Source organism: Neolamprologus brichardi, chromosome 5 (genome assembly GCF_056152115.1).
Source record: "Neolamprologus brichardi isolate AB-2024 chromosome 5, ASM5615211v1, whole genome shotgun sequence".
Taxonomy (NCBI): domain Eukaryota; kingdom Metazoa; phylum Chordata; class Actinopteri; order Cichliformes; family Cichlidae; genus Neolamprologus; species Neolamprologus brichardi.
This window is the reverse complement of record NC_142108.1, coordinates 11,021,702-11,075,597: the sequence shown is the minus strand read 5'-3', so window position 1 is coordinate 11,075,597 and position 53,896 is coordinate 11,021,702. Positions and strand designations below refer to the sequence as shown.

At 41.5% G+C, this 53,896-nt stretch overlaps 2 protein-coding genes across 3 annotated transcripts; one reads left to right on the top strand and one right to left on the bottom strand.

Annotated features, from left to right (window-relative positions):
• The first annotated feature begins 2,781 nt into the window (after positions 1-2,781).
• On the top strand, positions 2,782-9,289 carry LOC102787128 (twist-related protein 2-like). Its single transcript, XM_006784475.3, has 2 exons — positions 2,782-3,898; positions 8,249-9,289. The coding sequence occupies exon 1, from the start codon at positions 3,018-3,020 to the stop codon at positions 3,588-3,590; it is 573 nt and encodes a 190-aa protein (XP_006784538.1). The 5' UTR covers positions 2,782-3,017; the 3' UTR covers positions 3,591-3,898; positions 8,249-9,289.
• A 156-nt stretch (positions 9,290-9,445) lies between these two features.
• Positions 9,446-49,983, bottom strand: LOC102787422 (histone deacetylase 7-like). Of its 2 annotated transcripts, none has more exons than XM_006784476.3 (25): positions 49,633-49,983; positions 30,712-30,896; positions 30,038-30,125; positions 29,475-29,589; positions 29,276-29,346; positions 28,297-28,410; positions 27,989-28,086; positions 27,441-27,539; positions 26,830-26,983; positions 25,308-25,534; positions 24,888-25,094; positions 24,174-24,372; positions 23,893-24,026; positions 23,682-23,802; positions 23,533-23,582; positions 22,536-22,643; positions 22,274-22,329; positions 21,007-21,094; positions 20,029-20,148; positions 17,521-17,618; positions 14,495-14,613; positions 13,392-13,525; positions 13,214-13,298; positions 11,636-11,783; positions 9,446-11,538 (listed from the first exon to the last, which is right to left on the bottom strand). In XM_006784476.3, the coding sequence occupies exons 1-25, from the start codon at positions 49,649-49,651 to the stop codon at positions 11,520-11,522; spliced, it is 2,856 nt and encodes a 951-aa protein (XP_006784539.2). In that variant the 5' UTR covers positions 49,652-49,983; the 3' UTR covers positions 9,446-11,519. The 2 variants fall into 2 exon arrangements, with proteins under 2 accessions (XP_006784539.2, XP_006784540.2); XM_006784477.3 differs by lacking the exon at positions 49,633-49,983 and adding an exon at positions 39,893-40,092.
• Positions 49,984-53,896: the final 3,913 nt, after the last annotated feature.

Below are 53,896 nucleotides of genomic sequence, written 5' to 3'. Positions count from 1 at the left end.
CCACCACCGCCACCACCATCCCCCACCTACCATGCACCTTCACCCCACCGCACACCCCCCAGCCTACTCCTCCCGAACCCCTCTAAGTGGATACCCCACAGGAAGGGCTTCTCCACGGAGGGGAAATGGGTCCCAGATGTCTGCCTTTGTGTCACTATAAGCTCCTGGGGAGGGATGGAGCTCTTGAAGGATGGGTATGGTTGTAGTGTGCTGTGTGCAAACTTCAGTAACTGCGGGCAGGAGGGTGAGGAAATTCTCAGGGGTGAAGGTGAGGAGGAATTCAATGATTGGTTCCTTTTGTTAGGCCAGTATGGATTTCCAAACACATCACTTACGATCGGTCACGCCACTGCGCTCCTACCAGCTGAGTTTGTCACCGCGGAGTCACATGATGGTAATTGAATTGACTGCATTACGGACATAAAGATATTTCCCCCTGAACTTCAAAGTGTAAGCGTGGCTACTCTTCAGTGCAGTATTTCAGTCAGGCTAAAACCATATGGTGGAGAGACAGAAACAGACAACATACTGGCTTTTTGGATATCCAAACCCCCCTGTGTGTGTGCGTGTGTCTGTGTATGTAAGCCTATATAGTGTATGTTGATATATTGATATGTGTATGATCTATTTTCAGCTCTAAAAAAAGCTTAATTATGACCCCTGTGGAAACAGAACAAAGATGAGAGCAGGTCTGAGTGTTTAGTGAAACATTATGTCAGGACTTTGACAAGGAAATGAAATGTGCAACATCAATCAGCCTATGAGGATCGAGATCAAACGAGCCTCCACACTCCTGCATCTGGTTCTGTTTGGACAGCCTCACTTTTTTCCCCCCTTGTCCCTCTCCTTTCTTCTCCTTTTTCTTTTCCCCCCTTTTCTCATTCTTCTCCCATTCTCTCCTTCTTTTTTCCGCCTCTTCTATGCGCCACGACATTCTTGTAGGCCTACCCGCTTATGTTTGCTCATTTTTTCCATGATGGTGGCACAGAGCCACGGCTTCGCTAAAGGTAAGCAGCGGCTTCTGAGATTAGCCTGAGCAACGATGACTTTCCTGTCCTTCCTTTGGCTCCACCAGAGGTCCCAGCAGGCCTCAGTTTTAATACCAGTTAATCCTTAAGTTGACTCTGCCGCTTATGTAAATGTAACCTCATATAATTCCCCGTTTCTGTCCACAGCCTTTTGCTTTGATGACCAGATGAGGGTTTTTTTTTGTTTTTCTCTCTGTTTCTCTCTCTCTCTTCCAAGTTGATTGAACCCAACTGGGATTGAGCTACTTTCCGCTCTCTGTGAATGAAATGTAAACCAGTGCAATCATGGGGCTCATCAAAAATCTTCTGAACCACTCTCTTCGCATTCGATCCTTCAAATACCGCGCCAATCACATCCAAATTGTTGGCTTGAGGCTGTCGGGCAGCATATAGAAACTGATACGAGGTTTTAGTTACGATCCATAAAACCAGTGTTTGTAAATAATACCAGTTTCTGAGTGTCTCTACGCAAAGTTTCTGAAGCTTCAGAAACATCAAAGATGTAACCAGCTTTATGGAGATGGAGGTGTTGAAATGTAAAGGCTGTCGCTGAGCATGCTGTCATCAAAAAGTACAACATTTCTACAGCTCAGAGCGGCAGAAAACTCCCCGCAAGACTTCTCAGCAGTGATCCACAGATGAGTCACTCCAGTCATGACGCATGAAGGTATAAATGGTTTTGGCTGTTGTTGGGAAACTGACAGAGATTCAGAGGTAGACTTGCGCAAGATTTAGTGATGTGTCCAAAATGTAGGTTGCACACAGTTTACAACCTGTTGTCATTTTCTCACGCGGGGCCTACCTGCTGTGTCACGACTGCCAACGTGTGGAAAATGCATTTTAAGTGGCTGCAGACCCAGATGGGTTCCTCTTGTGGAGGAACATGTGTCGATCCCTGCCCCGAAGCCATGGATGGCACAATTAGGTGCTCCCTCACCTCTGCAGACTGAGGTCGCTGGGCCACTCAGGTCAGGGGGTTATTTAGGGTCCTGGCAGTCCTCCCTTCCCAACCTGACAACTGATGTCGGCAGCGATATTAATAAGCTGCGCTTATTTGTTTAGAACTTTTCCATCGATGTGTCACATTTGGAGAGAAAAGGAAGTTTGCAGAGGCTGGTATGCAGATTTTAACTCGCTGGCTGAACATCTTTCTGAAAAATACCACTGTACCTTTTGGCCTGTCATGGCAATGGGCGTGATTTATAAACATAAATTCCACGTCATAAAGTACATTATTAAACCGATAAATTCTCTGCAGTTCTCTAATCCATTAGTTTTTTTAGCGAGCGTCTCATTGTCAGGATAATAAAGAACATGACCGACACATGCTTAGGTGAACTCTCTCACGTTTGAGTTTTAAAGGGAAAAAAAGAGTTAAGCTTAAAGCGCCACTATCATCATAAAAGTATTAAAACGTTAAAGCTTACACGTGGTGACTGTCAGAGATGCAAGGTTTGTGTAGACACGAGGATGCAGGCGCTCTAACGGTCCAGCCCAAATCTGGAACCCATAAAGCCTCAGACATCTCTGCAACATTAGACACAGCACTTCTTATTGGCTAAGCGAACCACTTACCCCCTTTTCTCTATCACCCGCCCAGCTAATGCACACTTCCTGCTTTCCTGCCTGTTTCATACCCGGCCACACCCTCTGGAAAACATTTGAGCCAATAAGAGCTGCCCGCAGGCTCCGGGTTGGCGTTTGGGTATAAAAGAGGCGGAGGTGGACCTGCCTGTCAGATGGTTTGTTGTTGTTCTGTCTGGCAGGTTGAGAGGGGAATGTGAAAGTGAGAATTTTAACAAGGTAACCAGGAAACAGGACGACAAGGCGTCCAATCCGATGGAGCTTCAGCAGTCGTGACTTACACAAGCTTGTCAAGCTGAGGGTTTTTCTTGTTTTCTTTTTTGAAGCTGTAAGCTCAAGCGATAAAGAACCGCACGAAATCCAGTTTTTGTGTTGGTGGTTGGAAGGTTATTAGTGGACAGGAGAATGAGAGAAGAGGTGTCCTGCACCAACTCCCCTGAAGGAGGACTGGGGGCCAGCGAGGAAGAGCTGGAGAGAGGATCAAAAAAGACCCTTCAACCAGGAAATCGAAAACGCTCCCCTTATCCCAAAAAGGACAGCCTCAGTCAGGCAGAGGAGAGCAGCACAGGCAGCTCCAGCAGCCTGCTACCGTCGGGGCCAAAGAGGATGAAGAAAAGCCCCTCAGCGGTCGTGTCATTGGCCCCGACGACTTTGGGCCCCAGGCCCGAGGCGCCCTTCGAGGAGCTCCACTCTCAGCGCGTCATCGCCAACGTGCGGGAGCGTCAGCGCACTCAATCCCTGAACGACGCTTTTGCCTCTCTGCGCAAGATCATTCCCACGCTACCTTCGGACAAGCTGAGCAAGATCCAGATCCTGAAGCTGGCCTCACGCTACATCGACTTCCTCTACCAGGTGCTGCAGAGCGATGAGATGGACGCCAAGCTGGCCAGCTGCAACTACCTGGCCCATGAAAGACTCAGCTACGCCTTCTCCGTCTGGAGGATGGAGGGGGCCTGGGCCATGTCTACCAGCCACTAGGACCCCACTGAACTTCTCTTGTACACCCTCTCGTGTCCACATCTTCCCTCCCTCCCCAGCTCTGTCCGTGTCTGCACTCATTTCCTGACCTTTAAGCCTCCTTCTCCCCTCATGGTCTGATCTTAACCTTCTCATAAACCTCTGCAGTCCTTTCTTGTCTCACTCCACCTCCATAGTTGAACACGCTTTAAGTTACTGAAATCTCCAAAACCTAACCCCGTTCCCCTCCACTCTTTCCACCTCTTTTTCCCTTATCTGTCCCACAGTTTTTTCCCAGGGCTATGATTCGCTCCACTGCAGCCCTTCAGGTATGGATGAAATATGCACACACACACACACACACACACACACACACACACACACACACACACGAACATATCGAACATATATGTATACACACACATGTGTACAGGCAGTTTGGGGCTCAGCATTTAGACTTCAGTGTAAGTGTGCTTTCTTCAATCGAAAAACACAAACTCAATGAAAACAAAATGAATAAAAATGGTTTGTTAATTTGATCAAAGAAGGAATAAACGATGTGGACAATTTTGAGAATGCGATGCACGCCATACAAAGGTGACAAAAACTCTTCTTTTGGAGTTTTATTATTGGATAATTTAACACTTTTGCTTCATATAGTAAATGCAATCAGGAAGACAGGAATTGAATAAACGGCTTTTAATATGTGAATCAAAATGTTACACTGCAAATGTGAAGAGCTAAAATGTGTGTATGTCAAAACACGACAGAAAACTTATTTTCCTTCATGTGAAAAAATACAGTAGGACCAAAAGCAAAGAAAACTTTGCTTTACTTGTTTTAAATCGTAATGCTTTAAAAATGTCTGACAAAATAAACTGCAGTATTATTTTTCATGTAACTGTGATATCAGTCTTTGATTTCAGTGTGCATGTGTTTTCTTTAAACCTCAAATCTTAACTTAATTTTTATTAGCTAATCATCAAAACAACTTACCAGCTAGTATTTTTTCTTTGTTTGTTTCATTTTTAATTCATAGTTTAAAAAGAGTAATACACTGTTAGTTATGATCTGTTTTTTTGTGTATAAATATTTGTCACACACACAAGAAATTCAAATACAACTCAATCCCACGTTGGTTTTGTGTAAATGGATCAGAAACTTACATTAATTTAATAATAGACAAAATGTAAATTTAAAATTATGTAAAGTACAAATGTATGTAAAGGTAAAATGATACAAAAAGGAAAAACAAAATTCTAAATTTAAAAATAGTTTAATTGGTTAAAAATGTATTTTCTATTTTCTTCTTCTAACACATTCAGTCACAAACAAAAATGTCTGCCCACCTCTTTATAATTTTTTTTCTCTTTTCAGTGTAGTTGTCATTAACCACCCTCCATGCATTTTCAAAATTACCATTAAAACACTTTCCAGCAGATAAGGTGAGGACGATTAGTGCACAGACTTAAATAAAACACAATCAGGGGTAGAACGTTAATTTCAAAGAAAGAGGTCCTTTGAGCATCCTGGTTGCTTCGCTTTATAAACCAAAAATCAGCTAAAAGCACATTATCATCATCATCAACACTCCAGTGTTTGACATTCCTCTGATGAATGTAAGACAAATGTTTTCCTCTGCAGTCTCCAGGGCTTTTTTTAAAAAAAGACAACCCCCCCCAAAAAACATTTTAAACAGACACCAGATTCCTGCACAGGTACAGCAAGGGGGTGGGGGAGAAAGGGAGAGTGAGGGGGGGGGGGGGGGGGGGAGTGGAGGCACATCACTCTCTCTCTCTTTCTCTCTCTCTCTCTCCCTTGCAGCCTTGCCCTCTCTCCTCAGGATCTTATATCGTGCAATCAGGCCTCGCTGGGGCCCAGACAAGCAGGAACCTTTAGATTGGAAACAGTTGTGAGGTATTAGGAAGGTGTGTCTACCGGGGTTAGGGTCAGCCGCACGGGGCTGTGTATGTCAGCACATGTTTGTGTGTGCTTGCTGTGTCTGTGTGGTTGTAGTGAGCTTTAATTAGCTGTGCAGCAGTGTGTGTGTGTGTGTGTGTGTGTGTGTGTGTGTGCAAACATGTGCATATAAGTAAACAGGAATACATTTGCAGATGTTGTTTCAGTGATTTTTATCTCTCCCATCTTCTGGTTTCAGTTTGGTCAGACTTAGTTATATTTCTTCAAAAAAAAAAAAAAAGGCCATGAAGGTCTTTGACAACATCAAAGGATTTATTTTAAAAAAAGATAGGTGGGTGTAGACATTGTGAGGAGCAAAGGCCGAGCAGAGATTAATCTGGGTTTCAGTGCAACATGCTTTTCTAACAGCTAGATCGCAGGTCAAGGTGAACACACGCACTGCAAACAGGCACAGACACAGTTCTCTGATCAGACCTTTAAATGATTACAAACATATGCAGCATTCATCCCCAATCACAAATGATACTACAGGTACTGCTGCACATGGGCTTCATACAACCCGTGCTTATATATGTATATATTACACTGTCCAGACACACACATGCAGCTGCTGCTATGTGCACACCGCAGGTGTTCCACTCTGAGCTAACTCACCAGACATCGTGGAGTGGAGCGGGGGGTTGGGGAGGGCTCCAATCAGCGGAAAGCCAAGGCCCCTGCTCGTGGACACGACTGTCCTTGAACGCATCGTTGTAGTTATTACCTACCACTTTGACTGCTCTGCCTGTTATCATCAGCTCTGCAGGGGCCGCCACAGAAAGTGCTGCAAACTCAAGGCCTGCGCCTGCACGACCAAAACATGCAATTTTAGGAAAGAGCTGAGGTTAGAAAGGGTCAGGACACTTCAAAGGTGGAGTGTGCGCGGATGCGTGCACGGGTCTTAAAACAGTCTGTGTGTGTGTGTTGATGAGGCCATGTGTACTTGTTTTACTTGGTGTTGGACAAAATAACCCAAACAACTGACATCACATGACGTGCTTGTAATGTTCCCGTTTTAAGGCTGTTTATGGTGTGGTATCAGATATCAGTGAATAATTGTTACATCCTTTATTTAAAGATGTTGAACAACATCAGTGCCTCTTCTTTAAGAATGACCAGTGTACAAAAATGGTTTATAGAGTTGGAGAGTAGACGGACAGTCAATACATAAACAGATAGTACATATGTAATTTATACATTATTCAGAAATTCAAAATTCCATACACGTACATTTAAGGCTTTAAAATATTCAGGACTGCATAGTGTTCCTGCTTTTTTTCCTACCTCAGATTTTTTTCAAAGAAATCACATAGTTGTTTATTTATTTATTTGTTCAATCGATGAGTATATTGCAACAAAAGCAAAAAAAAAAGAAGCAAAGAAATAAAAAACCAAAAAGTTTATAAAATGCACTGCTTTTGGTGTAAAAGAACTTTTTATATTTTCTTTGGAAGCCCGCAGCATGTACACACAAACACGAATCGGCGCAGACATTTTTGTGCATTTTCATGAGCACGATTTTGAAGATGTGTGGGTGTCTGGCTCAGCGTGAGATGTTCAGAATGAAGCGATTGTTCAGTCTGAGTTGGAACAAACAAGACTCTCCCCTCTGTTTATACTATAATCACAATGCCTGTCACTGCTTTCCTGTGCCGGAACCCCTGGCTCTGCTGCATCTGTGCACATATGTGTGTGTGCGTATGTGTGTGTGGTGTTTTACAATTTGGACTGACCAGCTGTTGGACGCTCTTCTGCACATATTAAATATCTGGCTTTCGCTGCTGGCTGATCTGGGACCAGATGTAAAGTCCTCTGCGGCTCATCTGCGTTTTTAAAAGCCTCATCCAGAAGTCGTGGCTTCTGCGAGTCATCTTTATTTTTAGAGATCCAAACTAAGAGCTGAGTGCAGGTGGGAGGATTGTGTGTGTGTGCGTGTGTGTACATTTGACTGCTCCACGCATATGCGCTTGAGCGTGCTGGTCAGACAGCTGCAGGGATAGAGGAAGGTCTTCTGGTTTGACACGTAGGCAGCAAAGAACCACATAACACAAGCCCAGAGTGTATCAGAATCGGCACGCTTACACAATATAACGAAACAGAAATTGTTCAATCGTTTAAAAACATTAATAAGGACCCCCACACGAAAACCTTTACATGTGCTTTCTTTAACAAATAAACTTGGCTTTAATCCAGTGCAGGTGTACCAATAAAAACTATTTTCCAGAGACGTAATTAGTCAAATTAATCAAATACAAGAAAAGTGTGCATTTAAATACTGACCGGGCATGAAAATGTGAGGCAGGGTGTTTAATGGCTTTCCAGCACAAAAGAGGTGGCCCCACGCTCTGTGACTTGAAAAACAAAGCACCTTTTGGATGGGAACATGCACGCGGCATGCTTTTGGGGTACGATCAAAGTCATGTGACCCTAGCCCTAACACACACATACATCCGGCTTCCGCTCGCAAGACTTCTCGTGGTATCGCGGAAGGGCACGCTATAATTAGGGAAAGCTGAAAATGATCCAGATGAAATGTTTGCCTGTTAAAAGGAGAAGCTGAAGAGCTGTGGGGATTTTTCCGTTTTGCACTAAACAGAAGTTTTTGCTTGTCTGCGCTCACATGTTGTATCCTCAACACATTCACCCGGTCTTTAAGTTGTGTGAAATGCTATAAAATACCCATAATGCTAACTTGCCTTTTATGTTTCTTCTCCCTGCAGAAAACTGACAAACGGAAACTTCACTACACTTGAAGAAATTGGTTCCTGCCTTGACAAATATCTCCACTTTAAAAAACAAAAAAACAAAACAAAAAAAAAAAGGAAAAGAAAACTTTCTCTTTCTCTGGACAAGTCTGGCCTCCGTGCGGTCGCCCGGCCTTCACCGAGTGTTCCCGAAACTCTGGTGAAGATCCCTCGACGGTCCTACGAAGAGCTGAACACTTTGAACGATGAAACTGAAATGGACTTTTTAAAAAAAATAAAAAAATAAACAAAGATCAACGAACAGCTGGCCTGCGGTGACAATGAAACAAAATGGCTGCTGGTTCGAGTGCCTTCGGTTACACGGCGATAACCACCACGGCGAGATCCACCCAACTCTTCACAGTGGATGACTCACTGCCAGACAGACATTAAGATGACTAATGATAATGGCACAGTGATGGTTAGAGGGCGGTCACAGCCAATGAATGTTTACAGCTAAAATGCTAATAAGCTAATCGCTCTGGCTCTGAAGACCCCGTCTTGAGGGAAGAGGAAGAGCACGAGGAATTTGGCGTAGATCTTCGACTTTGTAATAACTGGATCGCTTTCTGTGTATTTTGTGGGTTTTAGAGTGTATGTGAATTGGTATACGCACACTGTATTACTTTAAACTCTGCTTATCCTTTGCTCTCGCCTTTAATGGAAAAAAAGGGAAAAAGTCTTGATACCACCACTGATCTCAGTTCAGCCCCCTCTGTTTTTCATTTTACTCTTTTCTAGTAGAAAGCTGCATTTTGTATTGCAAGAAAATCTCATTTAAGTAGTTTTTTTCTGTTTGTTTTAATTCCAGCAGCTTTAAAATATCTTTGCAAGCTTATTTTTCATTGAAAAAAAACACAAAAATAAAACAGCAGAAATTTTCGTATAAAATGTGCCAAAGTGGCGGCAAAGTGATTTGAGCCACAGCAGATTCATTTGTAACCATGCGGTTTAAAAGTGTTGCTTTTGTACTGCTTTGAATTTGCTTATGATCATCTCTCTTGTGTGATATCCTGTGGAAATAAATTTTTTTCCTCATGGCTGTACATAAGTACAATATTGTATTATTGAAAGAGAATGGAGAATGCTGGGAAAAGAAAAGGACCAAAAAAAAGAGAAAAAAAAAGTAAAATAGGAAAAAGAAACAACTGATCTTTCTTAAAATGTACATAATTTACCTTTATTAGGTTTTTTTGGGTGAAAATAGTAGAAAAAGGCAAAAGTAAGACAACAAAACCAATGTCGCTATGTACACTGTACAGAAAAAAAATCAAGACAGTCAGTTATAAAGAAAACTGGACTTGACCTAAAGTAAAAATTCCAGTTTGTTAAGGCTACCTTTACACAGGTTGGTCAGAACGATCCTTCGACTGATAATTTGGTCTCCGAGTATGCACAGGGTTCATTATTTGGGCTCAAATAAAAAAGCAGATCATTTACACTGATTAAGACACGTGATATGTCAGGTCGCTGTCGTGAACGTTCTTAAAAAAACAAACAAACGACTGAAAGCTACACTCCTCCGTCAGGATGTCTTTCGTTTTTCACATTTTCGTCACATCAACAAATGTCGGAAAGGCCGTGAGTTACATACAGAGTGCAACGTAAAATACAAACAAACTAAAAATAAAAAACAAACAATCAGACATACTGTATTAGCACCATCACAATCATGTTAGACATGCAAAGAGCACTTCAAAGACACAGAATCTGAATATATAAATAGGAGTCATGTCGAATTGATTTGCGTATATAAATGTCCTGCGTTTTTTTTTTCCTTTTTTTTTTGTGCTTTTCGACTGTTTGGATTGAGAAAAGAAACATTCGCAAAGTCTTCAAAGTCTTTGAAGTTCTTCAGGCCATGCCAGTCCAGGGGCAACACATTGTTCTCATAAGCTTTGGTTGTACTTAACCTGTGTCCAATTGCACTGTGTGGATATTTAACTATCTCAGTATTGCTTCATCCTAACTGAACCACTAACACGCCATTGTTTGGTCCGGGGAGCATAACATCTCCGAGGATGACAGTAAATAGACTGGCGCTATGTAGGTGATGAACAGAAGACAGATCAGATTTTAAAAAATAATAATAATAATAACAGGAAAAAAAACATGTAACAAATACAGCAGGAATGCTCATCCACAGGTAGAAACATCAAAGTTCAGATTTTGAAACCCGAGTCGCTCTAACCCTCGTTTCCGAGGGCGAGATAAGTGCACTTTGTGTGAGTGAGTGTTTGGATGTGAGTCTCATCCAAAATGTTAAAAACTGATGTGCATTGTCACTTGTACAATCATTACTGAGTGGTCACACTGCATTGAGGCATCATGGGTGATTCTGTCTTATCTGACAGGCTTATTATCCCCCCTTCCCCCGAATATCAATATCACAGCGACTGGAGGTATCAGCTCTTCATTGTGACTAATGCTACCAACACTAACTACAGCATATCTACATATTTAAGATGCACTTCAGAGGAGCGATACAAATAACTGCAGCAATTCGAGGTCTTGCTACATGCGCTCGCCCTGGTTACGCCAAGAAAGAAATGATGAAAACGCTAAAAAAAAATATGTATGTCAGACCTCATTGTAGCTTCACTCATGATTCTTAAAAAACAATGTCATCCCCCCCCAAAAAAAGTGTTCCTCCGGTCAGATGAACTGATGATGAGAACAAACGTGCAGTGCAGGATGATCAGAAAAACCCGCTCGATCGCGGTCGCACGCAGACGAATGACATCGCGGCCGAGGGATACGTCTGCGCTTCATCACTCGCACGTACTTTTGGGGACGACTCCTTCCTCTCAAACTGAGTGGCTTCGATAAGCTGAGGCGACCTTTGACCCTTCCTTCTAACAGTCTTGGGGCTGGGTGCTGGAGTCATTTTAATTCAGTCTGCAAATGTGCTGAGATGTGTTTTTCTCTCAAGATGTATATGCTACATCACGTTGTTGCGAAACCCTTCATTAATCTGCACCTGGGTGTCTCCTTTAGCTTCAGCTCTCATTGCAGCGAGGGATGAGAGTAAGAACGCGGCCCAGATGATTGCTGGTCGTCGGTGTGTGTGTGTGTGTTTGGATCAGATGGGTCAGAATTCAGCCAGTAGTAATACAGGTGGAGTTTTTTGTGAGGTGACATCTGCTTCCAGTGACGATCCAAAGCGCTGCTTTGCGTGTTTGTGTGCGTGTTTGTGTGCGTGTGTAGAGGCTCGAGTCTTTCTTCAGGGAGAATCACCTTTTCTCCATCATTTCTCAGAGGGTTTCCTTGATGACAAAGAGAAAGATAAGGGTTTAACGTGCATAAAGTACAACATTATGGCAGTGCTAAAGCAGAAGATATGAAACACAGAGCTGCCCCTACCTGTCAGATGCGAGAGACCCCATCGACAGAGAGGCGATGGCGCTGACAGCCTCGCTGTCCGAGTCTCGTCTCAGTCTTCGTCTCTGCGCCTGCAAGTAGGACATATCCACTGTGGAGGCCGAATCCTTCAAACTCTGCCAGTACTCACCTGCGGGAAGCGAAGAATGGAAAAAAGATGGAGAGGAGGGAGGAAAACAGGAGAGAGAAAAGATTAATGGCCGCATTCATTGGTATTTCAGAGCTGTTTTCATCCTGAATTGTTCCTTGAGGGAAGGCGTCTCCATTATTAAAGAGCACTGCACGGTGTTTGATCCGCTAGTTGTAGCCGTTTGATCTGAATATAAGCAATGACTGTGACATAAACAGCCCGTGGTCTAAATATCCATGTTGATAATTTCACGAATGTAAACTCAAATTCAATCTGTTCTCTCAGGGCCTCGAGTCCCGTGTCACACAGCGAAAGGAAAAAAAATCAGAGTTTGCAAATGTGCTCATCTCTGAGCGTGTGTGTTCTGGCTGCGAATGCAACTCACATATATTTCACCCCGGGCCTAAATTATGGGCTTAACATTCTTGTGGCTATTCAAATATTTTTAATTAATCTAATTTGGTTGGGATAACATTTGTGTGCAATCAGAAGGGGATGTTGCGAAGGTCGTGTGCCAGAGAAGTGTTTGAAGATAATTGGAGCCAGGGCGGCTGTGTGTGTGCGTATGTGTGTGTGTCTGTCTGTCTGTGTGTGGGACGGCTGGAGGGAGAGATGGGGAGACAGGGATGTAAAGGAGGAGAGGTGGTCGGACAGTGGGGGCGATGTGAGAAGACTTAGTGATGGAAAAAAATAGACATGTTTTATTTTAGCTTGACGAAAATGTTTTTAATCGAGCCGAAAAATATTTCGATGAAATTCCTTTCAAATAAAAATGCTAAATTGCTCTACAGTCATTAGAATTAGTAACGTTGATGTAATTTCACTCTTCCTCCTCTGTTGCTCAACTTGAAGTGTTTCTTTTTATTATGAATGGAAGATCCGCAGAGAGAGGATGCTGGAGCCGCACGGTGTGATTTTTGGGCCAATATTAAAACAATCTGACTTGACTTGAAATCCTTTCATGTATAAGGAAGTGAACATAGTGGTATAATTATTAATTTTGCAAGCAAGCCCTTTCTTTGATCTCATTTTCAAATAAAAGCACATATTTCAGCCCAAGGACCATTACTAACTTTCCCATTACAGCAACTTTCTTGAGAAACAATTCTGGAAGCGAGCACATCCAGTGAATGCTAGCGATGTCTTCCACTTCCACAAGATAATGATGGGCATTTATTTTTGATTTACTATTTCTTTTGAGAGTTTAAAGGTGTTTATGACTCAAATAGCTTATGGCCAACCTTAGAGAGTAAGATACTAAAGACAACTGAGGCAAACAGTTTAGAATGAAGTTAAAAAAACAGCAACAAAATCTTTCAAACTAATGAAACGAAGATCTATTTTTTTAGATCAATATTTTCCACAAGTTTCACAAGACTGCTCAGTGTCATGTTGGTGATGGTTTTTGATGCTGCATGTTGTATTCTCACCATGAATCTGGATGACTTTCTGCAGAGAAAGCACCGCATTTTCACAGGGCTTCTGGTCCAACACCGACTGGGACAGAGGCTCCACCTGTGGCACATGTGGTCAGAGGTTAGAGAGGGAAACATGCTGTAGGTATCTGTGAAAAGGCACATGCTCTGTATGCGCAAAAACACATCCAACCTCCATGCCCAGCAAGGCGCTCACACAGGCTTCGGAAGCATCGCAGATAGCTTTGAGGTCATGCCCACCCTCCAGAGCCATGACCACCTTACCGCCGGCCAGTGACATCAGTTGACGGGTCAGGAAGCCAAAACCTGGTGGAGAACAAAGCATGCACAAAATCAAATACACAAAGGTTAAGCCAGAAATTGATTGTATGGGATTATATCAGTGCTGTGGAAAGTAAGCCACACTTTGCACACCAGACTCTGACAAATTACTGAGAATAATTTCACAACATCATGTTGACTGGTGACATCATTTATTTTTATGCAGGGGTCTGAAGCCTAAAAAATGAAGCCTATGCTGAAGCACTACAAACTGCAAAACTGCACCACTAATGGTGAAGTGTAAAATTAATATAATTGGAGATGTGGCAGGTACACTGATGCAGCTACTGTAACAGCTGCCTGCTTCACCTCCACTAACTGGACTGCACATGTAGACAGTGGTTACATGTGGAGCATTTTAACTGTTTTAACAACTGCGCTGACAACTGAAGAAGATCCCAAGAAGTCTGGGTTCAAGTTATAGTTGGTTTCTAGTAACTGATTCACATATTAGCGCCGGATAGCGGCTATTTACAGGTTTAGCTTGCTAACAGAGCAGATGATCTGGCTCGAGAAACTACTCAAAAAAGAATTGGCCATAATACTGAAATCTTCAAAATGGGGCTTAACAAACCAAAGAATGACATCACAGTGCCTATGTGCATTTTTATATACAGTCTATTATGGTGATAAGTTTTAGCTAAACATAAAGACTGGCTCATATAAAGAAACAGGTTCTACAAACAAACTTTCACTTCTCTACAAAGCTGCACTCTGAAAACTGCGTTACACATCAGTGATAATATCTGACATCAGCACTAAGTCTGCACAGCATAAGAGTGTTTATCTGTTTGACAGCAGTCTGTGAAGGATAGCCAACCTTTGTAACTGTAATAATAAGAAATCTAACAAATGCAGGACATGCAAATATTTATTATAACTCATAGAGAAATATGGCTCATAAGAGCACGTTGATCAGGAAGTGTGCTGAATGAGAGGCTGGGTGAACCTTACACTTGGCTGTAACCTTGTATCCTCCGAGCGATGATGGATGTCCTTCGACAGCATCAAAGCCAGCTGACACGAGGACGACATCAGGGGAAAACTCGTGAGCGATGGGCATCACCACAGCTCTGAGGACCACAAAAGGAAACGCAATGGCGTAAAGCAAACACTGCGTGTTATGTTCTATTCATCAAGCAGTGTGGCCAGGCAGAAATTAGACAGCACATTTAAGAAGTAATTTTTTTTTCAACAGGTGTTCATGATTTGAGAGAAAATGAGAACTGAGGGGTGGGGTGAGTAGAACATAATGTGTGATCAAATTAACATCAGAGCAGGCTGTAACAGATTAATTATTGTAATGAAGAGAGTTTGAACAAAAAAAAGAGTTGAAGTGACTGATTTCACAAAGAGCATTCATATACTGCACAACTTTTATCTGGACTGTTAACTGCAAACACTTACTTAATTGTAAGTGATTGCAAATAGCTCCCCTATTTGAAAATCATGAAAAGAGAAATTATCAAAGGCAGCGCTCCAAGTGCTTCATCTCTGTTCTTGATCCACTCTTGGTAAGCAGCCAACCGTGGAAGGTGGGGCACCTCCCAGGTGTGAATGTGTGCAACTGTTTAAATGTGAAGCCGTTAAAAAAGAAGAACGAGCGCTCTGCAAACCTTACTTGGCTATCTATCTATCTATATAGATATATATATCTATATAGATAGATAGATATGTGCATTTAGAAAAACTGAAAAAAAGTGGGTCTACAAGTGGGACACAATTAAAAGTTTTTCTCTGCATGTTACAAACAGGTAAAGGGAGACCCTTGACATATATAGGCTGAGGTGTCCACAGACTGTAAACTCCACTCATGGGAGCCCAGTTTTCTTGCTTCTTTGCTCTCCTTCTTACTTCCTCTTGTCTCTAGCTGCCAGTTTTTTAGCAAGAGCACACGGCCCATGCCGCGTTTGATTCTTTCTCACTCCGCCCCCCCCCCCCCCCCCCCCCCCCACACACACACACACACACACACTCCACCCCCTCTCAGCGGCAGTTCAAAGACGTTTGTGTGCGTCTGGTTCCTATTAGGAGCTCGTCCCTCTTCTCACGTCACTGACAGCCAGCCATCTGGGATCCATTGGGCCTAATTACGCCGCCTTTGGATTCCCTAACAATGTACCCCCCACTTCTTCTCCTCTCTTCTGCTCTATTCTCCTCTCCTCCACAGTTCATCATTGGTCAGTAGCCACTTGGAAATACACAGGAAATGTATTTACATGCACATACACACTATGTACACATTGCGATACCTGCATATGCATGCTCTTCCTTTGAAACTGCAAGTTTGATTCGTGGTGTGCTACTGGTGATTCGGCCGAGCTTAAATTCTGACCGTCTTAGTAATCCTCCACACAAATACGAAATGCATCACGACGCTTAATCTCAAAGCAGCTGAGCTCTCTCTTGATTGTACTAGAGTCCCACCACCACTCCCAACCACAATATTCCTTCAATACACACCCAAAAACAGAGACACACATCATCAGTAACCGCACTCTGGCTAGTTTTCTGTTCCATCCCGAGGAGAAACACAGAGAGTCTGGAACACCCTGTCATCTAAATCAAATTGAATTACAGAGCTGGCACGAGGTTAGGTAGACTTAATTGCATAAACACAAATTCATGATGCATTAAATTTTGTCTGTAAAGCATGCTACGCATTTATTTGCACTGGTTAATTCACAGAATGGTGGCAAAGTTCACAGAAAAATTATTCAAACGTAATATAAGTTGTTCTTTGTTTCTAACCCCAAACCCAACCAATTATAACTGAGGAATTCTGGTCTCTTCGTGGTGACATATGATAAAGGTTGCCCCGGACACGGCTACACGGTATGTGCCTCCAACTGCCACGGACCACCACGACACTCCTGCGCTACAGAGCTATGATTTGATATTAGCTTTTATGTGTAACACACAATACAGTACAGTACTGTACTGCGGTTTACTAAGGAAGTTTTACACATGAAAAAGCTTGCCATTTCCCCAAACTGGATAAAAAATACCAAAACCAGACGGCTGCTCAGGAAAGGACCAGTTGTTTCTTAATTAGTATCCAGGGCTCCAGTAAACACTGGACTTAGTGTTTCTGAGGATGCCTATTGGCTGTATGGATTTTACCAGAATGGGTTAGCTCATTAGCATCTTTCCGTTGACGAGGGGCCCACCCACTGTGTCTGGTGCATGCAGCACCATGTAGAGAGCTTAATCATCTGGTGGCGAGCCAGTGTTGCTGACAGAAACATTCTGAGTTCATTACGTGTGTTTGAGAGTGTGGTGCAGAATCAAAGCATATTCATTCAGGAAAAATAGCTTGAATGAAACGAAAAGTGCTGCAAGACCAAAGGTGTGTCTGGGTAACACGCCTACGTAGGCGTCTGGAATTAGTTCAAAAATGATATCCATAATGTGTAATTACACATGTTATATAAAAAATCATTATTGTTTAGCCCTTCACATACAAAGTGTACTGACACTGGGTAGCAGCTGGCTCATAGTCAACATGTGTATTTGTGGTACTGTGATTTGAACAGAATGTGCTTTACCTGGGAGTGATCAGCTTGCGTATTAGAGATGTGTGGAGGATGCTAAATGACTAAAGTGCTTTCATAAGCGAGCTGAGCTGCATGCACAGCTGTTGTGTTGACTGCTGAAGGTTGATAGGCGCACTGACATGACGAAGGAGGAGATAAGTGTACCTTGGATTCAAAACTGAATATTCGGCAAGCAATTACGTGCTGCTTGCCGAGCTTCAAGCCAGAATGAGAGCGCAACAAGCGAGAAACACTGCTGGCAACACAATGTGTGACACTAACCGTAAGAGAAGTCAAACGTAAATATAATGTTCTGGGGGGGGTGAACACCTATCTCAAGTTTTGAGGTCTATGCTACCTTCATTTTAATTTTGGCAAGTATCTCAAACACCAGTATAGACCTTTAAATGCTTCATTACTACAGTATTATAAGAACTTCTTTACCTGAACGCAGCCAGGTATTCAGCATCGCCCATTGGAGGGTTCAGTCCTCCGGTCCATCCTACATTGACATTGAAGCCCTCACCTGGACCTGCACCCACCTGGATGAAGACAAACACAGAGGGGGGAGAGAGTGGGGTGCGTGTGTCAGAGAGAAAGAGTTTCCGTCAATGTCGAGAAAGTTAATGAGTCCCAGTGAAAGTTGAGAAACTGTGTGACGTTGACAGATTTGCGTCAAATGTTCACAAAATCAGCACCGCTGTTGCAAAACTTTTGCATTGCAGCAACCGAGGCGAAGTGGCTGCATCTCTTTAAGGCAGCACGAGGGAGTGATTATGATTCCTAAATGAAAGACGGATGGCTGTTAATTCAACACCCCTGTCCCTCCATTTTGATTTTGATATAATTTGTCAAATGGCCTTATAAATCACCCGGAGCCACAACAGAGTTACACCCGTTTACGGTTCCCAAGATTTAGGCTTACAGCTATACTGGGAAGTACTTTTCATTTGGCAACGGTTGCATGATATATAAAAAAAACAAAAAAAACAACTACGAATAAGAGCCACATACCGTATGTTGCATACTGTTTTATGTACTGAAAAGCTATGTAATTGAAATGACTGTATAATGTGCTTTTTTATATGGATGTTTAGAGAGTTTCATGTGTATGACATGTCAAATGAAAAGACATGACATACTGCGCTATACTGCTCATTTTACATGTTGTAAATATTTTAGTGATTTTTTTAAAGCTGTATTGGACTTGGCGTGTACTTGAAATTGCCAAGCAGAGTACACAAAGTCGAGTGGATCTCCTGTCAGTTTGACCTCAAATATTTTGGGGCAGAAAGTGAACTGAGTCCCGGGTCTTTGGAAAGAAGGTTTAAGGATTCCTGCCTCTCTCTTTGTAGTCCTGCTAGCAGCCATTTAGCTGCTCTCTAGGCCTTTCACCATCAGTCAATGTGTCAGTTTGAAGAGAGATTGAGGCGGTTGATTGACACGCACTTGGCAAAGATGTGTGGTAATTTTCTTTGTGTGTGCGTACATGTGTGTGTGTGCATGGGTGTGAGAGGATGCTTGAAAGAGAAAAGAATGCTGATGAGCATCGCAGAGCGTCTGTCTCCATTCTTCTCTCAGTGGACGGGATGTTCACAGGGCAAACGAAAAACACATGAGGCCTCCTGTCCTCTGCCAACTGGTAATGTACCCGCATGCACGCGCGCACGTGCTCGTGGACACACACACACACACACACAACTCCTTCTATAGCTCCAAGTTTCTTGCACTCCCCTCTGTCCTCTTTCTCTCTTTCATGTTTCAAGAATTGCTGGACTGGATTAGGCCTGTGCTGGTTTCTGTGAGGTACTCGGCACTCTCTGTTATGCCTATGACATCACACCCCCTACCCCATGGTGCGTTATATACCTACACGGGGGACAGCGAGACTCCAGAGGTTTACCGCACTGTTCACCAGAGGTTGAGAGGCCACTTAAGGCAAAGCCACATCCAAGCCAAAAAAGCATTTTATGCCGCGTCCCCTCCTCGTGGGATTTTATGAGAAAACACTGACTATTTTATCCGCATTGTTGTTGGGGGAGATGGGAGAATATATGAGGGAATGCGAGTGACTGAGCGGGCGATGAATGCCAGCGTGGGTTCGGGTCAGTACATCTGCCTGAGGGCTGTCATCACACTTGGTTTCTGGTAAGACCACAGGCAGAATTCATAGGCATCTCAATATCCTGTATGCAAACATAGGCATGCAAAACCGTGCACATCCTGCTGGGAAGCTTCAACATCCAAAGACCTGAAGTTTCTTAAATACATTCGAAATTGGAACTAAACCACTCACAAACACAATGAGATGAGCACATGGTGAATTCAAAAGACATCTGGGGTATCCATAATAGGTTGTCATGACGATGCCGGACTGACAGTTAACAAAAGTGAACCGTAACCTTCGTTGCTCAAATTATAGCGTCATGAATCCAGTTGTATTAGTAATGTAATGTAATGTAATTGTGATGTAATCGACTCTGACTGCTCATATATTTGACTTTCACATCCATACACTGCTGGAGAACAGATCTATAGTGCAGACTGCAATCGTGAAAAGTCAGTCACAACCAAACTGATTTTGCAGTTGGAAGTTTATATTATGCAGATAATTCCTTGACTGAATGGCCAATAATTCTTCCTGTTTTAGCAAGTAAATGTTAAACATAAGCGTTTGAGATCTCTAATATCCTAAAGGAATCACATAATTACCAAACATTTCTGTGCCAGCATATCTGTCTTCACGATGTCTTTGATTATATTGTTATAAACTATCTCAGGCAGCCAAGTTAGTAATGAGAAATAGCCACATGAATGTCCACAATCAAAAAGAAGAACCTGTGGTCTTGTTAGGCTAATGTGTTCACTGTCGTCAATCAGAAAGCTGATACCGGGATTATAAGCAAAAGCAGAAAAGCACAGCATGGCTGTGGAGGAGTGTTTTGTACCTACCTCGCTGGGGTGTCCACTACCAGGAAAAAAGTTGCCATCGTCATAGCGATGTAGAGAAATGTACAGCACACTTGGGTCGCTGTAGAAGGCTTCCTGGGTGCCGTTGCCATGGTGTACATCCTGGAGAGTGATTATATGATTAGTTATAAAGCTGCCAAGGACTCGCGCTGTTATTTCACACAGAATTTTAACCTTGGCAAATTCAAAACAATTTAAATCCTTGTATGTTTTATATTGAGCAGTGTATCTTTTTTAAGTCAAAAGCATGTGTTAAACATATGACCCCTAACGCAGGAAGAAAAATCTGTAAAGCATTCATGCTTTTCCCTGTCAACAGGAGACGCATTTTAATCGTATTTAATAAATTAGGTATTAGTCAGTGCTGATGCAGTAACTAACAATGACAGAGAGCATGCAAGATCTTATACACACATGCTGAACAGAGGTGACCATGTGATAGTGGATCAATATCTGCAGATGTGAACTGTATAATGGGTGGATTAAAAAAATAATTAAATGTAGACTTTTATGTCTTTTTATGGAGTACCGGACAGAAGTAGTGTATAACTTGGAGATGGAGATGTGCGGAGATCAGGTTCACATCCTCCTATATCTCTTATTAATAAAGGGATTTGTGGACATACTTTGTTATGGTATAGCTATATTGTCAAATAACTGGCAGTTATATGACAAGATATATAACTGTCATGTTATGCAAAAGATTGGTCTTTAACACAAAGTCTAATATTTTACATTTTTTGAGTGAAGACCTCAACCCTGGTGTGAGAGCGTTCAGCTCACACATGGCTACCAGAGATAACAGTGTCTAATTCAATTAAGTGATAAATAGCAGTGCTACCGCATCTGGGACCTTGTTTGTACCTACAACACATTTGTGTGCCTTTGCATCTGTGTTTTTGTGTGTTTATTCCTGTCCATGTGGAGACCAGTGATGCTGGTCGTGCGGTGGGTCCTCACCCAGTCCACAATGAGGATCTTGCTGACGCTGAGTTTCTGCTGGAGCTGCTTGGCAGCGATGGCCACAGAGTTGAAGAAACAGAAGCCCCTGTGGACAAACAGACAGGAAGAGTGGCAGCCACATGTCTTTATCACGACATCTTCACTAAATTAATATCACAGAACCACCATATGGACCTTAGGAACCTCTAAGGAAAGGCTCCAGTTATCATATGGTGGCTATTTAGTCCAGGCTGCGACAGTCACAGCGCTGACTCCAGCGTGAAAGTCACAGAGGGATGATCCTGCCACGTTAACGTTTACAGCAAATATTTGAGAAATGAGGACGTTTCAGTTCGAGTTGTTTCGTCTGCTGACAAACAAAAAACGTTATGCTGAGTAGAAAATCTCACACTCTTGAGAAATGCAGAACCCACAAATTCTCTGACAAATAGACAACCAAGGTTATCAAAAAAACCCCAAAAAAACCCCACTCCTCATTCCAAATGATAGTGCAGCGAGAGCAGCGGGCAGGACGTGTGAGATAATTTTAGAGAAATGAACTCACAACTTGGTGCAGCCGATCCCTAAACACTCACTATCCGCTATAAAGGTATGCAAAAAAAAAGAAAAGTGTTGATGTAGGAAAAACAATGGAGGAATGTTGGAAGTGGCAGTGTCAGCATGGGTCGTAAAGTGTGACTGTCTCCGTGAACGGTATATATTATAAGCTGTCTAAACTTTGCTCATCAAGAAAAGTCATTATCATCCCATAAATAACCAGTGACAAGCAATGCTGAGCACACACACACACACACACACACACACACACACACACACACACACACACACACACACACACACACACACACACAGATACAGACACATAGAGTCCCAGCTGAATGTGGTTACTTGGCTAATGCCTTTAATCAAAGACTTACACAAATTCATGCACGCAAGTATGCGCATCCACACAAAGACCCACATTTACTGTGCACGCACATGTACACTACTCTTCTGAGGTGCTTTGCTTTGTGCCTTGAAAGCTTAAAAGAAACTGAGTGGAGGAGGAAGTTTGCCTCGGGCGTCGAGCAGGTAACACACAGCACAGACTCAGACACACATACATTAAGGTAGAGAGAGCCGGGCACTCTCTCTCTCTCTCTTGCTCAGAAGTATAGCTGGTTTGCAATAAATCCTTTGAAACACTTTGCAGGCCTGCTGGCTCCTGGTATGTGTCCGTGTGTGTGTGTGTGTGTGGTGTGTGCGTGTACACTGCTGTACTTACAGAGGGGAGGAATGGGTTGCATGGTGTCCAGGGGGCCTCACAACTGCAAAGCCATTCTGTAAAAAAGGGCAGAAAAACCTTCAACACTTTGCTGCTTTTATAACGCCAGATCTCCACACGTGAAAAAGGTTCACGTCTTTATGTCGTTATAACCAATAGTGGGTGTTTTGCCAAGGTTTGCAGCACATTATGGCGATAGACTGCAGTTTTGAAATTCTTGACAAAGCCCATGGCATTGAGGTATTTGGTTATAAAGACACACCTTCAGCTCTCTTTGTGCCACCTTCAGTGCCAGGTCTGTGACACATCCTGCAGCAATGCGGGAGGCTGCTGATGTGTGATGTTCGTTCCAGACTGTATCAATATCCACCTGACAGAAAAACGAGGGGAGATGCTTGCAGTCAGTTTAAAAGTCAGCTACAGATTTTAATCAGATTTTGCTCATCTGCTAAAAATAACGTTAAACTTCTGTGTGCATTATGCCAACCATTGTTTAGAGACTTTTCTTTGTACATCGACTCTTTCTTTGTTGTTTCTGCTCTAAGTTAAAAAAAAAATTCTATGGTACTTGTTTGTCAAAAGTCATTTATTGGTGGCATGATGCTATACTGCTGGGGAACAATGAAATCAGAGGAATTTCTTTTATCACAGACTTTGCCATCTTGTTCCAATCACCCCTCTTCACCAGAGCAGCCAAGGGCCGGAAATCCAGGCAGATCAGTTCTCTTATCAACTGACACCCAGCCCCCTTCAGCTTTTCGTCTTCTCCTCTCCTCTCCTAACAACAGTTCTTATAGCATTATAATCAATGTTCCCATGTCATTCTCCGCTTTGTTCCTTTCCCCATAGTGCATTGTTCCATTTAATCTGTTCTGCTCTCCTACTATTGTTTTTCTCTTAAATTTGACTTTTCTCTATCCTGATACTCTGTTTCCCCCACATCCAGCCACTTGAAAGTCTTTTTTATGCAGTCTTTATGTTATCTTTTTTCCCTCTCCTTTTCCTTTTTCTCACATCTCTATTGTAGATGAATATGCTATGAGCAATAACGATGTATGCAATGTCCTACATTTGTATAATTTAGATTTTAAAGTAGCCAAAAACAATAGCAATTGCAATTTGTAGTCTTCTTAGCTTAACTGTGTAATGAGGCATAACCACCCATGCAGCTTTTGTTGCTCAGCATTGCAATTAGAAAGTGAAAAGATTCCAAAATGACTTGTTTAATTTGTGTGCTTAGGTGTATGTGTAACACCTACCCCAACCCCTCCACATGGTAACATCAAAAAAACATGTTGAGACAGGATTCCTGTAGAGGATAATGTATAACACGAACATATTGTTATCATTATTACTATTACAATTGCGCTATAGTCATTGTGTTCTTCACGTTTGTTATTGGTCTTACCAGCGAGTTTGCGGCTGTCCAGCTTGAGGCGGTTGAGCGGGTTGGTGCCAAATAAAAGTACGTGTTTTTCTGAATGGACTGACTGCAGCTCTTCTAGGGTTGCTTTTCTACTGCGGATGCGCTAGAAATAGAAGTATACAGATATATACATTTAGACTGCATGCTATGGTCATGGGGTATGCATCTGTAGGATAATGTGTGTGCACCATACCTCACACTGACTCCTTAGACCCCTTTCATGCAGTCTAGACCAGATGCTCTGGATCCTTCCTGCATGCTCAGCGTGACGGCTGTTGTCTCCACAAATACACTGGTGCTTCTGCATCTGACCATCATATGCTAAACCTAGATGCACACACATGGAAACACATCATTTGACCATATTGTCCCTCTTCAATAATGTTGTAATACCATCGTCATATCTTGTAATCAAATTACATCCTCAGGTAGTTGGAATGCTTCTTTTAATGTTGCTGATCAACTGTCACTCACCTGTGGTGAAGCGCAGCTGGGTGTCTGTAGCAGGGTTGGATAATGACATGGAAGGTATGGTGGTGGGTTGATGTGAAGCAGGAGGCAGGGAGGTGGAGGCGGGGGAGGACCGGGACCGACTGACAGGCTGGTGAGGCCAAATTAAGGATGGCACACCCATCGGATCTATCTGCAGACTTGGTCTAAGGATCACCTGCCTCTGCAAGAACAGCGGGTGAAAAAAAGAACAGACAATAGTCAAGAATATGTAAGGATTTATCAGCAGCTGCACATAGTAAAGACTCCCTGCAGGAAACCTGTCACATACACAATATGCTAAACTCAAATAAGAGACTTATTATTTGGTGCGCTTATTTCTCCTTCTCTAAAACAGACTGTTGATAAAGAAAAGTGAGCTCTTCCAAGAATACTGAAGTGATACTGTAAATCAAAGTCTTCTGCTTGTATTAGCAAGGCAACAGTGCCTCCTGATGGCAAAAAGACGCTCCATTCGAAAGAATTCATTTATGTTACGGATGCAAGATAGTGGTAATCATAATACTGTCTGCTAATCTGCTAACTAATACTCAATCATTAGTGGACCAGAAAGGGGCACTCATGATAAGATATGTTACTGCTTAAGATCATTAGAAGAGATTCACTGATTCATGCGCCAGTAGGCAATAAAAAAATAAGAATAATTTCTATGTGTGCACACGTAAGAGTGACTTTTACCTGATTGTAAGAGTAGGAGGGCTCGATCAAGCTCTCCCGGGAGGAGGTAATAGACTCTGTGTCGTACACAGAGTCTGTGCTGGCGTTGCTCTGTCTCCGCCGATAGTCATCCTCACAAATTGATCCGGGCTCTGAGCCGCACACAGAACCCGTCCCCGAACCTGATCCCGATCCAGTCTCCTCTAGGTCCATGTCCTCCGATGGGATCTGTGTCAGAGGAAGCCTATTATCTATCTTTTTTCCACAGCTCACGTAAGCTAGAACTTTTACAGTTTTCAATTCTTAAAATAAGGACTCTGTTTAAGACATATTTCAGTAAGACTGATCATGAAAAAGGAAATCCAAGCAGGTGCACACAGTGGTCATTAGTCAATCTGTTAGTACTAGATTATACTTCTTAAGAAATGAGCCTCCTTTCACCTTGCTCAGGTGTGAATTCTGCTTGAATCTCTCCGCCCCGCTCCTGTGGTACTGCTGGTTCAGCGAGTGCTGGATGTGCGGGTGATGGCTGGTTTGCAGAGATAACTGTGAGTGGCTGTAGGGTGGCGGTTCTGAACGTGTTCGTTCCAAAGGTTTGTGACCTTCTCTTCTGGACAGAGAAGACAGGTGAGGGTGCTGCTGCAGAGAGATGGTGCTCAAACCAGGAACTGTGGAGAAGAGAAGAAACATAATGTTTTAGAAGAGCTGAAAAACAAGAAGGCAGGAAAAAAAAAATCCAATCTAAATCGATTCTTGTTATTGGACTCAACTGTAGAAGGATGAAATATTCCACAGCTGTATTTCATATTAAAAACACTTAAAAATTAAAAATATTGAGAGCCATGCATTGCTTGCATGTAGAGCAGCACTTACAGCAGAGAGCGCCCTCGTGCCATTTTGAAAAATGATGCAACAGAAACACAGCACAACGCAGACAAGGTATCGATCTTCTCTCGATAGAGTCTTAGAGACCTCTCACAAACACACCTTTTTAAATGCAGTCATTTGAACTTGTTTTAGCATCAGTAGAGCAAGTCAGGATGGATCTGATGCAAGTTAGCGTCCATTCATAACTAAAGCTATGTGTACTTAGAATGGCAGACATTTATTTATATTCTTTTACTCAGATTTTTAGAGCTGTGCGCCTACACTACCCTACTTTATATATCTCATTCTTTGAGCCCGACTTCCTCTTCCATTATCAGTCATGAATGAATGGAGTCAGCGCCTTATTTCAGCATTAGCATATGAAATGGCTCTTTTTAAAAACAAAAAACCAAATAAACCTTGGGTTAAGATAACAGTAAAGAAGAAGCACAATTTCTCACAGGGTGAAACTGAGAGATTCACTATAGGAATAGAAGAAAAGGAAATGCTTATTTGTTGGGCTCAGTTCAGAAATCATGGATAAAAGAAAAATTATGGAAAGAGGTAATTAAATCTCTGTGCTTAGAGCAAAAGATCCTGTCAGAGGTTGAAATTAATTACCGTAATTAATAAAGAGTTTGACTATAAACAATGTGAAAAAGTGTGAAGTGCAGACTGTTATGTAGTTCTTTATAGAGCCCTCACTTTCCAGTTTTAATAACACAGCAATAATCAATCAGTATATATATATATATTTAGCAAATGTCATTCTAAATTTGTTAACAAGACTTACTGTGGTTGTTTTGTTAAATTCCACTCATCTCTGTTTCCAAGTTCACCACATTCAGGCTTAACTGGACTCATTTATGTGTTACGTCGTCATTATTTCATATTTTTACTGACTGCTATTTTTAAAAAAAGTAAAATGCACTGCTGTTGTATTGTATCTAGAATTCATATGTACATACATTTACTTACATTATATAAATAAAACAAACAAAGTCTGTGAACAACCATCCTGACTTGCCATTGAGTAAGCAATGCAAAGGAAGTGTGTTCAATATGCACATTGAGGCATAACAGGAATATAACTCACGAGAGACAAGCTGGGGGCGCAGAAGCCTGGTGTGTGGATCCAGTATGAACACAGGCTGTAGCCGCTGAGAAAGAGCTGGACTGCTTTCTTCCAGAGGCAAGTAAACCTGATGGAGACCAGATACTGCCAATGGCCTTGCTTCTCGCAAGTCAGCCTGGGGAAAGAGAAGAGAATGAAAGACGAGAGGAGATGACAGGAAATTCTAAAGCAATCACTAGTAATTTAATGATTACTCTTATGGTAGTCTAAAAATGAGAAAAGCTGAGTATTAATGGATAGTTTAGGGGTTTGACAGCCTGTCACAGTGCATAGATGGACTGCTGAACTGTGTTATCGTAGTCAAAAAGGTGGTAAATTACCAAGAGAGACTCACAAAATATAGAAGCCGCACACAGTTCAAGAAGGAAGTGAAACCACAAGTTTCTATAAGTGTTCATGTGTGCAGGCACTATTTCAGAAACGATATCGCACTTGAATACAAATAGATCAACAGTGTGAATGTTTATCTATGCAAGCTGTGTCCTTTAAAGTGGTGCTAGTTTCAGGAACAGGAGTGGCACAACCTCAATATTTTATGCATTGATTCTGGAGGAAATCCTAGCATTGCTCACCTGTGCAGGAAGTCCAGCAGTGATGTTGGGGATCGCAGGGGGATTGGAAGGCACGGTGAATCGAGCTAAATTACCATCCTTCAGCAACAGCCTCTGTGACTGAATGAGGAAGGTTATTTTCGTTACATTTTTAACATATTATTGATCTCTAAATATATCTATTCATCTAAACCTGAACCTGATTGTAGTAAAAGTGTTAAATACAGTACTATATATACAGTACTATCAAAACTAACAAGCCAAGGATAAATATGTTCAACATAGTGAAAAGAAAACTGCACAAATTTATTTTGACATCGGCTATTCGGCTATAGATGGAGCACCGAAAAGATCAGAATTAAGCATTTCAGTACTTCAAGTGTATATTTTTCTACTTCTCAGAACAGAGAGAAGTTGGATGTACTGTTTAAATGAATCCATAATGAAAAGTTTAAAAGAACCTTGTGTATGGTTAAATAGTTCACTGAGGATTCACTGTGCATTCATTATATGCTAAGGAGGACAAGAAAACCTGCTAGATGTACTTACATATATATAAAAGGGCTTACCTCATGAGCCAGTGGTAGGGACCCATTCTCTGAATGGAGGCTGTCATTTGGAGAGCTGCACCCTGATGCTGGATTGCTGCTGCCACTCTGGGAAGAGTCTGCACGACAGAATGGAAAGAAACCTATGAGACCCACCAGTATCAGTTGCTTACGCCATAATGGAAAAGTTATCAAGCTGTGCTGAAATCTGATGGTGAGCGCTTCTGGAAGGTTAGAAAGGCGAGATCAAAGAAACTTTAACAAGAAACAGCTAACAGAGCCGAAGAATAAAACTCTGACAGAGATCCAAGTGAATGTAAATAGTTTACCCAGAGTTTCGGTCCTGTGCTTGACTGCAGGAGGGGCACTGATCTTTCGCTGCAGCGGGTTTGGCCTTGTGGTGATGAGTTTCTTTAACTTCCACTTCAGCGTGGGCTCAGACACTGCACACACACACACACACACACACATACACATGAAGAAATGGGCACATAAGCTCTCATCAAGAGTAAAGAAAGGTATTTGTAGTTCTCAAACTCACATTACTATATCATTGCTTTATACATCGGCTACACCGGCCTGAAAGCACCTACTCAACAACGCACACACTATAACGACGTGCTCAATTTCTGTACCATAACCCCACAAAACAAATACCTCAGCCCTGGACAAGAGAATCAAAACGTCCATTGTATACATTGGTCAGTCTCCAATAAACCTGAATAAAGTAATCAATCAGTGGCTGACTCAAAGTGGATAAAAGAAAAATTTGTGTTGTCACAGAGCCAACAAAAGCACTGGAGGGTGTGTGTGTGTGCGCGCTGATGGTTCTAGGGTAACGCAAATAAATAATGGTACGTGTACTCAGAGAAATGTAGAGGAAGGCGTGACCACGCTCGCTCTCATTCACACAGTGATGGAGAACTGCTCTGGACTCTCACGCAGTTCATTTTACACATACCTTACCAAGTTATATAACCGCTCAGGTCTTTGTGTCTCACTGTATCTATTGTTTTTTTTTTGTTTGTTTTATTTATGGCTGTTCAACCTCTCTTTGACCCTGCAGGGCTGATGTAAAAATGAGTTTCTCTCATCTCAATGCAAAGGACACGCCTTTTCTCCCTCACTTTTTCCATTATTTGGACAGGTCAGTGACAATGAAGACAGGTTGTTTTAAACATTAAGCGTTAGCTTTGCAGGTGATTTCAGTCTAGCAGACTTAAAATTTAAAATCACATGACCTCTACAAATTTAACCTCAGAGTGAGAACCACAATCTCGGACACGGCTACAGCCGCAGGAGTCTCACCTGTTCTTCTCAAGGCGCGCTGGTCACAGGGTGTAGGCTGAGGCTTCGGGGACATATCAGGAACCCGGAGCCTTGTGACCAAAACAAAACAACAGACTGCGTCAATTTTAAGTAACCACAATAAAGTTTTTGCTGAGTGTGTGCTGTGTTTGCATTTGTTTTGTGTTTGTATCAATGAAAAATCATTGATGTCTCTCACCCGAATCCTGGGGCAGGACTGCTGTGGTTGGGAGTCACTCTATCATGGGTTGGCTGGCTCTTCATAATTATGTGCTCCCGAAGTTTCTGCTTTACCAGGGGACTGGCTATAGCACCTGTCAAGAAAAAGAAAAGATCATACACAGTCAAAGGGCATATGTCCAAGAGTGTAGATGACAATAATAAATAGTAGTACAATAATAGTGATTTAGTATTTAAATAGTCTAATTACAACCGTTTTCTATTACAACTTCCCATAAAGCAGTCAAGAAAATTCAGAAGTAAGAGCCAAGATCCTCTTTGCACTGTTCATTTCCTCTACATTGTAAAAATAAAAACGCTTTCCTAAAACAAGCTTGTTTGTTTGACTTTGGTTTGATATGAGTGCAAATTTCCCTGGAATCTGAGAATACCTCACAGTACTGCTGGAAATCCCCCTCTTTTTCAGTAAAACATACAGTGTGCTATGACTCAGAAGAAGAGCACGTAAACCACCTTATGGTCGCTTAAAGAACTGATGAAAACACATGACAGTGTGGAGAAAACAGAAAACACAGGACTCACTCTGCTCGTTTTTACTCTTTTGAATCAGCTGATGTAGCTCTTCTCTTTTCTCCTCACTCATCTCTCTTTGCCTTTGTTCGATGTTATACTGACGGAAAAAACACAGAGAAATGCATTTTTAAAATCTACACAAGCAAAGGACAAAAGCTGCAACTGTCAGTCTCTGACAAGCACATAAATACACACATCTCGAATAAGATAGCTTACAAAAATAGAAGAAAAAAAAACAGGATACTGAAGTGCTGCATCAGTCAGTTAATCTGTGACAAGTGTCAATAACAAATTAAATGCCGGGAAAATGGTTTGTTTATAGTAACCTAAATCTGCTTCTTACTCATTTCTGACTAGTCCTGCACAGTACCGGGTTAAAGGTCTGCGGTGCAAACAGCTGCTTTTTTCTGTGGCTGATGTGGCAGGCGGTCATTCTACCTTATAGTCACATAAATAAATGCCAGATGTGGCAATTTTTGAACAGGGGCAAAATGTCATGAGGGTATTTGGTCTCTGTTTCCATGCACTGAATTTTGAGGAAACAGAAACTTTCAATGTAAAGCTTTAAACTGGCTGATTTCAGCCAATGCACTGATCCATGCTATGTCCAATTCATGCTGAAGCTTCATTATGTCACTGTCCAGCTCAACTATGTGAGAACTGACATCTGAGTTTGACCTCACCTGCAAGTGCTGCTGGGAGAATTGGGCACAATGTTGAGCGGTGAGGGATCCCATGAAGAAAGGAGGGCGGGGGGCCAGCATGGCCGAATCTGGGCCTGGATGTAACAACCTGCGGGTCACACTTAGGTCCATGGGTGGATTCCCATTAACGGGCAAAGAAACCTGCTTACTGATGATCACATCCACTAAAGATGGACAAAGATAGGCAGAGAGAGAGAGAGAGAGAAACATATTATGTTGCTGACTTTGCAAATAGATACTGTTATGTAGGTAGCAGATGAAAAATCAGAAGGCTTCTCTTTAACATTTCTTGCTTCATCTACATCACTTGTTCTGAAGTTTGCCTGTCATAGAGAGATCATCACCACATTCAAGTTTTCCCGCTTCAAGTAAACTGCTCATTATCCAAAACTAAAGCTTCTTCTGTCTGCTCCTTTAAGCACAAGGGGTTTGCAACAGCGCATGGCTCCAAATTTGTGTCTCCTCCCGGTTTATACCGAGGACATTACATTCAGAAAGCACAAAAATGAAAGATTCTTCTATATGCTGGGGTTGGAGATGCATAAAAGAAGTGAAAGAAACAGGGTGGGAAGTTGTATTTTAACGTTGTGCGGTTAAGGCATTTGGATCAGGCACATGAATCTGTCGTCACCCTTTCAGGTTTTGCTAAAAGCGAAAGAAATAAAAGCCTAAATTAGCACAAGCGAGACATCTGAATCGGGTCTCGGTGTCCTAATGACAAACAGGTGTCTTTTTAAAGGTGTGTGTGTGCGGTGGGGGGCGGCGCAAAAATGTTTTGATCCATTTATGCACTCTTAAGGCCACCGAAAACATAAATATCTTGTCTTATTTTACTTTTTCCACAAATCATTGGATCCCAATGTGGGCCTGATGGTATGACCTAGAAAAGATAAAACACACATGGAGGCTAATTATAGCTACAAGTGAGAAAGCGCCAAGCTGAAGTTTGTCTCACATTTTGCGATTACAAACAAAAGCGTTCACAATGCATGGCCATGGGTAACTTCATACTGTTCTTACGTTTCAATACAACTGACACATGAAACCAATGAACGTGATGAGGAATGTTTCGGTACTGATACAAAAGCATAGAGAGATACAGTATGGAAGGAGACACTTTGCTCCCTCCAGGGTAAAGGACAATGGGAGGGATGTAAGAATGAGGAAATTTACTGAACCTGTATGTCTGAATGACTGTAACCTAAAATAATACACAATATTACTCACATAAGTCCTGTAAGTGGACATTTTTTCCCTTCTTTCTTTACTAGTATATTGTGTTAAATTAGAGTAACTTTTGTGGAAAGCACAGTAGAGGGAGTAGCAAATTTCTCTCATGTCACAAAATGTGAGAAGATCTTCTTTCACTGCAGCTATTCAGTTGTTATAGGAGTTGTCAATTTAACAAATAGGATCACACAATGAAATCTACTACACTGATAACGCACCCTAACAGATTCAGAAACACTGATTTCTCTGTCGTAACCTCCAGCGTGTGTTAAAATGAGGCTATTAGAATCCACAGCAGCTGCAGTTATTAGCTCCAACCAGCCCAAAACAAAACTACAGGCTACACAGTTCTTCTCAACTGGCCTCCGTTCTCAGCCACAGCCCTACATCTGCAGACAGCCCAGACAATGTGGTTTGGCTGTCATTCCTCACAGCAATCCTGACTCAGAATAAAATAATCATGTGTGCGAAAAGTATTTTGAGTTGACAGAATTCCTCTGAAGAAAGAAACACTCCCACACTCTTATGACTGCAGGCTATGTGGCTCATTAACACATAAAGGATAAAACAAACAAACAAATACAGGGTGGGAATTAATATTCAGTAAGTTCAATATAGTGCTTTACAGTTTAAACCAAATGGTTTCAGTTCTGTTACCCTGCTTGATAGCAGAACTCTGAGCTCACTATAACACTTTCTGTTCACAGGGACAGCCTTGGGTTTTCATATTTGCTGTATTGTAACGCAGAGAACAACACAAACACAGATGAGCTTTTGTGTCACGGCTAAAACCCACGACAGCAGTAGAGATAAAGATGGGACAAAAAGGTCTCTAGGAAAAAAAAATGAAGCCTGCATTTTTACAGGCTTCTCGCCCGTGCCTTACTGGAATCCTACCCTGCAAGTTAACTCAAGTAATCTGTGACACATCAGACAAAACTTCATCTCTGACAATCAGAAATATCTGGGCCTCCCTCCACTGTCATCTGGTTCATACCTTTGCGATAGAACATTATGCAACACTGTTAAAATTCAAGGGGCTTATTTTCTTAAGCTTCTACTGTAATAATAAAGCAAAAGGTGCAACAGGAAGTACCAGTAGCTGCAGCACAGTATGTATTACAAGAAGAATGGCTGTGTGTTTTCAAAGGAAATCAGACAATCACTGGAGGAGCGGGCCGGCGGTGGTGGTGGAGACTCAGACAAACTTGCACACACGTACACACACCCACGCTCACATGCGCGCGCGCACACACACACACACATGCTCATCAAACGAGTGAGCTCCCCTGAGAAAGAGGAAATGATCAGGAAGCCAATCTCTCTTCTAAACAGAAAACAAACACCTGTGGCACATTTTTCATTTCGCAACAACCATACATCTCTGGCTTCAACTCACTTTCAACATCACCCCAATGTTATTTATATTATATTTACAACATTTACAACTTAAAAAAGCCAAATTTCCAAACAAATGTGTGGGTTTTTTTGTACTGACACTGAAGCTGTTCCTTTAGACAGCGTTACAGCGTGACTCATTATCTGACTCGACGAAAAAAAAAAAAAAAAACACCCCAGTAACCGCAATGTACATTTAAAGAGTTACCTAAACAGTTAAGGTTTCTTCTATGCTGACCCTGAGGGTTCCAGCAACTCGTGGTTGCTTTCTATCATATTACCAACAGAGCCTAAAAGAGGAGACATACACAGCACACACTTGTTTTGGCATGACAAAAGCAAGAATAAAGGTGCTTTTAGCCATCGTCATTTGTCGCAATGTTTTATTTCTCACCCTAAAACAATGCAAGAGCTGCATAATTACAAGACAAAAATCTGGAGCACTTTATAATAAAGAGAAGTGCATGCCGATAAGATCTGTGTGCGTGCTTCGCTGTCTCTCTTTTCAGCGTTGTGCTGCTAAAAATAGACAGGGGACAAACTTCTGGTTTCTGTAATAGCATATTCGTTTCACAACCACCATCCTCTTTCTGTGGGCCCTGCTGCAGCAACATGCTGATGCACTGACACACACACACACACACGCGCACCTGCACACACGCATACAATTTACTGGAGCACACGCTCGCACACACACACACAGGCACACACTCACAAAGAAACAGTGACTTCCTGTTTCTAAAGTTAGTCTTCACCATAACATCCTCTTGGTTCATTTAGGCAAGCAGAAACTGCTATTTTGGTTGAATGGCTTCTTTGCAGCTCAAGAGAGCTACAGATATCGTTCAGTAGTATTTATATTCACGCTGTGGCTAAAATGTGTTTTGTTTATTGCTGGTTTAGCCTGAACTCCACAGTGGTATTGGATGGAGTTAAGCCTGGATGCCACACATCATGTTAAGTGCTAGTTACTGTTACTATATACATAAACACTAGCAGCAGGCGTGAGGTTTATGCTTCGTTAGAAGAGCAACAAAGCAGAAAGAGCAGAAGTTCAGAGGAAAAATACATCGAAAGGAACAAAATAAACAAAAAAATATATATATATATGAATACACCGAAGCCTCAAATATGCCAGCCTGTGCACTCACAATGGAAAGAAAATGACATCTTCTCCACCAAGCGGGACACCTTTAGCAGCCCCCAGTCCTGCCACCTATCCCTCCACCCTCCACTGCCTCCCTTCCTCTTCCTTACGTTCATAGGAATCCACAGCTGCTGCACACATTCTGTCCCCCACTTCCGAGCAGCTGGAGTATCAATCTCCTTATGTGTTCATTGTGTGTGTGTGTGTGTGTGTGTGTTTGTCCATCCTATGCACCCTAAGATATTAATAGCTTGCAGTTGTTTCTTTTGAGTGTACACAGCAGGTCTTTGTGTTTGCATAAGAAGAGTCTGCTTGTGTGACAGTTGAGGGTGCATACACGGCTAATAGTGCTTGTGTTGGTGTATTAAGTGTATTAATAGTGCCCATTTGTTTCTGCTGAAGGAACACTGTGGCTCTCTGAGCAAGTTTCAGCATATGTAACCGTGCCGGTTTATTTTTAGTGTCACCTGTCATTTAACACTTGTGTTATTGTGTGTAATCAAGCAAGTGCATGTGATTGAGGACAGTGCCGGTTTCTCCACATATTAATAACATCGCACCACTTGCTTTAATGAGTGTGTGTCATGTGTGTGTGAGAGAGGCTGTGTGTGCTTATATGTGTATTAATAGCATTCTCATCTGCCCACAAATGTTTCTGTGTATCTGTGGCGTTCGTGCGTCTGGATCTCAGTTAGGCCGAAAGATGATTCGCCACATGAGCATATGTCTTGGGCAATAGCAAGAATTTTCCCCTTAGAGATAGGCGAAATTGTGATCACAGTATTAGCTGTGGAACGTCGACTCAATGCTAAAGGCAGAACTCACAAATCTCTGTGGTTAGTTTTATCTTTGATTTTATTGTGAACGCTCGGACTAGAGGTGATTTTATTAGTCCTTTATTTATCCAGGTAAAAAAATCTCATTGAGATGAAAAATCTCATTTCCAAGAGAGACCTGGCATCATGGCAACAAAAGTCAAAATACACAGGTGATGATTCTTTCTGGCTACTGCTATTTTTCTTCAGCTATCAATTATACCCACCACGTGCAGTTTTCCCACTTGAACTCTGTGATAACTGATAAAACTTTAAGTTCATGTAGGGGGAAAAAAGTTTGGACGGCACAAATTTATAAAGTCCAGAATATGCATCCCTGCTGTCAGTAGCTTCAACCTAATTTGAATTATATCAGTCCTATTGATAGATTTAATGTGATTTCTGAGTAAATTTCCAAACATTATCAGCAAATTGAAAATATTGGTTCATTGTATGAACAGTTGGCAGCTTTTGCAAGACAAACGTCTACATATAAAATAAATAGATGTCTTATAGGACAGAAATAAGTTCAGGTATCTCTTATTGTGATTTAAGTTCAATAATTGGTATTTATTAGTGAATGAAGTTTGCTTGCAGTAAATAAATTTGCTGTTGTGTGTATTTCTAGATTAGTTGATCAATTGTTTGTTTTTGTTAGCTGTCATGTCAACATTAAGATTTCCAAGAAGCTACAGCAGTGAATTTAAATTAAATCCCAAAAGATTTGGGTATTCAGTCCTACTATGATAGAAAATGATGAAAAATGTAGGAAACTGGAACCATACAACTATACATTTAATAACTCAACCCAAGGAAAACATGTTGAAATGTCTGCAATGAATTTTCTGTATGTCTGCGGCATATGTTTCATAATGAGATGTGTGTAATTATTTAAACATGCCCACAAAACTGAGTTGGTGGAAACATCTGGAATCAGTAGTACAGCAGAAGGAGTGACGATTAGCCATTTGGCATCATGGGTGGGATTAATGCCATTGTTGTGTGGTTGTCAAGCGTTGTCATGCTGTGCGGCTCGACACAGATATTTTAAACAGCCCGTGCTCACTTTTTAAGCACCCCTAAGGCATAGCTACTGATTGAGAAACAGAACAGGCTTAACTCCTCTTACTGTGATTTGGTTTGCTCTTTAAACCCTGGCAAAACCAGTATAAACAGCTCTTTAGAACACCACAACACAAGTCATGCATACCTGCATTTAACTTCAACAGGACAATAGCAGATGCAAATATGTGAGCGCGTCTTTCTGTCATGGCCATCAGTGCTGCTTTGGCGACTGTTCCTTCAACACTCCACCATAACATAAGACTTTTCTTAGTGATGATGTGTTGCTGAACTGGGGTGGAAAAGGTGAGGGGTCAGCAGTTCGCTGCAAATGGGAGGATATAACTCCCATAGTGTGATTCTCCAACTCGACGTCTCACAGACAAAAGACAGACAATTGTTGAAATGGTTTCAATATTTCTCTTCCAAGACTTCCAAGAGGTCATTGTTTTTTGGAAGAGGGGGAAAAAACAGAGATAACTTTTGGCCAAGAGTGCATTCATATGATTGGGATGAGTCCGAAATTTGCCTGAGGACACACACAGGGCACACACAAATGCGCGCATGCACGATGTACCTCTCACTCTTAGGACTAACAATGAGGCTTTAAAGCTCTGAAAGGTGTTGGCTATACATACCACACATGTTTACATAACTCTGCCCTTAATCATGCAAATGAAGGCACGAACCACCGTTTGACCTGATGGGAGCACCGACTGACTTGCTTTACGTACTTCAAAAGAAATTACTTCAGTGACTGATCATCTGAGCATGGTCTGATTCAGATCAATAGTCTGCGCAACCCATCTCCACCCACAGACATTCATCCTACTCTGTAATCCAGATATTACCAGATGTTATGTGACGGATCGTGGCCTTTACACGCCCACACATGCAGAAATATAGGCAAACATCTTTTTTTTCCCTGTAAAAGCCAGCACCTGGCATAAGGCTGATTTGACTGAGAAAACAGGTCCTCATATTGACTTCCTACTCTAATTCGCTCGTGTGTCTGTGGTATACTATGTATCGCTGACTGTTATTGCACACTAATAAGAAGACTATGTACACTGAAGGGCTTCTTTGTTTCAAATGCACTCTGCAGTTAGTAAGAATAAGCTTACTGTCTTCTGGTACAATCTAGCTTTTTGCTGCTGCTTACGGTCTTTGATTGAACTTTGATTTCCCTATTATGCTTCATTTTATGCCTCTCACAAACAAAAACACGAGTTCACATGATAAACAACAGAGTGATGGTCCTGTTACTGTTTTTTTTTTTTTTGAGGAGCAGAGTGTATCAGTAGTCAGCTGAGCTGATCTTAAATCAGGAACAGGAAATGTGATCTGGGGCTCTGGCCAGCCCAGAACACTGTCCCTATTGTCAGAGCTCACACAGGGAAAACACTCGGGACTTTTAAAGGTTATCTGTCCTGGGAAAAGGTTAATATTCTCCTCCATAACTACCCTACAAAGGACAAAGAGACACCCAAAATGGATACCGGATGACGACCCTATCACTAAATATGTCTTTGTTGTGCCTCTTACTATAAATGTATGAGTTTATTTGCAATCAAGAGGGGTCAGAAAAAGGTTCTCTATCAGTGTTTGCTCAACTGTTTTTAAACCACTGACGAAATATACTGGAAAGACGTGATTAATGCTGGTGGTGGAAGATCCCTAACTGGTCAGCTTAGTCATCAATGCAGCATGCAAAGCGAAAATAAAACATTTACATGGTCAGTTTATGATCTCAGCTCGATAAAATCAATACTACAGATCCCATTTAGACCATAGATTATTTGCTGGTTGACAATGAAAATAAACTGGCGCCTACCGTGATAATCTATCCAGTGCGTATAATTCACGAAAAGAAAATAAACAACTGGAAAACAACAGTTCCTTTGTCCTGTGTGATAGAGCTCTATCGCATCATCTCAAAATGAATTAACCAATTAGGAATTCAAGAGAAAATGTATCCACATCTACTTTGATAATCAAACACATGATCTTGGGCTCTTCAAATCAGGCTTTCATTAAGACCAATGGTTCCTATTATACTGTATGTCCCACTGGTTTTGTGGGAATCAAGTCTACGACGACTAGCGTCCCCTATAAGATGAGCCAAACCAACTGGTTAATCGCTAGGTTAAATAAATAAATACAGTGATTTAGTATGTTTTAAACCACCATTTCTTTCTATGACCCCCCAATGCAAAGTGAAACTAGGCTTTATGCTAAACCAAACAAAACAACACTGACTGATATCAGCCCCCACCACAGAGAAGCTACTTAGACCAAAGTGTCACTGTCAGTTCATGTTTGCTGTGTGAGAAAAAGCTAAAGTTAAGTTGACTGCGAAAGGCCTCGGTCTACCATAGGCAGTAACACAATTTCTACATCAGCATTGTAAGTGTGAATCATCTTTTTTGTTCTCTCTGCCATAGAAGGCCTAGTCATAGTGACTAACCCGTGTGCTGCCACAGCCTGTGGGCCAACGGGAATAGTTTAGGTAAGGTGATAAGCTAACAGCAAGGCCTGGTAAATACAATATGATCAAAGTCTTTATTCAGGGATACACTTTTGTAAACACAAAGGGACATAGATGCGAGCAGAGAAATCTAAAAGGCAACAGAAAGGGGCCGCGGGGTGTAGGTGGTGTCGATTCCTCTGGCACGGCCCACATTAAACTAATGTAACTGTATCTCTGTAACAGCACTAAAGGCTATGACCTCATCCCGTGGTGAGAGAGGGAGCAAACCTGGACACATGAGACCATTACACCAGCATGGCTGCTGTGGGTGTGTATATGTGGGTGTGCTTTTATTTTCCCTGGATTGAAGGGGCTTGGGTGGGATTGAACTGTTTTCTTATTCCACAACTTCTCTCATATTAAAGCACATCAGTTGTTTCCTAGTAGTGAATGAGCAGTGGAGTTTGTCAGCTATGGGCAGATATAGATCCAACAGGAAATTCTACACTACCACTCACAATGAGGCCTTAACGCCATAATTGCACACTTATTCGCCCCATTTAACGCCCTAAAATAGTCATGTTGTCTGTCAGATTAGATTACCGGGCCACCTTTTGTTATACATTCAGTTCTTTGTTAAATACTTCCATAGCAGGGTCATGATCTCGAGACATGGAAACTCACTTTATTTAAAATAATAATAATAATAATAATAGTAAGTTAAGCGGTTTTTAAACAGTTGTACACCAGCGATTTTTGAAGTGTATAACCATCACGGTCATGTTAGGATTTACACCTGCAGATTTTGGACTGAAGTCAAAAGATTTTTGTTGTAGTGTTTTTTGTTGTTTAAACAGAGGAGCTGAAATTGAATTCACATTTTCACAATACAACAGTGTGGACACAGTAAGTAGTTCGGCTACGTGCACAAGAAAGTAATAAAGTGACAGTGGGTTAATTTTTTTAAAGTAATTAGAACATTTACCACGTTTTCTAGCTACTTTTGCAGAACACTTTAAGAAAGTAAACACCGCCTACCTTTTGGAGGTGAAGTTCAAAAGCGACGTATTTGAAACTTTCAAAGGCAGGTGGGAGTAAAAATCCCGTTACGAGGCAGCTACACCAAGTCGGGCGAACGTAAGCACAGTCCAACAGCCTATCCTCGTCATCTTCGCCGGGGTTTTTCCTCCGTTACTGTGACAGTTATCTGACTGCGCGAGGTAAAAATATCAAAAGCGACGGCTCCAGCCGTGAGCGCGCGCCGCTGTCTAAGCCGTACGTGCGTACGTACAGTGTAACATCACCTCCGCGCTCCGAAATGTCTCGGTAATCAACTTATGTAAGAGAAAGCGAGTGTGCACGCACTGCTTTCTATTTATCTGTCTCCTCCTCACCGAGTTCGTCCGTCGGTGTTGAAACTGCTGATAAAACCAGCTTGAAGTCTCACTTTCATCCGCGTGTGTGCTGCTGGTGTGCGGGCTCCATCTGCTGAACTCCGCGGGGTAAGGGAGATGCGGATGCGTGTGTGTCTGTGTGTGTGTCTTCTGCTCTACATCTGGCATAAACGTGAAAAAAAAAAAAAAGAGACCGTTTAAACATAGATTTATAATCAGTTTGAATCACTTTGTTGTTCCTGTACTTATGCTATATTGCAAACTGTTGTGCTACAAGTAAGAAACGCTCACTGTGTACACGTTGCTAGTACTGAGTTGGACCCTGTTTTACTTTCAGGACTTGGTACACATTCAGCAAGGTTTTGGAAATTTTCCCTGGTCCGTACTGACGTGACAGCGTCACACAGTTGCTGCAGATTTGTGAGCTGCTCAACCGTGACGCAATCTCCACATCCCAAAGGTGCTCTGTTGGATTGAGGTCTGCTGAGTGTGGAGGCCTCTTGCCATATCCAAGAAACCAGTTTGAGATGATTTGAAGTTTGTGACACGAGGCAGCAGGCAGCCATCAGAAGATGGCTACACTGCAGTCATAAAGGGACTGACCTGGTCAGCAGCAATACTCTGATAGGCTGTTGCCAGTTGCCAAGATAATATCCTCTACATCGTTATGCCACCAACAGCAGCCTCAACCATTAACACATGGCATGATGGATCCATGCGTTCATGCTGTTTGCAACAAATTCTGACCCTACCATCAGATTAACACAACAAAAATCGAAAGTCACGATATTTTTCTAATGTTCTATTTTTGTTCACTTTTAGTGAGCCCATTTGAAGTGTAAACACAGTTTCCTGTTCTTAGCTTTCAGGCGTGGCACCCTGTGTGGTCTTCTGCTTCTGGTTATTTCAGTTACAGTGTGGTACTTTTCCTTTGACTTCTGACAAAACCCTCTGTAAACCCCAGAGATGGTGTGGAATAGATCAGCAGTTTCTGAAATACTCAGAAAAGCCTGTCTGGCACCAGCAACCACTTCACATTCAAATGGCTGATTAGACATTTGTGTTAATGAGCATTTAAACATGTGTACCTAATAAACCGGTCAACGAGTGTATCTACTTACCGTGACATGTCATCAGTCAAAAAGACTTGTAGCTACAGTCATCAGGCTAAAAATGAAAAAAAAAAAAAAATACACGCATGCATCGTTACGAAGTTCCACTTCCAAAAACAGAAGAATGCAGGTATCGCAGTAGGTAACAGTTGACTGAAATACAATAGGATGAGTCACCACTGGTGACATAACAAAAGCCACGCTACACATCCCCACAGCAACAGCATAATTTAACAATGAGTAAAGTGAAACTACCGTAACGTTGATTAACACGATCCTTAACGACTTTCACAATACATCTATAAAGATGAATAACTTTCTGTGTTTGATATGCAGTTATGTAGACACAGCAGTTGCTGATTTGCTGCAGGACGACAATGCAGGTTAAATGTTGTTTTTGCCTTATTAATGATCATATTGTGCAAATAGTTAAACAGTTATTTTGAATGTGTCAGTTTTATAGCAAATACATTGTGCACATCTGGAGCAGTTTTATGTTATCTCACATGTAAATCTGACCACAGAAATGACCTGGAAGCCATGAAAGTCTGTGTTTAGCTAACTGCTAACTGCTAATTTTACTTTTTAATTTGTCATCTGACCACCATGTGAACCTCACTGGACAGTAGATATATCACATTGTCCGTGATAATATCGGTATAATATAAAAGTAATAGACTGTGATATCGTTGCTACAGCAACACCATACGTTTGTGCTCCACGGTCCTCACAACAATGGGACAAGCCCAGGTATCTCTGACAGCAAGAGCCAAGCCTCCGATAATGATTTAGTACCTAAAAAAGGAGCTACTTGATCAATCCACAGGACTCTGAAAAATGTGCAAGAAAATTACTCCTGCTAACCACACACCAAGCTGTGAAGCCATGAAAAAGTCAATACCATATGTCACCCCTCAAATGTTTTTATTTTGTTTCCAAGGAGCCTAAATTTTATTTAATTTTTTAAAGTGAGTCTTGAGCAATAGTTCTCCAGGCTTCCAAAGGTCTTTCGGAATTTTTCTTTGGACATTGGCGGATTTTTCCACTCATTTTCAATCCAGTCCTGATCATTTTCAGGTGAATGTTTGTTTTGGGTTTTTTTTCTTAAGCCGCTTAACACTGACCCATTCAAGCATAAAAAGGCACCTTTCACAAGAGATGAACCAGTGTTGTTTCTATGCATTGCAGACAACTTATCAAAGAACCGGTTTTAAATTGTGTTTTTAGGCATTTGTACTAGCAGCCTGTTGGAAAAATATACAATCTGTACCAATTCCTTTAGCTGAATCAATGAAAAATGCCAAAGACAACAGTTTAACAGGCATAAAATAATAATTTTGCACCAACAAAGTGATTCCCAAAGAACTATTAGCTGAAACCTCATCTCAGCATGTTGTGCAGTGTGTCCTTAAAGTGAAGGTAAAACAAAAAGAGTTAAAAATAAAAATCCAGCAAAGACCTGAGATATGCACCTGGACCTTCACTTGATGCATTTGCTGTTCATTGAAGTCTTACCAGAAGCTTTCAGTAAGCCATTCTTATAGACAAGAAACAGGGAGTGAAGGCTGAGGTATGCTAAATTACAAGAGAACAGGACTGAAAATCAGTGGCAACAAGCCTAACGGAACGAAAGGCAGCAATCATCCAAATAAGAGCTTTGAATGTCCTTGAAGGAGCCTGGAGAACTATTCCTGAAGAGTACTTAAAGAAATTATTAAAAGTCTTGTGTAAGAGATTGGAGATTGGAGACAGTGTGGAAGACTAAAGGTGGCCTATTTAAAAACCGACTTTCAAGCTCATTACAATTGTACAAACTCTGTGTTTGCCTTTTTGCTGTATTTCCATGTATGATTGCTCATGTTTCAATGAATCACTGCACTTATCTCCAATGTTCCTTTCAGAATATAAAGAAATGAGGTTTGGCTAGTACTGTACTAGCAGCTGGTGATGTGTGACCCAAAAGTACACAAATGACTCAGCCGAGCATCGCTAGCTGCACTCGATAGTTGCACTCCATGACAGGACGAGCAAATGGTGGATGGAAATTACTGCCGTGTTTAAGCAACTGGTTAAAAGAGCTCGGCCCAGGACACAACATCCCAGGTAGAAAATATTCTTCAGTTTTGTCATGCGACAGTATTGTGTAGGCTAAGCTTTATAAAGTTAAGTATCTTTAGTGATTAAACTAAAAAGCCATGTTCTTACTCTCCTTAAAGTTTCCAGGGAAATTCTCAGTAGATTCTCATTTTGATAGTTTATTTATTTACATTTACCCATAAATGCTGCTGTCCCTGAGCTGTAAGCATCAATAAAACATTGTTCAGGAAGTGTTTTCTCCATATCATAAAAAATACTATCTAGAATTTTCTTGAAATATCTGCCGTTATGTCTCTTTCTCTCCTCTCCTGGACAGCAATATGCTATTTTATTGCTAAAAATACTCACACGTTCTTTTGCATCCGTGCTCATCCAGATTAAGTCAGCATAACTGGAAAACCTAACTTAAACTAATCACAGAGAGAACAACTGATAACTGTCAGCGAACTAAGTCAGTTCTATTTTTTTTCCATTTCATGTGACTCAGACTGGTCCTATGATGGAGTCAGTAGATTTGTGGTTGTTAAATTATGTACCTAAAGGGAAAATTGTGGCCTGAGAATTAAAAAAAACCCCTCCTATCAACAGCACTTTGTGCTTTTCCTTGTACTCTTGGCAGGTTTTACCAGTCCATCCCAGAGTCACGGGGCTGACTGTGGCCTGAATCATTTGAGATGCGTTCGAGCAAATTGAATTTGATTGGAGTTTGAACAGCACATGCTTCAGACAGAGCTTCTCCTATTTACAGATATAGAGGTCAATTGGAAACGGTTGCTACTAAAATTACATTTGCCAATAAATTAGCTTATTTAGGATTTATTAAATCATTCCATGAGCTGTTATTAAAACATCATTATTCATATTAAGGAGGGCAAAAACAGGCTTCTTTCAGCTGGCAGTGATCACTGTCAGCTGGAATTTGCAGCCTAATAAGGTTGGTAATGATTTTATTTTTTAATATTTATGTTAATACATTGTCTACAGATGTTAGTAGAGCTCTCCCTTCTTACTTTCCACCCTCACAGCATCACTTTATTGCCTTTGCAGTCAACGAGCACTTTGGCTGCTGGTAGCACTGAGTATTTACATTTCACCATGCAAACCTTTTGGATTCTGGACAGTGGGGTCTGACTAGACCCTCCAGTAAAAATATCCTCACCTTGGCATAAAGTGATAATGTCAGCGAGGTATCGGGGATCAATTTTCCCCCAAATTCCCAAAAGGATATTAAAACGGAAAACACTGGTAGGGAGCAATAGAGTGAAATGGCACACGGGATACATGGGAAGGACTTCAAGGTGGAGGTTTGTGGCCGGTGGGGCTCGCTCCTCATTCAGTCACAGGAAGCCGGTAGGAATGAGAGGAATGCAGTCAGGCAATACGGTGATGGAGGGAGCAGCAGTTGCAGGGCAGATTGCCAGAAAGAACGGAAAAAGGAAAAGATAGGAAGAGTGAAAAGTGATTAAAGGGTGAAAAAAAAATGGCAGGTCTCATTTACCAAATGGCAATTTGTTGTTGCTCACTGTGCAAGTGTAATTTCTTTGTCTGATACTGACCACAGGATGCGGATAATGTGCATGATATTGGAGGGGTCAGGCACGGAAATACCTCAGTACATTATTGGGATTGGGAATGGAATGTGTGGAGTTATCAGTCGGACAGATTTCCTGAAAATGGGTGGAAGCAGAGGATCCATAAACAACAATAAATTATTGTTTTTTGTCATCTTACCTTAGAGACACATCTGTGCAGACAGAAACGTGCTTCGACATGAAGGGAAACATGCACACAGATGGCGCTATGTGCAGTAGGGATGGGGGAAAAAATCGATACTGTGTAGTATCGTGATATTTTGTTTGCTAATAATGTATCGATACAGGGACAGCAGAAATCGATATTTTGTTACAAATAAAGTTTTTGTGGACTGGAACATGCTCTAACTTCAGAGCATGTTGATCCTTTTTCTGAGCAAGAATCCTGACATTCCTTCACTGTCCAAATGTGTTTAACTTTTTTTTTGGCAGCAATAAACATGACAGTTTACTTATTTTAATTTAAGACATGTCTTATTTTAATTAAGTTTAAAACTTTTTTATTTAATGTAAAATTATATTTTGTTTTAATTTACTTTCAAATTCTTCAGTTGCTGAAGGGGCTGCATAGTTTTCACAAATTGCATAGTTCAGAATAGCTATAATTGTACCAGATGGTTGCATTCAGTTAAGTTGGACTAGACTGTAATACAAACCGTTCAGTTTGTCAACAATATAACTGACTGAAATGAGAGAAAGATTGAGTGTGAGACTTTGATATTAGATAAAATGAATATTGATAAAGTTTACCTTTATGTACAGAATCTGAATATCGCAAAATATTTAAAAAAATTGCAATAATATCGTATCGTGCATTAAGTATTGTGATAATATCGTATCGTGGGATGTATGGTGATTCCCACCTCTAATGTGCAGTCTGTTTTACTTATCCAGTTTTCTCTTTCATTCTGATATGTTTATTTTTTATGTTTGCTCCTTTTTTTCTCACTACTGTGCCAGTTATTCCAGTTTTCCCACAAAAAGACTTTAGCAGACACAGTAAACTGACAGAAAGCGTGCACGAGGGGATGGTAAACAGGACGCACTCAAGCAGCACAGGATTGAATATTTGCTGTGTGCCACCTCAAATGAGGTGCTCACTTCCAACCTCTGCAGTCTTTAGGCTCATTGTTTTGGTTTTGCACCACTTTCCTGTTTAGATTAACGCTAACTCTCATTAGCCTCTTTTTCATGTGCAGCTGTTATCATAAAAGCTAACATGATCTACTGTTAAGTACAAATGCAGGAGCATCAGATAGATAAAAGTTAGCCAGTGAAGATGCTTCAACACTTTACAGGGCGGTGCCAAACATAAGGCCCGGGGAATAGAATCGGCCTGGCAAAGACTCCAGGCTGGCCCACTGGAAAATAGATAGATAAACAATTAAATGACAGAAAACCTCCTATTTTTTCACTATCTGCTACAGAAATGTGATCCTTTTTCAAAGTTAAAAATTCTGTAATTTAGAAAAAGTTTTGTTTAATAATTACAGTTGGAGAAATGAGCTACCAGAACTTTTTGATGTTAATTTTACACATTTATGTCTCAAAATTTAAGCCCCAAAATTTGACATACTGTCCAAATTGTACTTATTTTTCCTGTATTAAGAAATCTGATTGTTGTTGTTGTTGAATGTAGTTCAACTTCTTTACACTGACAGAAGGAGTTTCACTGGTCTGGCCCACTTAAAATCAAAGTGGACTGTTTGTGGCCCACAGTGTAAAATGAGTGATATATTAGTGTTGTGTTTATAGCTTGCTTTGTTTCCTCAAAGTGGCAAAAAAGAACAATTTAGCATAATTAATGGTGCTTTAAGTTGTTAATGTGGTTTGCAAAAGCGAGTTAAATGAAAGCCAGTAAAAATGAAAAAGACAAAAATCGTGTATTCAATGTAAAATTGTGGTTTTCGAACTTGTGTCATAAAACCATAGCACGTGTTCAGGTGGGCCTCGCTAAGCTTGAGCTAGCAGCTGTGTGGTAACTTTGAACCAAGGGAGGCTGCTGGAGGCCGCTTGCAGCGGCGGGTGCAGCCTCTAAAGCTTTTCCACTCCCGACAGCAAAGCGTAGGAAAGCCACAGAGGGGAGCGACGGCGCTCATCGCTCGCCTGGTTTCTTGGGAAACTGTCTGTGACACTGGAAAGTGTCGCTTTGTGACGCCTTCACACTCCTCTGTGAGTGTGTGTGAAAAACATTTCAAAGTTTGGAGCAGTGTATAAACCTCTGACAATGTGTTCAATGTGGCTTTTAACGCATTTTGCATATCAGGCTGCACAAACCTGCGAGGTGGTGATTTCACTGAAGCTTCTGTAAACTTTGCTCTTCTTGAAAGAAAGGTCTTAAGATGTGGAACTGCGCTCGCAGCGGCCACAGTGCATTTCTGAAAATCCTCCTGCTTATAACCCATGCTGTTGCCTACATAAAAATTTAAACAGAGAGGAAAGCAAAACCCTTAAGATATATAATCTTTCCTGCTATGAGAGCTTTTTGGATCTGGTCTTAAATAAGATTTATTTAAGACCAGACCAGAGGTCTTAATAAAGTGTTTGAACCTCTCAAATGAAACTACTTCCTGCAGTTCAGCTCAACGCCGCCACAGATCAGGCTCTTGCAGTAAAAGCACACTTCCACAAGATGGTAGTATAAATATTAATGACTGGGTCATTTGTTTTTATTAATCAAAACAAACAACAGCCTGAGAAGACGACCTGAGCTTATAAAAGGACACTCACTAGATTCTCTCTACACGTCCTTCCTCATTGCTTTATAGTGCTCACTTGACTCCAGTTTGCAGCCTCTCCTGTCATGAAGAACCCTCTTTAGACCAGAGCCGGCCTGATGAAAGCCGCTCTGATTTGCTGCACTTCTGGCCTGCCGTAAAGCCAAGTTACAGTACTCTCAATCAGCAGCTCGGAAAATGTAATGGGCCGGTGCAAATCCACAGGTTATTTTGGTGCTCAAAAACAAATGATGTGTTGAAGGTTTGATCAGAAAACAAAAATTATTGGTGGAGATTTCCAAAAAAACACAATGACCTCAGGTGAAACCTTTAGAGAAAGCCACAGCAGACCGCAAGACTAATATCGCAGATGTCAAAATGAAACATTTTTAGCAGTCCTTCCCTTGGCCTCAGACACAAAGTCTGAAACCGAGAGGGAGAGTGACGTCCCAGAAGGCCACTTTTAGAAGACCGTGGCCTCTTAACCTGTTGCCCCCCGACCTTTACAAACCAAACAAACCAGAACTCTGATGATTTATCACAGCACCAGAAACACAAACTACCAAGTTCATCTACTTGTTTGTCTTCTCAAATTTGATTTCACATTTTGCACTTTTTTCTTCTCCAATCAAATCAAATAGGTTGTCACGTTCCAATACGCTTTCAAAATGGCCACAAATATCCATTATTATTAATTAATCATTTTGTCCATGAACTTCCACATGTTGCTATAAATCCTCAATTTACAAGTTTTAAATTTCTCTTTTAATTCAGCCAAACAAAACTATGTAAAGAGCCGTCATGTCCCCCATTACTTTAAAGACAGCAGAGCAATTAAAGTCTGATTTATAGTCCTAAAAAAACACGTAGCTGAGTCTCTAAATGTGTAGCAGCGCACGGGAGTAAAAATAGAGCCAAAGTTTAGTGTTTTGAGCGAGAGAGGAGCCAAAGGCCGAAGCCAGCGTTTCATCTTATGCAGGAAGATTTACTGTATGTAGAGTCACAGTGCACGAAAACAAGGAAGAGGTGGTGAAAAGCTAAACCTGCTGTACAGTGCGCCCCCCTATCTTTACCTGTGTTCTACAAATGAGGCTTGGCAAGAACAAGACAGGCAAACACCCCCCCCCCCCCCCCCCCAAAAAAAAAAAAAGTGTGCGATGTTAAAGTAAGATTTGTCATGTCAACAGATTTTCAATGTTCCTTTACTCATGATATCCTTGGTTGCTGTGCCACCAGTCAACTCTCACTGTCAAACAAATCTCTTTCCACCTTTTCGCCGTCTCTTCTCTATCGCTCTGTCTCCTCCAGCAGTTCATCGCAGCGAGGGACTGTTGTTTTCTGTCTACTCGTTTTAGGCGCTCTTATACTTTTCGTGGACACACTAAGTCTCCAGGGTGCCTGGTTCTGTTTCCAATTTTCTCCCCTTCCCAATCCTGAGAAACAGCACGTCCAAAACCAAACAAATAAAGCCAGAAAAAAACAAAACAAATGGAGTAAGAAATCATTTATCCTTGTTACCCAACCGCAGTGTCCTTCCCAGGCGTTTGATAAACATGTATGATCTTAAAGTGTTTGCATACATTACAGTGTGTGTAATAAATTAAGAACAAACCCAATCTTCTCAAAACTCACAGCCAAACCAAAACTCTTAGCACTTAAAACCACTGTCCAACAACTGGACCAAAAAAACCACGTCCACATCTGCAAGTTTAACTAAAAATCCACTAAGTTCATGAAAGGCTGACATACTTTCCTGGTGATACATTTACGTTCAGTCCCTGAAGAAGACTCTTTTTTTTTTTTTAACACAGCTGTTAATTATTCCTTCACAGATAGATAGAAAATAGAAAATGTGCAAAAGCTCACCGGCTTTCTGCGCTGACATTCAGCGAGTGGTCCTTCCGTGCTCCCACAGCGAGTCCAGTCAGTCACAGGAGGCAGTGGTGGGACGGAGTGGAAAGCTCAGGGAGAAGATAGCTCCTGCTCTGACAGGGGAGTGGTGGTGCTGCAGCGCCGGAGCCCAACCGTGCGCTCACAAAGCGAGTCACAGTCAACTGCTTGACACAAGCAGCTCCCTCTGACTTTTCTGTGTCTTGCACTTCCTCTCATGTGAGCTGAACTATCTCGCTGTAGTTTTTTTTTCTTTTTCTCTCTCACTCTTTCGAAGTCGCTACTCTTAATTCTGTTTCAGAGAAGACACAGTTGCTCTGCCCTATCACACACACACACACGCACACACACACAAACTAACTTATTTGGCAGGGCTCCCCTTGCACCAGAAGCTCCAGAGAGGAGGGAGGGGATGGGGTTTGTGGACATTGTGTGTGTGTGTGTGTGTGTGTGTGTGTGTGTGCGCACGCGTGCAGACAAAAAGAAAGAGAGAGCGACAGATTGTGTAGTCACTTGCGTCTGACAGACAATAGCAGGAAGTGTTGCTTTTGGATGCACAAAGTACACAAGAATGAAATAAGAAAACTGCGACAAGCGTGAAACTTTAATGATTTTTACTTTTAAACATTACAGTGGTGCTTATCTCTCGAAGTGAAGCAAACACCGAAGGAACAACAGCACGATTATCACTCGGAGAGTCTCAGACTTTTTTGTATTTGATGGCATAGAACAATTTACAGTAGTTTGGATGGTTTTTTTTTGGTTTTTTTAAGATTGTAAATGATTTTAGGTCATCCACAAAACTTTGATGCCTCAGAGTGGATCTTGTTAGAAATTTGCAAAACAACACGTTTTTACCAATTCCTCAAAGGGATCAGTTGACTTGGGATGCTTATCAAAGGCACATGACTTTTGTATTTGAGATTTTTTTTTTTCTAATGCAGTGACCCAGTCAAGCTCCTACTTTGGCGCTTAAACACAAGCGGAGCATTCAGTGTGATTACTTACGTAAGGCAACACATTTCAAACCGGCAATTGCATTTCAGTCTGAGTAAAATTATCAAGGGGGGGAAAAAAGCATCCACGAGGTCTGTGTATGTGGAGAGCAGTTTCAGAGTTGCCACAAATATACTCACGAGCTCACTTAAAACATTTAATGCTTTCACATTCATTTAAGTAACTGAATCCGTGTAATACAGGCTGGAAGTACATATGATATTAATTTATATGGGCGGTGTGATTTGAGTAAATATGCATTTCCCCAGAAATACAAGCGGAAAAGACACGTTAGTGAATGTGGTTTTGTCTGATTTGTCATCGCTGAGATCACTTGATTCATTCATATAGCACTGCAACGTCAGAGAGCGTAAAAAAGCCAAACCTATGTTTCATAGCTACACTTGCAACAAAGGCCCACGGGATGAGTGCATGCATTTAGCATATTCATAGCTTGAGCCGCCTATAATTCCCATGTAGTCTTGGTTTAAATAATGTGGATACACAGGATTCTCCAACACGTATAACCACAAAAATCTTGTGAAACATAAAACTGCTCCCCTGTGAAATGTAAAGTGTTTCCAAAGATTCTAGTTTTATTTTGGATGCTTACATTATTTTACTTTGCACACAGAAATTAAATTATTTCACAAAAACCGAAAACTAGTCAAAATTATTAGCCCCCCAGTGCTAATAGTCAACTATGTAGCCTCTTTGTTGGATGACAGCCTGCAGTCGTTTATCGTAGTTTTCAAATATTCTCGCTCGTGACTCCTGACCAAGCCAGGTCCATCCTTCTTTGGCGAATCTCTCCAGCTCCTCCAGTTTTGTTGGTCTTCAGGCCTGGATAATTTTGGGTTGTTGTCATGATAGAAGGCAAAACGGTGACACAGACCCAGTTTTGGTGGTGACTGCTTGAGGTTTCCTTTAAAAATCTTCACATAACCTTCTGTCTTCATAATTCCTTCCATCTTGACAAGATTCCCAGTTCGAGACACACTGAAGCATAACACTCCCACCACTGCGTTTCACTGTGGGGACAGTGTTCTTTGGGTTGTACGCCGCTCCCTTCTTTCTTCAAACATAAGAATCAGAGTCAGAATCAGAGAAACTTTATGAATCCCAGAAGGATATAGCAGTCGTATAAAGTCGTGTAAATAAGTGCACATGTGTACAAGTATACATTGTGGCGTATATTAAAATTGATAGAGTGCAGTGAGGTATGTTTAGTGAAGAAGCGTCTCTCTGGCCAAAGAGCTCTAGTTCCAACTCTTCTGACCAAAGGATGCACTTCCAGTATGGATAATCTTTCTCTGGGTTGTCCTTGGCAGACTTGAGTCTGGTTTTAAGGTGGGTCCTCTGCAGTTGTTCTGGGCTCTGTAGACACATCTCTCACATCTCTCACTATTTTGTTTTCCAAAGTCTTTTAAATGTTTTGCTTCTTACTTCTACCAGTCTTGTTCTGTACTGTGTGGCTCTGTTCATTTCTTGATGATAGTTTTCAATGCAGATCTTGACACTTGGAAACATTGTTATAACTTTATATGTCCATCTCTTGCTTTGTGAACATCAACAACCTTTTTTATCAAGTCTAAATGGATTTTATTTTTTGGCACGATGCTTTCTGGGCGACTGCCAAACTCTTGCTGAAGTTTTTATACAGTGTGTAAACTGCAAGATAACCCTCAGGTTTAACTTGATTTCACAAGCTTTGAGCATTACCAAGTTAAAGCATGTCATTTCACCGCGGTGGTTTGTGTTGTGGCTCAATAAAAAGGTCTGCTTGCTAATTATAATGACCCTGGAAATTTGGGCTGTTTTTTAATGAAAAAAATTCTGCAATTGCGTGCAAATAGAAATTATTTATGTTTTCTAAAGAAAACAAGAACGTTTAGAAATGCTGTGTTGAAAATTCCTTGCTCTGTTAAAAACAGAAGGGAAAATGTACACAAAACCTTTCAATTACATAGGAGGCCTAATAATTTTCTCTTAATTTTGAACTGTGGCCAGTTTCATGATCCCATTACATTTTTATAGAAATGTAAAAGTGAGTCTGCTACAAATGTATAGTTTCACTCACTATCTAGCCTTCCACAAACCTTAACTATGCCACAGACAGTAGCAGACAGTGCACTGCAACTAAGCCAACTCACATTAACCTGTGTTGATTTTAGGCGGTGCACTCTCTGAGATTTCTTCTGTCTGAGGGAGAGAAATGCAGTTAAAGGGTCAACAAGTCTTCTGACCTGAACTGTTGTGTGGTCTGGCTCGCTCCGGTACGCCGCTAGCAGCTATGGATTAGCTTACTGGTTCAAATGTAACTTTATCCTTTGGGAAAACACAGTGACCAAAGGAAACTCATGTTTGGGGGTTATGACCTTCTGTCCTCATGTCAAGTGAGAGACATTCTGAGGCTGGCTTTCCCTCTGGTTTCAGTTTCTCCTCAAACAAACGTTATGATGTGCAAACTTTAAATCTATGCAAAAAAGCAAACAGAAAAGAAAAAGGCAACAAATTTCGGGTTGTGCATGCTTTTTTTGTAAGAAAAACTACAGTGGATGAATACTTATGTCTATTCCAACATTTTAAGACCTTTTAAGTTTACCAGAACTTTCATTCCCATTAGAGCGGTGCACTGTTTATGTGTTCATATGTGCACTGCAGAAACACGACCCTCTCAGATGAAAGTTGGGCACTTGTGGTTGAGTTGATACAAATAGCCGACCTGTTCCTTTTGGATTACAGAAAAGGAAAAGGAGAAAAAATAGACGTCAAGGCTGATAAGAAGCAGGTTGGGAGTCCTTGAGTAATACAATGGGATCTGCAATATCTGGAAACATGAGGTCCACGCTGGCTGTTAAAAGTCCCTGAAGATCAGTGCGTGGAGGAGCAGAAGGAAAGGGAGGGGGGCGACTTTATCTGCCAGTGCAGTTGAGGCAGATCACATAAGAGGAAAATACTGGATTCATCTTATCACCCTGTGACTGGCCTGCGCTTTTCCACGTTATCCGTTTTAACTCTGTCTACATTATGACTGCACTGCATGGCATTTGCAGCAGGGTTTCAAAACGTCTTCACTTGCCTCAGAAAGTTTATCCTTTATCAAAGAAAACATAAACATTGTTGACACAACCATTTCCCCCCATTAATGTTAAATAGCGTTTGCCTAAAAGCTGAAAATATTTAATAATTTAACGGTCTGACTAAACATCGGGGACTATATTCATCTTTGGATTAAGACACA

Excerpts from the sequence above, each read along its gene's own strand:
- LOC102787128 (XM_006784475.3), top strand. The coding sequence starts at position 3,018 with ATGAGAGAAGAGGTGTCCTGCACCAACTCCCCTGAAGGAGGACTGGGG.
- LOC102787422 (XM_006784476.3), bottom strand. Across the intron at positions 29,590-30,037 it reads AAAGAGTAAAAACGAGCAGA|GTGCTATAGCCAGTCCCCTG; the intron begins GTGAGTCCTGTG and ends TTTTCTTGACAG. Across the intron at positions 22,644-23,532 it reads TACCATGTGGAGGGGTTGGG|GTGGATATTGATACAGTCTG; the intron begins GTAGGTGTTACA and ends TTTTTCTGTCAG.